Genomic DNA, 70323 nt, shown 5'->3' with positions numbered 1-70323 from the left:
ATGGGATTCTGAAAAGTGTTTATGGACTTTAAAAAAGTTAAAAAAAAAAAAATCCTTGAGAACTTTAAAAAAGGGTTCATGTTCATGGACTTAAAAGTAACACTGTGACCCTGCCTGCTTGTGCCCTGAGGGGAGTTGTGAGTGAACTACCTACTGGCAACTACCTACGCTGCTGTGCCTTCCTCCTGCCTTTGCCCTGAGCCAGCTCTCACAGCCCCGGGAAATGGGATTTGCAGGACAAAACCGGAGAGGACAGCTACACAAAGAACTAGAGAGGTTTGCTTAGGGTTCCCTGACCTTCCACTGACCACTGGTCAGCATACGCATATAAGGAACCACATGAATGGGTTGGGGGAGCTTTACCCAGGACCTGGTTGTTTGTGTTCCCATCAGCCAGGGTGAGAAACCTCATAATCACAGGGCATCTAGTAGAACATTCAGCCGGGCTCTGCCTCAGTAGTGTGTGAAGTTAGACCCAAATTCACACTTCCTCCATCCTAACAAAGTTTAAAACCGAGACCCAAAATGATCAAAGTGCACATACCTAACGGCAGTCCCAGAACAAAGCTAATTGTTGCAATACAAAAATACCTTGCAACTGATAAAACTCATGATGTCTGACATCCAATCAGAATCTACCAGGCAAGCAAAGAGCAAATAAAATAGCATCCCTAATGAAAAGGAAAATAAAATGGATCCAGAAATGACCCAGATGATACAATTAGGACACAGGCCATTAAAAGTTGTAACTGTACTCCAGATGCTCACAAAGCCAGAAGAAAGATGGAATGTGTTAACACAGAAGATATAAAAATCCAATAGCAGGGCGCTAGGGTGGCTCAGTTGGTTAGGTGCCTGACTTTGGCTCAGGTCATGATCTCACAGTTTGTGAGTTCAAGCCCCACATCGGGCTCTGTGCTGACAGCTCAGCCTGGAGCCTGCTTTGGATTCTGTGTCTCCCTCTCTCTGCCCCTCCTCCACTCACGCCATCTCTCTCTCTCTCTCTCTCTCTCTCTCTCTCTCTCTCTCTCTCAAAAATAAAACAAAATCCCATGGAAAACTTCTGGAGCTTAAAACTACAGTGTCTAAAATGAAAAAAACAAAAACAAAAACAAAAACAAAACTATGGGTGTAGTCAATCCCCTCCCTTAAATGTGAGCTGGAAGTAGACTTGCTTCTAATGGAAAAATTCCATCAAAAGAGACGGCTATTGCTTCCAAGATCAGGTGACAAAAGACTTTGACTTTTTCTTGTTCCTGTACTGTCTCTGGCACCTCTTGGTTGTTTGCTCTGACCAAGCGAGCTGCTCCGTGGAGAGTTCCACATGGCATGGAACTGAGTGGGAAGGTCAGTGGAGGGACTCAGTCCAGGGAACCATGAGGGACTGAATCCTACCAACCACCGTATGAGTGAGCTTGGAAATGGATCCTCCACCAGTCGAGCCTTGAGATGACCACAGCCCTAACCTACCCCTCATGGCAGCCCGTGAGAGACCCTGAGCCAGAGGACCCAGCTAAGGCCCTGGATTCCTGAGGTACAGAAACTATGAGATAGTAAATGTCATTTGAAGCCGCTGAATTTTAAATTTAAAAAATTTCCTATTGGTTACATATCTGTTTTTAATGTTTATTTTTGAGAGAGAGAGACACAGAATGTGAGCAGAGGACAGGCAGAGAGAGAGGGAGACAGAATCCGAAGCAGGCTCCAGGCTCCGAGTTGTCAGCACAGAGCCCGACACGGGGCTTGAACCTACTGACCGCGAGATCATGACCTGAAACTAGGTATTGGGAGGTCTCTTACACGGTGGCAAAACTTAGTGGCACTATCAACTGAGGTTTTGTGGAGAGCAGGACGTTCTAACGAACTTTGTGATCTAGGCTTGCAAGATTTGCAAGCAGTGTTCAAGGTGCCGCCTGATTTCTTCTTGCTGCTGAAGTAGTAAAATGCAAATGGAGGGCAGAACTGTTTTTAAAAAGGAGCCATTTCTTGATGGTTTAAAAAATTCTCAGCCTCTCCCAACTGCAACTGACAACTAAAACAGTGCGATTATTGGAGATCAGATATTGTGGAAGGAAAGATTGGTGCACTTGAAAACACATTAATTTAAATGAAATGAAACCAAAAAAAAGACTGAAACAAAATGAGTAGAGCCATTAGTGAGCTGTGGGGCGACTTCAGGTGGCCGGATATGCGTGCGTTTGGAATCCTTGAAGCAGAAGAGGGAGAAGGGAAGATAGGAAAAAAAAAAAAGTGTTGGAGAAATAATGGCTGAAATTTTTCTAAGCTTGATGAAAACTGTAAGCCCCCAGTTCCAAGAAACAAAATGAACTCCAAGCACAGGAAATAACACCAAGGATACATCAAAAGCAAATTGCTTAAAACCAGCGATAAAGAGAAAATCGAAAAGGAACCAGAGGACATTTTGTGTACAGGGAACATGGATAAAGATATCAGCAGAAAGAATTCATCACTAGCTGACCTGCCTCTGAGTCAGGTTTAGGGAAGTTCTTTCTTTTTTTAAGTTTATTTATTTATTTTGAGAGAGACAGAGACAGCGTGAGTGGGGGAGGGAGAGAGAGAATCCCCAGCAGTCTCCGCACTGTCAGCACAGAGCCCAACGCGGGGCTTGAACTCATGAAATCTCAAGGTCATGACTGCAAACGACATTGGTAAATAGAAAAGATTTTCTTATTATTCACATCTCTTTGTAAAGAATTTATTGCCAAGTTCTGGAAAGATGGATCATGGTCATTCTTGCACAACAACATGACTGTGATTAATGCCATTGAACTGTATACTTAAATGTGGTTAAGGTGGTAAATTTTGTTATCTATCACCACAATAAAAAAATAACTGTTTAAAGCAAGGCTAATGTATCGTGGAGTTTACAAAGGAAAATGTGTAACAATAGCACAAAAGCCAGGAGAGTAGAGATGGAAATATGCTATTGTAAGGTTTCTGTATTATATATAATGTGGTACAATACGACTTGAAAGTAGTCTGTGATTAGTTAAAAAACCTCTTAAGCAACCATGAAAATAGCTCGGCAAAGGATTATGGCTTCTAATCCAACACAGGAGATAAAACGGAATCATGAAAAATACTACACCCTAAGAAAAGTGGATAAAGGGAATAAGAGGCAGATGGGAAAATCTAGAGTAAACAGAAAATGATCTGAACGCCCTCAATTAAAAGGTAGACATTGTCAGATTCTGAGAACAAGGACCCAACTATGCTGCCTACAAGTTGAAATATTAGGATGCAAATAGGTTAAAAGTAAAGGAAGGAGAAAAAAAAATATATTGTCTTAACACTAAGCAAAAGAAAGCTGGAGTAGCTATACTATTGGGTGAAGTAGATTTCAGAGCATAGACTATTATGACCCGGGATAAAGAGTGTCATTCTATAATGATAAAGTGGGAATAACTCCAAACATTTAGGTCCCCAGTAACAGTTTAAAAATATATGGGGTGGGATGCCTGGGTGGCTTAGTCAGTTGAGCGTCTGACTTTAGCTCAGGTCATGATCTCACCGTTCATGAGTTCGAGCCCCATGTTGGGCTCTGTGCTGACAGCTCAGAGCCTGGTGCCTGCTTCGGACTCCCTCTCTCTCTGACCCTCTTCTGCTCACACCCTGTGTCTCTCTCTCTCTCTTAAAAATAAACATTAAAAAAATTTTTTTTAAATACACAGAGCAAAAACTGATACACCCGCAAGCAGGAATAAGACACTCGTATTCAGAAATTTTAATACCTTTCTCTCAATAATTAATAGAGTAAGTAGACCAAAAATCAGTTAAGACAGAAGACAACGCCATCCACCTGGTTGACTTAATTGACGCTTCTGGAACGCCACCCACTAAGAGCAGAATACACATTCTTCTCCAGGTCAGACAGACCGTTTGCCAGGACAGACAGACCGTTTGCCAGGACAGAGTCAATTCTGGGCCATACAGCAGGTCCCCATTAATTTAAAACGATTCAAGTCATACCAACTATGTTCTGTGACCACAGTGGAATTAAATTAAAAATCTATAAAAGAATGATCTCTGGGAAACCTCCCCGCCTCTGTGCTATTTGAAAACCAGGTAAAACAATTCTAAATCTAAAACCTCAAAAGGGAATTTAGTATTTTTGAATTGAGTGAAAATGAAAACCATGTTGTTTATATATTTTTTATTTCTCTAAATTACAGTGTTTTGGTGTCTTAAAAACATTTCTGGCTGGGGAGAGACTGACCCTCCTAGGGCTAGCCAGTTCTGGAGGCAGAAGAGGTCCAGCCAGGAGCCTGTCTCTGATTTGCAAACTAACCAATCCAGAACCAGGCCTCCTCTATCTGGTTCATACTCCCCAAGAAGCAAGATTCTGCCACCTTAGTAGAGGTGTGGGCAACTAGGGACCATCCCTCTAGTTCAGAGCCCACTGAAATTATTCAAACTGGACACTCCTAAAGTGTTCATCCTGCCCTTCTTTGCCTGTCCCACAGAAACTCCAGTAAAGGTGCTAGCCCCAGCCTTCCCCCTCCACCCCGCTTTCTGCCTGCTGAGCACACCAAGACGTCCCCCCGTGGCCCTGTGTGGTGTGCTATGTTGTGCCTCAGGTGTCTAGGACCTGTGAGTATCATAAACTTGTCTTCCTGAACCTCTCCTGTGTCTTCTCTTGTAGCTACACCTGACTGACCATAACATAAAAGAACATAGAACAGAAGCCAGCCTATCAAAAATTGGGACATGCAGCCCGTCCTGTCCTTAGAGGGAAATGTATAGTATTAACCTATAAGAGAAAAGAAGAAAGATCTTAACTCAGTGACCTCAGCTTCCAGTTTAAGAAACTAGAAAAGGAAGAGCAAAAGACTAAGCAAAACAAAGATTTTTTTTAAAAGCAGAAAATCCATGTGATGGGAAACAAAGCAATGCAGAAAGACAACAAAACTGAAAATATGTTCCTTGAAAAAATCAGTAAAATTGATAAACCGTTAGCCAGACTGATTAAAAAAAATGCAGAAGACACAAATTACCAGTATCAGGAATGAGAGAGGGGACATTGCTACAAATTCTGCAGATATAAAAATGCAGCCATCCTATGTCCAACAGGCATCTGATCTAAGCTTTCTTTTTAGCTTGGCTGTGTTTCCTTCTGCTCAAATGAATAAATACATGTATATTTTCTTATTTTTTCCTTCTTTATTATTATTTGTTCTTTCTTATACAATAGGTAGTATACTGTAGATCATCTTCTGCCCTTTGCTTTTTACAGTTTTTATTTTAGTAATTTCTATACCCAACATGGGGCTTGAACTCATGATCCTGAGATTAACAGTCACATTCTCTATCGACTGAGCCAACCAGGTGCCCCTGCTTTTTTGTTTTTTTTAACTTAATAAATTCTGGAAAACCATATCAATTCATAGAGATCCCCCCCCCTCTCTTTTTTTTAAACAACTGACAGTAATCTATTTTGTGAAGGTACCATGTTCTTTTAACCACTGATACTATGGACTGAATGTTTGTATCCTCTCAAAATGCTCATTTTGAAGTCCTAACCCCCATTGTGATGGTATTAGAAGGTGGGGCCTTTAGGAGATGATTAGATTTAGATGGGGATGGAGTCCCCTAATGGGATCAGTGCCCTATTAGAAGAGCAAGACACAGGCGCTTTCTCCCTCTCTCCACAAGCTTGCACAGAGGAAAGGCGGTGTGAGTATACAGACAGGAAGCTGCCATCTGCAAGCCAGCAAGTGGGTCCTCACTAGACATCAAATCCACTGGTGCCATCATCTTGGCCCTCCCAACTTCCAGAACTGTGAGCCACCAGTCTACGGTATTTCCTTATAACAGCCAGAGCAGACTAAGACAACAGTCTTATGTGTGGCATTTAGATTATTAAAAATATTCTACAGCTGCAAATATTGCTTCTAATAAACATCGTGCAATGTATTTTCTTGTCGTTGGAAGTATATCAACATGGTAAATTCTTAGAAATGGGATTGCTAATTCAAAAGGTAAATGCAAGTGTAGTTTTGCTAGAGACTGCCAAATTACTTTCTATGATGGTTGTTCTAATTCACATTCCCTCCAGCAGTCTATGAGATGCTTCTTTATCCACGGCCTCACTATCAGAATGTATTGTAATTTTAAAATTTTGTCAATGTGATAGGTGAGAAGCAGTATTTTAGTGTAGCTTTAAATTACTTTTCTCTTAGGAATGAGGTTGAAAATCTTTTCATTTTCACATACAAAATTTTTAATGGTCTGTTCTCGTCTTCTGCCAGTTTTTCCTTGTCCCCCCCCCTTTCTGTCTCCTCAATTTTTAAGTTACTTATATATATTGGCATATTGGTCCTTACTCTGTAATATATATTGCAAATATTTTCCCCCAGGGTATTGATGGTCTTATGACTTTGTTTATGGTGACATTGCCATACAAAACCACAGTTTTTTGTTTTAATCAAGTTTATCAATCTTTTAGTGGATTTAGTGTATTTGGATTTCAAGTCATAGTTAGAAGCCTTTCCCCATATGCAGGCTAAAGAGAAATTCACTTATTTTTCTTATAATACTTGTATGGATTTAGTTTACGTTTAGATCCTGACCATCTGGAGTTTATTCTTGAATATGATGTGGGGTAAAACTCAATCTTCTCTTTTTCTCCAAATGGCTATTTGTGCCAACATCATTTATTAAAAAGCCTGGTTTTGCCATAGAGATTTGAGTTGCTACCTTTATCATATACTAAAGCTCCATATGTACTTGACATTATTTCTGGTTTTTCCATGATAGACTTGATAAACTTTGATAGACTTGCTTGTCTATTCATGTGTTAGCACTACACTTGTCTAATTATAAAAATTTTACAGCACGTTTTAATGACTTATAGGGCTAGTCACCTTATATCTTTTCCTTTTAGTGTTTTCCTTGCTATTCTTAAATTACGTATATATTTTTCCATATGAAATTTAGCATCAACTTGTACAGTTCCATTAAAAAAAAACTTATTGGGGCGCCTGGGTGGCTCAGTTGCTTAAGCATCCAACTTCAGATCAGGTCATGATCTCACAGTCTGTGAGTTTGAGCCCCGCGTTAGGCTCTGTGCTGACAGCTCAGAGCCTGGAGCCTGCTTCACATTCTGTGTCTCCCTCTCTCTGTGCCCCTCCCCTGCTCATGCTGTGTCTCTCTCTGTCTCAACAATAAATAAAAACATTAAAAAAATTAAAAAAAAACTTATTAGTATCTTTCTTGGGATTGCATTAAATTTATAAATTAATTTAGGGAGACCTGATATTTTTATAAATTTTTTTAATGTTTATTTATTTTTGAGAGAGATAGAGACAGAGTGTGAGCATGGGAGGGGCAGAGAGAGAGAAGGAGACCACAGAATCCAAAGCAGACTCCAGGCTCCAAGCTGTCAGCACAAAGCCCAACGTGGGGCTCGAACTCACAAACTATGAGATCATGACCTCAGCCGATGTCAGAGGCTTAACCGACTGAGCCACCCAGGTGCCCTTTTTTTATTTTAATTTTTTTCAATGTTTATTTATTTGGGAGACCTGACATTTTTATAATACCGAGTCTTTGTTCAAAAACCAGAAATGTCCTTCCATTTGTTCAAGTCTACTTGTTTTAAAATTTTTCCTCATGTAGTTTTTAACTATTTCTTATTATATTTATTCCTGAATTGTTAATTTTCTTGACATATACATTAGATTTTTCTGTATTATATATCGATACCACTTATTATTTGTATAGTTGAAGTCTATTGATTTCTATATGATAATTTGATGGCCTGCTAAATTATCGAAATGGTAGTTTTATCACTGATTCCCCAGGGTTTTCTGTGTACATTTATATCATCTGCAAAATAGAGATAGTTTTATTCTTCTTTTCCAAATCTCATGTCTGTACTTGAGTGTCTTGTCTTACTGGCTAACATCACTAGTAAAATGTTGAGTGGCAGTGGAGACCATGGGCAAAGTTGCCTTGTTCCTGATCTTCATGGAAAGTTCCTAGCATTTGCCCGCTAAATGAGATCCTGGTTGTAGCACAAAAGTTGTGTGTGTGTCCATGCACATGTGTCAACTTACATCTTAAGAAAGTACCCATAAGTTTCTATTTTCTTAAGTCTTTCTAATGAATTTTGGGTGATGAATTTTGTAAAAGACTTTTTCAGCAGCTGTGGAAATAAATGCAATTTGTCTCCTTAGATCGATCTATAAATATGGTGTGTTCATTTATTAATATTTAATCAACCTTGTATTCCTGAAATAAATCCCACTTGGTTATGTTGTGTTATTATTTTCATAATGCGGTGTTGAATTCTATTCACTAGCATTTTATTTAGAATGTTTTCATGAATATTCATGAATGATATTTATAATCTTTTTATACTATCTTAATTGGGTTTTTACAGTATTCCTCTTTTATAAAAAGAGCTAAGAAATTTCCCTTCATTTTCAATGCTCTGGAAAAGTTGGTAAAGCACTGGGACTAGCTGAAGATTTGGTAGAATAACCCTGTGAAACGTTGTTCTTTGTTCTTTTTTTTAACGTTTATTTATTATTGAGAGATAGAAAGAGACAGAGCATGAGCATGGGAGGGCAGAGAGAGGCAGAGACACAGAATCTGAAGCAAGCTCCAGGCTCCGAGCTGTCAGCACAGAGCTTGAACTCACGAGCTGTGAGATCATGACCTGAGTTGAAGTCAGATGTTTAACCGACTGAGCCACCCAGGCACCCCCTTGGTTCTTTCTTAATGTGGAAGTTCCTTGATAATTTTTTGTACTTCTAGGGAAATTAGTCTGTTTAAACTGTCTGCCTGTAATGGGGTCAATTTTGATTAATTGTATTTTCATAGGAAGTTATCCATTTCATATAGGTTTTCAATATTTTCATAGAGATTCTGAGAAATGGTCTTTTAGTATTTTAAAAATATCTTTTGTCTCAATGGCTAATTCCCCACTTAATATTTCTTATTTTTGTGTATTTGCTCTTTCTTCTTTTTTTCTTATGTAAATATAAATAACAGTTGGTCTGTTTTGTGAATTTTTTCCCAAGAAACTAGGCTTTGGATTTTCTAACTGGATCTATTGTTTCTTGGATCTTTGCCTCATTAATTTCTGCCTTCACTTTTATTATTTCCCTTCTTCTTTCTCAGCTTTCTGAGCTGCAAACTCAAATTCTTTCATTTTTATTGACAAAAATGTTCAGGGCTACAAATTTTCCTCTGCTCACTGCTTTAAATGAATTTGATGGAGTATGCTGTTAGTTTTCATTATCAATTTTTTTTTTTTAGAAATTTCAGAATTTTGGGGGCGCCTGGGTGGCTCAGTCGGTTAAGCATCCGACTTCAGATCAGGTCATGATCTCACAATTCATGAGTTTGAGCCCTGCATCAGGCTCTGTGCTGACAGTTCAGAGACTGGAGCCTGCTTTGGATTCTGTGTCTCCCTCTCTCTCTGCCCCTCCCCTGCTCATGCTCTGTCTCTCTCTGTCTCAAAAATATTAAACATTAAAAAAAAAGAAATTTCAGAATTTTGGTTTGTATTTTCCCCTTTGCTCAAGGAGTTTGATAGGTTATTTAATTTCCAGGTGGAAGGGCCTTTTAAAAAGTTGCTGGTAGTAATTTCTTGTTCTTATGTTCCAGCACCATTTGTGGAAAGACTTTCTCCAGTATTGCTTTTGCTCTTCTGTCAAAGGTCAATGGATTTTGTAAGGATCCGTTTCTGGGCATTCCATTCTGTTTCATCAAAATACTTGTCTACTCTTTCACCAATATCCTACTGTTTTGATTATTGTAGCTTTACGTAGGTATTAAAGTTGGGTAGTGCCATTCCTCTAATTTTGTTCTTCTTCACTATTTCATTGGCTATTCCAGGTCTTTTGCATCACCATGAAACTTTAGAATCAGTTCGTCAATAGCCACAAAATAACTTGCTATGATTTTTATTGGAACTGAATCTATAGATCAAGTTGGGAGGAACTGACGTATTGACAATATTGGGTCTTCCTATCCATGTAATGGAATATCTCTCCATTTATTTAGATCTTTGATTGCTTTCATCAGAGTTTTGTAAGTTTTCTTCATATAGATCTTGTACATATTTTATTAGATGTATAATTAATATTTAATTTGCTAATGTAAATGGTATTGAGTTTTAATTTCAAGTTCCAACTCTTCATTGCTAGTATATAAGAAATACTATAGTATATATAAGAAAACCGTATATAAGAAAACAGACTTATATATTAACCTTGTATCTTGCAACCCCACTATAATTTCTTATTCATTCCAGGAGTTTGTTTCTGTTGATCCTTTGGTATTTTCTATATGGACACTCATGACCTCTACAAACAAAGACAGGTTTATTTCTTCTTTCCCAATCCCTATGCCTTTTATTTCCTTTTCTTACCATATTGCATTAGCTTGGATTTCTAGTATGATGTTGAATAGGAGTGGCGAGAGCAGGCATCCTTCCCTTATTCCTGATCTTAGCAGCAAAACATTTAGTTTCTCACTATTAAGTATGATGTTGGCTGTGGATGTCCTTTATCAAACTGAGGAGTTCCCTCTCTATTCCAGTGTTGAAAGTTTTTATCATGAATGGGTGTTGGATATTGTCTACTGCTTTTTATGTTCCTATTGATATGATAATGAGTTTTCTTCTTTAGCCTGTTGATGTGATGGATTACATTAATTGATTTTCAAATCTTGAACCAGCCTTATATACCTGGAATCATTCTCCCTTGATTACGGTGTATAATTCTTTGATTGGTTAGAATCAATTTATTAATATTTTATTAAGAATTTTTGCTTCTATGTTCATGAAAGATACTGGTCTCTAGTTTTCTTTTTTTTTTTTTTAAAGATAAGGTATTTTTTTTCAACTTTTTTCTTTTTGTTTGTTTTGTTTTGTTTTTTTATTTATTTTTGGGACAGAGAGAGACAGAGCATGAACGGGGGAGGGGCAGAGAGAGAGGGAGACACAGAATCGGAAACAGGCTCCAAGCTCTGAGCCATCAGCCCAGAGCCCGACGCGGGGCTCGAACTCACGGACCGCGAGATCATGACCTGGCCGAAGTCGGACGCTCAACCGACTGCGCCACCCAGGCGCCCCTGGTCTCTAGTTTTCTTTTCTTGTAATGAGTTTTTCTGGTTTTTATATTAGGGTAATGCTATTTCAGAGAATGAGTTAGAATGTATTCTCTTTGCTTCTATTTTCTGGCAGAGTTTACAAAATATTGGTATAATTTCTTCCTTAATGTTTGGTACAATTCACCAGTGGACCCATCTGGGCCTGGTGCTTTCTGTTTTTGAAGGTTATTAATTATTGATTCAATTTATTTAATAGATATAGTCCTCTTTAGATGATCCATTTCTCCTCATGTGAATTTGGTAGGTTGTGTCTTTCAAGGAATTGGTCCATTTCATCCAGATTATCAAGTTTATGGGCATAGAATTGTTCGTAAGAGTCCTTTATTGTCCTGTTCATGTCCATGGCTCCTCTTTTGTTTCTTCTTTTTTTTTAAGTGTAGATGGAGAGAGAGTGTGAGCAGGGGAGGGGCTGAAAGAGAGAGAGAGAGAGGGAGGGAGGGAGGGAGAGAGAATCTATGCTGTTAGCACAGAGCCTGACACGGGCTTGATCTCACGAACCATGACATCATGACCTGAGCTGTTGAAATCAAGAGTCAGTGGCTTAACTGATTGAACCACTCAGGCCCCCCTTATTCCTGATATTAGTAATTTGTGTCTTCTTTCTGATTATCAGTCAACATGACTAGAGGTTTATTAATTTTATTGATATTTCCAAAGCTCTTGGTTTTGTTTCTTTTCTCTATTGATTTCCTGGTTTCAATTGCATTAATTTCTGCTCTAATCTCTACACTCAACATGGGGCTCAAACTCATGACCCTGAGATAACAATTGGATGTTCTACTGACTAAGCCAGCCAGGCACCCCTCTGCTCTAATTTTTATTATTTCTTTTCTTCTGCTTGCTTTGTATTTAATGTGCTTTTCTAGTTTCCTAAGGTGGAAACTTAGAGTATTGATTTTAAATCTTTCTTTTCTGATATGTGAATCCAATGCTATACATTTCCTTCTATGCCATACTTTCACAGTGTCCCACAACTTTTGATGAGTTGTATGCTTATTTTCATTTAGCTTTAAATTTATCTTGAGACTATTTTGGTCCATGAATTATTTAGAAGTATGTTGTTTAATCTCCGAGTATTTGGGGGGTTTTCTAGTACTGGTTTCTAATTTAATCCTGCTGTGGTCTGATGGTGTACTTTGTATTATTTCCATTCTTTTGCATTTATTAAGGTGTGTTTTATAGCCCAGAATATATCTATCTTTGTAAATATTCCATGTAAGTTTGAGAAAAACGTGTATTCTTCTCTTGTTGGATGAAGTCACCCAAAGATGTCAATTAGATTGCAATTTGATTGATGGTGCTGTTTAACTTCAACTCTGTCCCTACTGACTTTCTGTCTGCTGGATCTGTCAATTACTGATAGAGGGGTGTTGAAATCTCCAACTATAATAGTTCATTTGTCTCTGCTTGCAGTTCTATCAGTTTTCACCTTGTGTATTTTGATGCTCTGTTGTTAGGCACATACACAGTAAGGATCATTGTCTTCTTAGAGAATTGATCCCTTTATTATTATGTAATGCTCCTCTTTATTCCTGATAGTTTTTTCTTGCTCTGAACTGTTTTGTCTGAAATTAATATGATAACTCCAGCTCTTTTTTTTTCTTTTTTGAGTGTTAGCATGGTATATCTTTCTCCATCCCCTTTAGTTCAATCTATCTATATTGTGATAGATAACTCACTAAATATGAGTTTTCTGTGTACAACATGCAGTGGCTTTTTATCCACTCTCATGTATCTGTCTTTTACCTGATGTGTTAGATCATAGATGTTTAAGTGATCATCATTTAGCAACTACGGTTGGGGTATTGTCTTACTGAGTGTGCTGCCATCTTCTATTCCTTGCCCTGTTCTTCCTTCTTTCCTTCCTTCCTTCCTTCCTTCCTTCCTTCCTTCCTTTTCCTTCTTTTCTTTCTTTCTTTCTTTCTTTCTTTCTTTCTTTCTTTCTCTTTCTTTTCTTTCTTTCTCTTTTTCTTCCTTCCTAGTTTGTTTCTTTCTTTCTTCCTAGTTTCTTTCTTCCTTTCTTCTTTCTTTCTTTCTTTCTTTCTTTCTTTCTTTCTTCCTTTTCTACTTTTTTTCTAATGTCTCTGGTTTTAACTGAGCATTTTATAGAATTCCATTTTCTCCCTTTTCTTAGCATATCATCATAGTTCTTTATTTACTTTTTGTAGTGGTTGCCCTTTAATCTGCAATATACATTTACAAGTAATTCAAGTCTTTTTCAAATAACACTACCAATTCACAGGCAGTGAGAGTACTTTATAATTGCAGATTCCTAAATCATCCCTCCTGCCCCTTATAGCATTGCGGTCATTTATTTCACTTCTCTATAAATTGTGATCACTGGATATTTTGTTGCTATTTTTTTGAATAAATTTATCTGTTAGATCAATTCAGAATAATACAAATAAAATATTTTATTCTATCTTCATTTATCCCTTTTCTAATGTTCTTCCTTTATGTAGATCCAAGTTCCTGACCTACATCATTTTCTTTCTGAAGAAGAATTTTGTTTACTGATTTTTGCAAAGTAGATCAACTGATGACAAATTCTCTATTTTTTTTTCTGAGAAAGTCTTTATTTCTCTTTCACTTTTTTTTAAAGGTTTTATTTATGTAAGTAATCTCTACACCCCATGTGGGGCTCACACTCACAACCCGTGAGAACTCATGACCCACACTTCTCTGACTGTGCCAGCCAGGCTGGTGGGTTGTCTTGTTTTTTGTTTCTTTTTTTTTTCTTCAATGCCATAAATGTTTCACACCACTCCTCTTGCTCGCATGGTTTCTCAAGAGAGGTCTGATATAATTCTTATCTTTGCTTCTCTATAGGTAAAGTGTTTTTCCCCCTCTGTCTCATTCAAGATTTTCTTTTTGTCTTTGATTTTTTGCAGTTTGAATAAGATATGTCTAGGTATAGATTTTTTTTTTTTGGTATTTATCCTGCTTGATGTTTTCTGAGCCTCCGGATCAGTAGTTTTGTGTCTGTCATTAATTTTGGAAAGTTCTCTGTCATTATCGCTTCAAATATTTCTTCTTTTCTTTTCCCCTGCATTTTCATTATGCATATGTTACACCTTTTAAAATCGTCCCATAGTTCTTATTCTGTTCTTTGTCATTCTTATTTCTGTTTATATTTCAGTTTTAGAAGTATCTATTGACATTTCTTCAAGCTCACTGATTCTTTCCTGGGCTGTGACCAGTCTATTGGTAAACCTGGCATTCTTCATTTCTTTACAGTGATTTTGATTCCTAGCATTAACTTCCAATTCTTTCTTAGAGTTTCCATCTCTCTGTTTACATTGTGTATCTCTTCTTTCATGTTGTCTACTTTTTTCCATTACAGCCCTTAGCATATTAATCATAGTTATTTTATATTCATAGTCTGATAATTTCTACATCTCTGCCATACCTGAGTCTGGTTCTGATGTTGGCTCTGTCTCTTCAAAGTATTTTTTGTCTTTTAGGATTTCCTCATAATTTTCTGCTGATAGCCTGACATGATGCACTGGGTAAAAGGAACTGAGGTAAATAGAACCATTAGTGTGAAGCTTTATGTTTTCCTGTCTGAGAGTTAGGCTATATTTACTGTTTGCTGAAGCTGTAAATGTCAGAGGCTAAACTTCCTCTGGTTTTCTTGGTTTTGTCTCCCCTTGTTGCATAGGAGCTCCACTGATGTCCCAGTAAGATGTGTGGGAAGGGGAACATTCTCTGATCTCATGATTAGGTCTCAGTCTTTTAGTGAGCCTGTGCTGTGACCATCTCAAGTGCTTCTCAGATCCCCCACCCCCTTAGGTGGGTATTTCCCTTTCCCCAGGTTGGCTAGGCTCCAGTAAAATCTGTCAGTTAGGTAAAATAGCTTTTTGAAAGCTGGGCTAATTAAGAACAGAGTACTCTGATGTATTTCCCCTTGTTAGTTTGCAAATTCTTTGGGCGCTTCCTGGGTGAAATCTGAAACCAGCTCCCAGTTCACAGAGGGCAGGGAGAGACCAAAGTGAGAGGCAGAGCCCTCTGGATTGGTAGGTGGCAGGTTTCATAAGCAAGGGACCTTATGAGAGGTTTGTCTGGGGCAGCTGCGAAATGAGTAGATTTCCACACTTAAAGTTCATACAGGTGCCATAACTGGATCCAGTCATGCATACCATCCAGATAGTCTCAACACCACATTTCTATCTCAAGGCCATATCCTTGAGGCAGCTTCTGGGAATAGGGAAGGCAAGTGGAACACACATTTCAAAGGATAGAGGAGGGGCGGGGAGCCTCCAATTGCCCAGGTCCAGCTTGTGGGTCAACCGGTGGTCACATCTCAACAACTTCCCCCAACACCCCTCCCCATTCTGGACGTATGGTGGGATTTATCTCTGATCTGCATTGTCAGAACCTGGCGGGCTCCTGGAAGTAAAACTCACAAAAGTGTGAGAGCTTCCCTAAGAACGGACACCTGGCGTTTTAGTCTCAAACTCGTCCACCCTGAGTTTCCAGCAATTCACCAACTATGGTTTCAGTTTCCCTACTTTGGTGCTGCTTCCTGCAGAACTTCTGCCCTTGGGCTTCATCTCTGGTCGGCTGTGATTCTCTGTACCCACCTGTTGATCTCACCAATACATGGGGTAGCAGCTTGCCCTGTGACCTCAGTTCTCTGCTGGATCTAAGAAAGTTGTTAGTTTTCAGTTTCGTGGGGTTAGTACAAGAGTGATGAGTACAAGCTCCTTACACATCAGAACAAAACCTGGAGGTCTGGGTCGCCATTTCACTTTTCTTCCCTTTCTTTGAGGCATAAAGTTTAAAATTTTGAGGAACTGCAACTTACTTTTTTTTAAAGTAGGCTCTACACCCAATGTGGGGCTTGAACTCAAAACCCCGAGATCAAGAGTCACATACTTTGGCAACTGAGCCAGCCAGGCGCCCCTTATTTTTATTTTGTTGTTTGTGCTTGTGTTTTAGGCATCTTATCTAAGAAACCATTGCCTAATCAAAGGTCATAAACATTTTCACCTATTTTTCCTTCTAAGCGTTTTATAGTTTTGGCTCTTACGTTTAGACCTTTGGCCAATTTTGGGTTACTTTTTGCAGATGGCATGAGGTAGGAGTCCAACTTTATTCTTTTGCAAGTGAATGTCCAGTCGTCCCAGCACCATGAATTGAAAAGACTGTTCTTTTCCCCATTTAATCATGTTGCCATATTTGTTGAAAATAATTGACCACAGATGTATGGGTTTATTTCTTGACTTCCAATTCTATCTCACTGATGTAGTATTTATCATTATGCCAATACCGTATCATCTTGATTATGCAGTAATCTTGATTATATAGTAAGCTTTGAAATGAGGAAGTATGAGTCCTCCAACTTTGTTTTTCTTTCTCTGGGTTATTCTGGGGCCCTTGCATTTCCATGCAGATTTTAGGATCAGGTTGTCAATTCTGTGTAAAAGGCAGCTGCGATTTTGATACGGATTTTACTGAATCAGTAGATCATTTGGGGGAGTATTACCATCTTAATGTTATTAAGTCAGGTTTCCCAATTCATGTATATGGATGACTTTCTATTATTTAAGTCTTTTAAATTTATTTAAGTCTATTTATTTAAGTCTTTTAAAATTTCTTTCAGTAATATTTTGTAGTTTTTAACTGTCCAAATCTTGTACTTCTTTTGTTAAGTTTATTTTTAAGTATTTTAATCTTTTTGATGCCATTTTAAGTGGAATTGTTTTCTTAATGTTATTTTTGGATTGTTCATTGCTAGTGTGTAGAAGTACAACCAATATTGTATATTGACCTTGTGTCCTGGAAACTTTGATGAATTCATTTGTTAGCTTAAATATTTGAGGGGTGTGTGTGTGTGTGTGTGTGTGTGTGTGTGTGTATTCACAATTTGCTATATATAAGATCATGTTAGGCACCTGAGTGACTCAGTCAGTTGAGCGTCCAACTCTTGATTTTGGCTCAGGTCATGATCCCAGGGTTGTGGGATCAAGCGCTACATTGGGTTCTGCACTGAATGTGCAGCCTGCTTGGGATTCTCTCTTTGTCTCTCTGCCCTCTCCCTGCTCTTTCTCTCTCAAATAAATAAATAAATAAATAAACATTAAAAAAAAAGATAATGTCATTTGCAAACAGACATGTTTTTACCTCTTCCTTTCCAATATGGATTCCTCTTTTTAATTTTTCTTATCTAATTGCCCTGGCTAGAACCTCTAGTACAATGTTGAATAGAATTGGCAAGAACAGATATTTTTGTCTTGTTTTTGATACTAAGGAGAAAGCTTTAGTCTTTCTTTAGTAAATATGAGATTATGAATTTTCTTATGGATGCTCTTACCAAGTGCCCAGTTATTATCATCTCCGTTTTTCAGATGAAAACACTGGGGCTCAGAGAGGTTGACTGAGTTGCTGGACCACAGGGTAGGCAACTGGAAAACTTCAGGATTGGAACCTCGTCAGTGGTCTCCAAAGGCTGTCAGTACTTTCCTCCTTTGCCTGGGAGTGGCCAGCAAAGGGAGAGCCCAAGAAGAGAGGGGAGGCAAGGAAGGTTCAGTGGCTAAGAGTAGATTTTCTCTCTCTGGAAATCCTTCATTCACATAACTTGCTTACATCCCACGGGGCTCTCCTAGCTTGAGACAGAAGCCAGTTTTCTCCGTGGCCTGTCTCTCTGCTGTGAACACTGGCAACATCAGCTCCATGTGAAGTGGGCCCTGTCCACTGTCTCTGTCTCCTCTCCTGAGGCTGGGGAGTCCCAGGGTAAAAACGCTGGCTAGGAAAGTAAGTAATGTGTTGGTTGCAAACAAACGATCTTTTGCTTTTTGCTTTTTCTTCTTCCAGTTTCTTTTCTGGAATTTTTGTCTTTTCTTAAAAGATTTCCATAGTAGATCTTCACTAGAAATACGTACTATTGCTCCCTGACAAATTTCTCATCTTAAAGAAGGTCTTCAGAAGTATATTAAGATTTCAGTTTAGAATTTAACTGTTTCTTCAAACCATCCTTTGCCCTCACCTAAAAAATGAGATAGACATATCTGATACAGGGGTAAGAGGTTTGGGTGAGTTCCCCATGGTCAAGTAGTAAGGTATAGGCTTGGCCCCAACTCAGATCAGGGTCTAGGATCTGGGACATTAGAAGTTGTCTACAATACTGTTTTTCCACACAATGTTGCTTCACACACACTAGGCCATTTTTCAGAGGTCATTTACTGCTCATGCTTTGCCCTCTGATGGTGTGGTGAAGCTTAGGAGAGCACACGGTGCTTGGCTACATTTGTGGGCTTGGAGCCCCAGGCCTGGCTTGAACCTTGATTGAACTGCTTACTTCTGGGTGGCCATGGGCTTATTGAAGTGAGTGTCTGCTCTGTGTAATGCCTGACATATAGTGAATGTTCGATACTTTCTAGTTATTATTAACGCTTTTCCTTCCACTGTTGAAGGGAGGACAGTTTGATTTTGAGTAGGTCTGTCTCACACAGAAAGCCTTGCTGGTGGCCTGCTTTTGTCAGGGTATATTTTGGTGCCTGGACTCCTCATATTTCAAGGCCTCTTTTACATGCTGAGAAGGCTTTCATGGACATTGGAAACCTGGGCACTCTTCTCACTAGACTGACAAGGGCCTCAGGAGTTGGGGTAATTTTGTGGGAAAATACTGGGATCTTCCAGGCGTACCTCCCTTTGCTAGAAAACCATCTCATCTATTGTGGGCCCCATGCTGACTGATTGCTTGACCAAGAAGAGACAAAACATGATACAGTCAGTCCTAAAGAGGGCAGAAGACCTTTGAGGGCAGAAAAAGGCATTGTGAATCCCACATTCTCATTCCTATGTATTTGTTCACACAAAAACCTGTTCATAAATGTTTAGGGTGAGTTGGTTCATAATCCCCGAATCTAGAAACAACCTAAGTGTCTTTAGTTGAGCAGAGTGGTTACCAGGCTATGGTTCAGTCCTATAAAGGAATACTGCTTAGCAATAAGAAGGAACAAATGCCTGGTGATGGACCAACATGGGTGAAGTGATAGAAGCCTGACTCAGCAGGCTATTGTCTGTAGGATTCCATTTTTAAGGTATTTTGGAAAAGACAGAACTGTAGGGGCCCAACCCTAACCTAGTGGGTTGACTGTAGAGGAACCTGAAGATTTTTTTTTTTTGAGGTGATGAGATGGGTACCTCCACTGTGGTGGTAGTTACACAACTGTATGTGTTTATCAAGCTGTACTCCAAAAAGAATCCACTTGGAATTGTACCTCAGTGGACGAAGGACATGGGAATTGGCATCCAGGCAGAGAGGCTCACATTTTGGTCAACTTGTCTTGGTGCCCCTCTCCCCCCCGCCCCAGCTCCTAGCCTACTGGTTTCCACAGAGAGGAACTCAACAATCGTGGGTCACCACAAATGAACTGCAGCCTCATCAAATTCTGGAGTTTATGAAATACATGAGTATGATATTTCCAAACCTACACTATGGCTGCTATCAGAGCGTGTGTGGGAAAAGGACAGGCAGGTAGGCAGAGAGAGAGAGTTGGCCTGCAAGTCAGAAAAAAACAGAATTCTCCAGGCCACTGGCTGGCCACAGGGCTCTGGAAGTGTTACTCAACTTTTCTCTGATGACCAGCCACTGAGCTGTCTAGACAAAGGTGTAGAGAGGGTTGAATGAAAATGCGTGTGTTCAGATATTAGTATTGTTATTGTATTTTCAAATAAGGAACATAAGTAAAAGGATTTAAGGGACATATACAAGATAAGACTCCTCAAGTAAGGGGCGCCTGGCTGGCTCAGTCAGTAGAGCATGTGACTCATGATCTCAGGGTCCTGAGTTCAAACCCCACGTTGGGCATAGTGCTTACTTAAAAAAAAATTCTAAAGTGAAATTCCATCTTAAACCCTTCTCAAGTTATATGAGAAGTTGGTGCTCACAAAACAAAATGAAAAGCAAGCTTTGAATGAGCTATTTTAGGCAACTTAGAAGCCATAATTTAATATGATATTACAAGCTACCTAACCCGTGTTCACCTCTGTTTCTTATTTGTTATAAGGGAATTCATTCACTCAACAAAAATATGTTAATATATGAAGCCCCTGTGTCCTGGGTGCCACGGCTGCTGTGGGGTGTCGGCACCCATGCAGGACGGAAGCAATTGTTCCACAGAGCTCCTGGGTTAGGGCAACAGCACAACATTCCAGAGGACCGTAGAGGGAAATGCATGGGCTTTCTGGTCTACACCAGCCTCCTTCAATGGACAGCTGGGTCAGAAATTTGTTTAGCTACTGGGGGGTCATGTGGCTAATGTCAAAGTCATGTCTTGCCATTGTAGGGAAAGTTTCCATTTAGCAAGTAGGTGCTTTGTGGCTTATATCTCTTAGTGGTAGGGACTGTTTTTTTTTATTTTGCTAACTGAAACTGAAATTTGTTTTGACATTTGTAAGTGTCACTGTGTGCCAGCTCCGTGTTAGGCTTGGAGAAATCCAGCCATGAGTCAGACACAATCCCAGCCCTTAGGACATTTACAGTTCTAGACTCAGGCTGGGTAACTTACATAAACAAGTTCAGCCGGGGCTCAAGGGTTACAGATCTGTGACAGCCAAGAAGACTGGGCCATCCTCACCAGGCAACCTTCTGATAGTTTAGTTTCCAGTGTCCTGGTAAGATCAGTGGAAATGTTTGGTACACTGTGAGTTCTCTCTCTTATTGTGAATTAATCATATAATTGAAAGTTCCCATTCCTCTGGGCAGGTATGCTCATTAATGAGACACTCGCAACCTCTGTGTCTGCAAGAGTTAAGACCTCACCCTGGGCCATGATTAACTCACCCCCTCATGAAAACAAAATAATCTGCTGACTCACCTAACCAAGAAATCAGGGAAAGGGTGGAAGGCCTCTTCTGGGCACAGATGGGTCCAGTGTCTCAAATGAGGGTGTCAGGGTTCTCTCTCCTTTGTTTGCAAAGCTCTTAATCAGGTGCTCTTTATGTGTGAGGGGACAGACGCTCCCAGGGACTTCCGGATTGCAGTCCCCAGACAAGAGAGCACCTGTACTGATGCTCTAGCAAAGTCCCTTGAAGACTCCGAGCACCCTGGAGTGAGGGGCCGAGGGCAGCCGGCCCCCTCCCAACCACTTGGACTGAGCAGGGCATCTTTGAAAGGAGGAGGGGGTGGCTCTCCAAGAAAGGGAGAGTGAGCAAACAATTCTCATCTCCTACCGAAGTCTTCTGGAGACAATGGAGGGGCCTTCTGCCTCATGCAGCCTTTCTTTCCGAATTCACCAGAGCCATTCTTTGTTAATCTATCACATCACCAGTATCTAAGAAATGGGGAGTTCTGTGAAGCCTGTCTCCCTTGCTAATGCATGGAGAACTGGCCTAGTCTGAATTCTCTTCACTTACATTAGAGCAGGTGTAGGGAAAGCAAACGCAGAAGCAGATTCAGATTCAGGGTTAACTGGACTCCTCCTGACTCAGCTCTTTGGAGCTGAAGCCTGCGTCCTCATAGAAATGGGAACCGTGTGCCCAGGTCATAGGGTAGCTGTGGCAATTAGCTGGATGAAAGGGTTGCTCAATATGTGCTTATTAAAATGCAAACCAATACTTCACAAGGCCAGTTCGTGGAAGCAACAGTTTTTCATTATGGGAAGTTAAAGCTATTTTGGCAGCCAGACAACTCCTTCTAAAGCTTTGCCAGTTAATGAACCCCACTGGAGAATTCCCACATACCTTTCAGGAAGAGGGAAGTTTTTCTCTTTGCCTCTTGTTGGGGCTACGTGGCAACAAGGCTCACAGAAAGACCATCTGAGACCTCCCAGTTCTGTCTTCCGGAATACTTTTGTTTCATTTTCTTTTGGTTTTGTCTTTTTCTTGACTAGTGTGGGCAAGTAGCAAGATCACACCATTCATTTTTTTTTTTGAAACATCATTAATTCTCCAGATGGAAAAAGAAACCAATCAGTGGCCTGGAATCAGAGCACAGGAAGCCAGCGTGGGTGAGAGACCAGGAGAAGCTTGGCAAATTGTTCCTGCCCCACCTTGACCGGCAAATTCGGGTTTTGGAAAGGAAAGCCTTGCTTCCTAGAACGTCTTGTACAAGAGTCCTCTTTTCTGAGATTATTTGATCATCCCTGTTCTATCCCAAGAATATACTTCGTGAAGCTTTGCTTACCAACAAGCCCCAGATTCCAGTTTCACATCCCAGGGATTCATCCGAGGTCACCTTGATTTGAGTTCTGGGAGATTTTTAAAGACTGTATCTTGGTTTTACTTCCACAGATGGCTGGTTACTGTGTGTAGAATTTATTCGTCCAACTTGTAGAAGGCAACTTTATTTCCTTTATTTCCTCTTGGGTAAGGGCACCTCATTGTTTCCCTCTGTGCTGCCAACAAACTGGTTTTCTTGAGGGAAAACAGCTGTGCAAAATCTCCTGGTTTCAGGTCGGATGGGGACAAATAATGCTGTCCTGTCTACTTGAAATCAGAGTCTCATGTTTGTTTCTCTTGCTCACTCAGGGAGAAAGGAACAGACACATGGACAGTATTTTCCTATTCAGAAACCATTTTTTGTCATCATTTTTTTCGTTATGTTTCAGATTCTTACAACATTCTACCCTTTATTTTCTCCCATTAAACTTCCCCACAACTATGAGAATCCTTTATTTTACATCAACTACTTTTTTAATTATAAAAGTGATATTCATCAGGAAAAATATCCACACAAAAATTATATAAAAACAGGCAGGCAAACCATAAGAGACTCTTAAATACAGATAACAAACTGATGATTGCTGGTGGGGTGTTGGGTGGGGGGATGGGCTAACGGGGTGAGGGGCATTCTAAGGAAAACAACCGTTGGGATGAGTCCTGGGTAAGTGATGAATCACTAAATTCTATTCCTGAAATCATTATTACACTATATGTTAACTAACTAGGATTTAAACTAAAAAAAAAGAAAAGAAAAGAAAAAAAGAAAAAACTAGCACAAAGACCAAAGTAAGTTACTTTATAATTTGTTGTTGTTCGATTCAAAGAAATTTTCCCAATCAGAATGATTTATTCTATTTCTGGGTTCATTTGTGCTTTCCATTAAAAATAATTAGCTACAGAACAGTAATAAGAAAACAGTAAACTGTTCTATCGCAGAATTACAGATTGATAATTTATACCACTGTACTGAGACTCTGAAGTAGTCTTTGGCTTAGTTTCATTAGAGTGTCAGGCAAATATGAAGAACTAATTTTATTTGGATCCACGATTATGGAGTTAGCTTTACAAGTTACCAGAGATGATACCCTGAGACAGAGAGAGCAAGGGTACTCCCTGAAAACCTATTTCTGTGGATGATTAAATCTTTCTTCCTCCTGGTCTTTCTCTATCTGCTTTTACTCTCTTCTACCTTCCTATCTTTACTGCAGGCTTTTTCTTAGTTAGCCCTAATAAAGAACTAGCTGTGTTTTTAATCACTTTACATATAAATCTGTATTTAACAGCTTGTCTAGAATGGACTGAATTGCTTAGGGGTGTCTTTGTTCCGTAGGACCAGTTACCCTCAGAAATATTTTTAAAAGTCTCTAGGAACAAAGTCATTGTGCCATTCTTCATACTCTCCACCTTTTTTTTTTTTTTTTTTTTTTTTAAGTCTGTTTAGTTTGAGAGAGAGAGAAAGAGTGTGGTAAGGGCAGAGAGAGAAGGAGAAACAGAATCCCCAGCAGACTTTTTGGTGTCAGCGCAGAGCCTGATGTGGGGCTGGCGCTAGCCATGAGATCATGGCCTGAGCCTAAATCAAGAGTCAGTCACTCAACAGACTGAACCACCTAGGCGCCCCATTGATACTTTCCTAGCACAATTGCTGCCCCATTTCTGCCTGCTGAAATTGAGCCCTGTCTTCAAACCCTGTGGAAAATGCTACCTAGTGTTGTATGGAAACCAGTTTGACAATAAAGTATATTTTAAAAAAAATGCTACTTAAATCCAGAGGTCTTTCCTCTGCACCAGCGCCCTTCAACTGGGTGTGATGGCTCTTTCCCACACATCCCCATCATATTGTACCGGTCTTATGACACTGGTGGTAATCCGGCTTGGATTTGTGTACCTGTTGTATTCCTCTCATGGGTTATGAGCCCTCAAAGGCAGATTCAGTGTCTCACTCTTTGAATCTCTTGCACCTATCTTTAGAAATAAGAGTTGCTGAAAAAAAAAAAATTAAAAAAAAAAAAAAAGGGGCGCCTGGGTGGCGCAGTCGGTTAAGCGTCCGACTTCAGCCAGGTGACGATCTCGCGGTCCGTGAGTTCGAGCCCCACGTCGGGCTCTGGGCTGATGGCTCAGAGCCTGGAGCCTGTTTCCGATTCTGTGTCTCCCTCTCTCTCTGCCCCTCCCCCGTTCATGCTCTGTCTCTCTCTGTCCCCAAAATAAATAAACGTTGAAAAAAAAATTTTTAAAGAAATAAGAGTTGCTGAGTACTTACTAGTAAATTCTAGAAATTGAATAACTGACCTTTGCTTCACTTTCTTTTTTTATTTTTTTTTTTTACATTTATTTATTTTTGAGAGAGAGCACAATTGGGGAAAGGGCAGAGAGAGAGAGAGAGAGAGACAGAGACAGAGACAGAGAGAGGGAGACACAGAATCGGAAGCGGGCTCCAGGCTCCGAGCTGCCAGCACAGAGCCCAACGCCGGGCTCGAACCCACAAACCGTGAAATCGTGACCTGAGCCGAAGTCTGACGCTTAACCCACTGAGCCACCCAGGCGCCCCTTTGCTTCACTTTCATACTTACTATAATTATAAAACTAGTGGAGATTTAACAGAGCATTAAAGGTGTAAACTACTAGTCAAAGAGTGGGTTATGTTTTGCGTGGTAACAACACTTGGCGTTTGCAGTTTTGGGTTTCGGTTATCGCTGCTGTTTCACCTCCGGCTGCACTAGGACGCCCTGCATGAGGTCTTAAGTAACGCTCTCCGTTTTCGGAGTAAGTGGTTGAGCGGCTCATTCAGAATCTGGGCTCCCTTCCTGAAACCTGAGGACACACTCCCAGGCCGTCCCACGCCAAGTCCCTCCTTCGGCGGCCGCTTCCTTTCTGCAGCCAGGCCCTGGGGTCTGAGCCCCTGCTGGCGAACCGCGCTCTCTTCTCACCTTCCCTAGGAGCTGCGTTCCTTTCTCCCAGCCTGTGCAACAGGACCGGTCTTGCTGAGAGACCGGAAACAGGCCAAACGTTCAAGCCAATGTCCAGGCACCCCAGTTCCTCACTTCTTGAAGGGGTGCGCTGGGGTAAAAGCCGGGAGGCCCTTGGAGGCCAAACGGAGACCGCGCAATTATCCAAAGGAACTTGTGGTAAAATGATCATGTGGCCATTTTACAGTATCACGAGCTATGTGCAAAAACGAACATTGCTGCATGTTGAATTATAACTGCAAGGCTTGAAATCATAAAGCGCGGTTTCCAAAATATGAAAAAAAAAGGTGAATTCGTTTTTTTGCGTATACTCTCCATAGTAATTTTTAAAGAAGAAATGTTTTTTTCAAATCCCAGTAGACTTTTCTTTCCTTTTTTTTTTTTTTTTTTTTTTTTTTTTTTTGGCCATGGCCAGAAATAGGGTTGAATTTAAAATTTTTTGGTTTTAAAGAAGGCTTAAGGGGTGAATTAGTGCGAAGTGAAGAGAAGCTAACCGCCTGGTTCTCCGGCAGTCTAACCACAGACCACCCCCTTTCCCCCAGCCTTAGGGGAGGGAGTCTTTAATACTGGTCTGTGTAAACTGATGCCCAGGCTGAATGAGCTCGAAGAAGCGCCGCGCGCACCAGTTAAAGCGAAGCCAGGAGCCGCCCCAAAGGGCAGCTCCCTACACAAAAAAGTTGCTTCAGTCGACCCACCGACCTGGGCGGCCTCGATGGCCCTGCTGGCGCGAGTCCTGAAAGCCCGTGGGAGCCCGGCGCCCGGGCGCTGGGGGCTCCTGGACGCCGGGGCCCCGCGGCGGCGGCGGCCCGAGGGCGCTCGGCTGTCGGCGGGGGCGCGGGCCGAGGACAAAGGAGCGGGCCGGCGGGGGGCGCCGCGGGCCGGGGGCCGGACCGAGGGGCCCAGGAGCCTCGCCGTTATGCCGGGCCCCCACCCCCTCGCCAACCTGGTGGAGTTCTTCTGGAAGGACGGCTTCGGCCGCATCCACGAGATCCAGGTAGCGGCGCGGGGGGGGGGGGGGTGGGGGGGGCGCCCAGGAGGACGCCCGGGAGGAGGCGCCCAGGAGGGACTTCGGGGAGGGGGCGCAGGGCCAGGCCCGGAAAGGGACGCCGAGGAGGGGCGCACGGGAGGGACTCCAGAGAGGGATCACCGGGCAGGGGCGCCAGGCGGGAGGGGAGCTCAGGGAGGGGGCGCCGGGCAAGGGAGCCAGGGAAGAGGCGCCCAAGAGGGGGGCTCAGGGAGGGGGCGCCGGGCAGGGGAGCCAGGGAGGAGGAGCCCAAGAGGGGTCTCAGGGAGGGGACGCCGGGCAGGGGCGCCAGGAAGGAGGCGCCCCGGAGGGGTCTCACCGGGGGGGGGGGCACAGGGCAGGGGCCCCGGGGAGGAGGCGCCCAGGAGGGGAGCTCAGGGAGGAGGCATCGGGCAGGGGCACCGGGTAGGGGCGCCGGGCAGGAGGCACCCAGGAGGGGAGCTCAGGGAAGGGTCACCAGGCAGGGGCACCGGGCAGGGGACTCAGGGCAGGAGGCACCCAGGAGGGGGGCTCAAACAAGGACGCCGGGGAGGGCGCTCTGGGGAGGAGGCACAAGGCCCAGCGGGGAAAGGGATGCCAAGGAGTGGCGCCCAGGGGGGACCCCAAGGAGGGTGTACCGGGCAGCGGATGCTGGGGAGGGACGCCGAGCAAGTGGCGCCAAGAAAGAGGCCTCAAGGAGGGCGAGGGCGAGGTCCCCGGACCGGGCGCGCGGGGGAGAGGGCTTTGGGGAGGGAGCCCGGGGAGGGGTGCCGGGGAGCGTTCTCCAGGTAGGAGGCACCGGCGGGCGGAGGCGCGAGCGGGAGCGGGACTTGGTGCGCCCTGCCGAGGGGGTCGCGGTCCAGCCCCGGGAGCGGGAGCGCAGAGAGCGGCTCGGAGCTCTCCAGGGCACCGTGTCTAACAGACCGAGGTCATGTGGCGTCCGTTTCTAGGCCTTTTGGGTTGTGTTTTATAAATGGAAAACAAGCACCTCCCACCCTCCAAAACCTGAGGTTCAGAGGCCACAGGTAGCTTAGCCTCTTAAATGATGGGGTCACCACACGAATGTCAATGAACCTGGGCAGGCTGCCAGGACTGGGGCAGAGACCTAGTCGTTCCAACTACGGGGGGAGTGTTGGGACCGGCCCAGAGTGCAGTTTCCCATCTTGACCCGAGTTTTGCCTTTCCTCTCCCCACCGCAATTTGCAATCTGTCTTCCATTGCAAGGTGATCCTCCCCATCAAGGGTCGTCGGATCCCCTTTCCTCTCACTGACTGTGGCAGCTGCTTCTTCCACTTGACTTCATTTTTTCAGGGCTCGCACCCCAGGGCACACTTACTTCTGGGCTCTGGGCCTTCTGACTTCTCCCAAGACCCCTTCCCCATTCCCATCCCCCCCCCCCCCCCAATTTGCTTTTGTTCAAAGCTTATTCTCCTCCTTCTGTAACCACCCACCCCCGGTGTGGTCCAGGTCATTCCCTCAACCAATAAACATACCTGATGGTGCAGAGGCCCTGATTGGGTTGGAGAAGCAGAAACTTAATTAGGAGAAAAAACAGTAGAACTCCAGAGCAAGTTAAAAAAATTTTTTTTAATGTTTATTTATTTTTGAGAGACAGAGAAAGAGAGAGAGAGAGCAGGGGAGGGGCAGAGAGAGAGAGGGAGAGAGAATTCCAAGCAGGCTCCATGCTGTCAGCACAGAACTAGATTCAGGGCTTGATTGCACAAACCATGATATCATGACCTGAGCTGAAATCAAGAGTCAGAGGCTTAACCAGCTAAGCCACCCAGGTGCCCCAGGAACAAGTTTAATTTGGCTGAAATTCCTGTCCCTTCTCTCCATCCCCAACACAGTTTTTCCTGGACATGCTTCTTAGAGGTGAAAAATGATTTTCTTTTCCATGTGGAATCTGTACATAAGATATCAGGATGATACTTTTAAAATGGGATTTACAATGTTTTGTTATTTACTGTGGACAAGTCAATACGGCTTGATTTTTTTTTGTTTTTGTTTATCTACTTCTATCTACCTCTGCTTCTATCTGATTTTATCCTCACAGTCTAAGCACCCCCCTCCCCTGTTGGTTCCCCCCCACCACTCCCCCTTCCCCCCACAGGGTTCTTTGAGAAGCAGACCACTGTTAAAACCTACATCTCTGGGAGGAGCCACCTAGAAGGCCACCTCTCCACAACCAGAAAGTGTCTCAGTTCAGATGGGTATTTTCCCTGCATCTGCCATGCTTCTGGCCATCACCCTAAACCCTGCCCTTCTGCCTGAGGCTCAGATGATGCCTTTCACCATGGTCCGTCATGAGTGGTGGTGCACACCTGTCAGAGGACAGTTGTAGAACTGACTCATCTGTGCTTTCTTGCAACATGGTAGATGGGCCCCAAGGGTTTCCAGCTTGGTTGTCCTACTGGGCTCCCCTTTTCTTTTATTTCCAAATAGTGCTCATCTGCAAGAGCACGAATCCCCTTGTGACTCCTCTGAGGACCCCACAGGAGTGCTTTATGGCCTTGGGTTTCCCCACTTGAGGTGTGCTCAGGTTGTTCCAGACTGAATAAGGTTCTAGGAAAGCCCTCTGCCCTGCTCTCCAGGCTCCTGAGGCACTTGTAGGAGGAAGAGGGTTATTCTGCTACCATACCTCCAGCTTACTGTACTCAACTCGTGATCACAGAGAGTTCTTTCAAGGCTTATACATTTTTTTTTAAGGTTTATTTTTGAGACAGAGAGAGACAGAGCATGAATGGGGGAGGGTCAGAGAGAAGGAGACACAGAATCCGAAACAGGCTCCAGGCTCCGAGCTGTCAGCACAGAGCCCGACGTGGGGCTCGAACTCACAAACCATGAGATCATGACCTGAGCCGAAGTCGGCCACTTAACCAACTGAGCCACCCAGGCGCCCCAATCAAGTCTTTCATGTACAGGTGGAAAAGGCCCAAAGTGTTGGCGGAGTCACTTGCCTGAGGTCACATAGCTAGTTAGTGGCAGAGCATACACCCTGACCCATGTCACCAGCAGCCATTTCAGATGGGACAGAAGAGGAGGGCCCTGTGTTCTCATGCTAGCCCTCCACAAGCACCTGTGGAGTCTTGGCTAATAACTTATTCTCCCTGAACTCCAGTTGCTTCATCTGCGCAGAAGTCTGACCATCCTCATCCATCTCACAACCTATTGTGAGGTCAGGTGAAATTTGTAAACTGTAATAATAACAAGTAAATACTAATAATGAACATTTCTAGAGCTCTTTTCATGTTCCAGGCCCAGTTCCAAGTCCTCTGTGTGAGGCAAGTTCTATTATTTGCCTGTTTTGCAGGTGAGGAAACTGAAGTACGGTGGACCTTAACTTCCCAAGGGTGCTCAGCTCGTAAACTGTGAGCTAAGATTCAAATTCCAGAGTCTGTGCTCTTAATGTCTATGCAAATTCTAAGTGCTAGGACTGACTATACTGTTCTGCAGTCCACTAGCAAAAAGTGCCATATATTATCCAGGTCATGCATCTTGTTCTTTCTCCCGCCTGGTCAGTTGCTCCCTTGTGCTGATGGTGCCCATTCAGTAGCTGGATTCGCCTGAGAAGTGACCCATTTCCCAGTAGTTGCTATTAACACTCATCTCATCAGTGGCTCCTTTTCAGAGACACAGAGGAACATTCCAGTTGATTCTTAGTGTCTTTATCTATCGGGGGGAGAATGTCATCCAGGTTGATAAGGAAGTGAACATCTTCTACCTAAGGAGTAGAAGGAAGAATGGAAAGACAACAGACCCTCTGGCCTGCCATTTCTGAGGCAAAGAGTTGGGGTGATAAGAAATGTTGGCAGATGCCAAAGAGAGACTTAGTCATTTTCCCCATGCTCAGCCTTGGCTATGCCACACTGACCCAGGCTAGAGGGTACTTTCTCTCTCTCTATTTCTCTCTTATTTATTTGTTTAACCCATTTACGTTTATTGTAATTTCTCATTGTTTTTTGGTAACAGCACTATTGAGATGTATAATTTACATACCATGCAATAGTCACCCCAGTCAATCCTAGAACAGGTTCATAACCTTACAAAGAAACCCCATATTGTTTCTTTTAGCTATCACTCTCCAACTCTCTATTCCCCCAGCCTTCAGCAACCACTAATTTACTTTATGTCTCTATAGACTGGCCTATTCTGGACATTTCATATAACTGGAATCATAATATGTGGTCTTTTGCATCTGGGTTCTTTCACTGAGCATCATGTTTTCAAGGTTCATCTATGTTGTGGCGTGTACCAGTACCTCATTTCTTTTTATGGACAAATAATATCCCAGTGTAAGCATATACTACATTTTGCTTATCCATCAGTTGAGAAACATTTGGATTGTTTCCACCTTTTTGCTAATTATGAATAATGCTGCTGTGAATATTTGGTATAAGTTTATTTTTGACATATGCTTTCATTTCTTTGGATTTATGTCTAGGAGTGGAATTGTTGGGCCAAGTAGTAACTGTCTATTTAATCATTTGAGGAACTGCCGGAATGTTTCTGAAAGTGGCTGCACTATGTACATTCCTACCAGCAGTGTAAGAGCATTGTGATTTCTCCACATCCTTGCCAGGGCTTGTTGTTACCTGTTTGAGTATAACCATCCTAGTGGGTGGGAAGTGGTGTCTTATTGTGATTTTGATTTGCATTCCCTGATGACTAATGATGTTGAGCTTCTTTACATCTGCTCATTCTCCATTTGTATTTCTTCTTTGGAGAAATGTCCATTCAAATAATTGCCCAGTTTTTAATAAGTTCATTGTTTTATTGAGTTGTTTTTTATATATTTTACATACAAATCCCTTATCATATATGTGCTTTGCAAATATTTTTTCAATTCTGTGGGTTGTCTTTACTTTCTTTGAAACACAAAAGTTTTTAAATTTTGATGAAATCCAATCATCTGTTTTTTCTTTTGTTGTTTGTGGTTTTGGTGTTGTATCTTAAGACACCATTGCCAAATTCAAGATCCTGAAGATTTACCCGTATCATTTCCTCTAAGAATTTTATGGTTTTGGTTCTTACATTTAGGGCTTGAACAATTTTGAGGTAATTTTTATGTTTGGCATGAGAGAAGGATATAAATTCATTCTTTGCCTATAGATATCCAGTTGTCCCAGTACCATTTGTTGAAGAAACTATTCTTTTCCTATTTACCTGTTTAATTGTCTTGGCACTGGCATCCTTGTTGAAAATCATTTGACCACAAATGTATGGGTTTCTTTCTTTCTTTTTTCAAGTTCATTTGTTTATTTTGAGAGAGAAAGAGAGCAGAGGAGGGGCAGAGAGAGAAGGAGAGAGAGAATCCCACACAGGCTCTGTGCTGTCAGTGCAAAGCCCAATGTGGGGCTCAATCCCATGAACCATGAGATCATGACCCTGAGCTGAAATCAAGAGTCGGATGCTTAACCAACTGACTTACCCAAGTGAGCCTGTATGGTTTATTTCTGAACTCTCAATTCTACTCCAGTGGTTTAGATGTTTATTCTTATGTCAGTACTACACTGTTTTGATTATTGTTGTTTTTGTAGCAAGTTTTGTAATAGGGATCAGGAAACCCTTAAACTTCACTCTTTTTTTTTTCAAGGTCATTTTTGCTATTCTGGGTCCCTTGCTTGTCCGTATGAATTTTAAGCTTGTCAATTTCTACAAAGAAGCCAACTGAAATTCTGATAGAGATTATGTTGAATCTATGGGTCAGTTTGGGGAGTATTGCCATCTTAATAATATTAAATCTTCCAATCCATGAACATGGGATATCTTTCCATTTTTTAGCTCTTCTTTAATTTCTTTCAATGATCTTTTATAGTTTTCAGAGTGTTAGTTTTGCACTCTTTTCTCAAATTTATTTCTAAGCATTTTATTCTTTTTGATGCTATTATTAATGGAATTGTTTTCATAATCTTACTTTTGGATTGTTCATTGCTAGTGTATGGAAATACAACTGACTTTTGTATTTTGATCTTATGTCATGCAAGCTTGCTGAACTTGTTTATTAATTCTGACAGTTTTTTAGTGAATTCTTTAGAATTTTCTGTATGTGAGATCATGTCATCTGTGATTAGAGATAGCTTTACTTCTCTCTTTCTAATCTGGATGACTTTTCTTTCATTTTCGCACTGGGGGCTATTTTTACAGGTTCATTACAGGTTGTCTGCAGAGGGTTCTCCCTCTGCAGAGTAGGGAGGCAGAGCAGCTGAGGGCCTGGAACAGGGGGTTGGCACAGTCTTTTTGGCTCAGGCCATTGAAGGCTCTGCAACTCATCTCCACCCATAATGACATTTCTCTCTTGTTGTTCCACACAGCTAAGTATTGTTAAAAACATAGCTCTAAAGAATAAGAAAACTTAGTGAATATGATTAATGATGTGAAAGTACGTTTATCTCAGGAATATTTAAAGTCACAACTCTGATTCAGCTCTGTATAATGTAGAGCTTTCCTCTGCCCCAGTTTTTTGCTCCCCTAAAACACAGAAATGTTCATGTCAAAGGTATATCATATCTGTGCATTTTTTCCTTTTTTGGTTTCTCCATGGTATTGCAGCAGAAGCACACACGGGAATATGGAAAAATCTTCAAGTCTCACTTTGGTCCTCAGTTTGTAGTATCTATTGCAGACCGAGACATGGTGGCTCAGGTGCTCCGGGCAGAGGGGGCTGCGCCCCAGAGAGCCAACATGGGGTCCTGGCAGGAGTACCGACACTTACGAGGGAGATCCACCGGGCTCATCTCGGCGTGAGTATGTGGCCTGGTCAGGCCATGGGTGGGAGTGGGGAACCCAGGGAGACCCCTGCTTGGATGCTGGGCTCTGAAAAACAGCCTTAATAAATTGTAGAACTCCCAGTGGAATAGTGTCAAAACAGCCTCCTTGTGTGATTTCCTAAATACTGGTGTGGAGGGCCCTGTCCCTTCTCCTCTGGGAAGAGGTTAGATGGCAGGGACAAGGCTGGGTCACACTAGCCTGGTAAAGGGGGAGAGCTGTTTCTCAAGCAGTGCTCTGAGGCTGTAGGTGTCCATTCAGTGACAACCAAGGGGGGCGGGTGCTCACAGAGCCTCTCTGTGGGCAGGAGAGGAGGCAGGCAGCTACTCTAGGAGACCCTGGGGAAGGGCCGAGAGCCTTCCTCCGTGGATCACCATGTGATGATGTTCCCAACTCACAACAGGCTTTGATTATTACTTGTAAACAAGCCTCACGGAGACCTCTGTGCCCTCTAAGAAAGAGCTAATCAGCACAGTCTCAGGCAGGGAGGAGAACACAAGCCTCTGTGGATCCCCTGGTCCAAATCCCTTTGGTTTAGAAATTCTATCTGTGGTTCTTTGGTATATATGCCCTTATACATGAACTAGGGAGAAATACAACTATCGGTTTCTCAAATGAGGTAAATAAAAGCTGTGACTGGATGTCACCAGGATCCCTCAACTTCTGCTCTGAGGGAAATAATCAAACACCTCCTCCCTGTGAGTCTGGCCCCAGATGGGGAGTGACCAAATGCTAGAAAAGCTCTCTGCTCTCTGCCCTATCACCTGCGGCTTGCATTGCTGTGGGCCCCGGAGCTCAGTTCAGGGCTCAGCAGTTCATACACATAAACTTTTCTCTCTTTTGCTAATCACAACAGCTTCATGTCTCTTTATTATAATATTATTGCAAGGTTTTTCAAAGGAAATCATATTCCTTTTATAAAGATGATTCCCAGTGGCAATCTTTCCCCTTAAAGTTTGCTTCCCGTTAAAGCCCTGACCAACTGCGAGACTGAAGTTACTCCCCTCCCCCTGCACAGTGTCTTAATTCCATTGGGATCGGCAGATCTGGCTGGCTTTTTTATGGCTGGGGGAGCTCTCAGAGGTTCTCTGAGTTCTTTTCCAGAATGTCAATGGAAGTAAGATTATTTGAAACTCACTTTACTCTTCTAGGGAGGGTGAACAATGGCTCAAGATGAGACGTGTATTGAGACAAAGAATTCTGAAACCGAGAGACGTGGCCATTTTTTCAGGAGAAATCAACCAAGTTATTGCAGATTTAATTAAAAGAATCTACATCCTCAGGAGCCAGGCCGAAGATGGAGAGACTGTGACCAGTATCAATGACCTTTTCTTCAAATATTCAATGGAAGGTGAGGTGAAGTCAGGAGGGAGATGGAAGAACGGACATGTGCCAAACATAGGAGTTCTCATTCACTGGGCATGTCCTGTGTCCCCACAGGCATTGTGCTGAGCCCTGTACCCACACATGTGACCCTCACCTGCTAACTGAGCCCGGTGTACCGCCACTGGTTTGCACATGGGCAAACTGACAAACCATCTCCATTTTTACTGGCAGAAACTTAGTCTCAAATCAGGTCTTTTTTTTTTTTTTTATTTAAAAAAAATTTTTTTTTTTCAACGTTTATTTATTTTGGAGACAGAGAGAGACAGAGCATGAACGGGGGAGGGGCAGAGAGAGAGGGAGACACAGAATCGGAAACAGGCTCCAGGCTCTGAGCCATCAGCCCAGAGCCCGACGCGGGGCTCGAACTCATGGACTGCGAGATCGTGACCTGGTTGAAGTCAGACGCTTAACCGACTGCGCCACCCAGGCGCCCTCAAATCGGGTCTTTTTAACTCAAGAATCATGCTCCTAAATTACTGTACATCTTGCTTTAGCACAATTTGTAAAAACCATTAGAAGTTCAGAGGGCCTCTACTACAGTCATTGTAGCTTTTAAAATTTATGTGGGATGGGTAGGACATTGCCATGTCCTAAAATCAAAAATCAAATCTCAAAGGTATTCACTGAAAAGTCCCCTCATTCTCCCTCTCTCCTGACCTGGTGAGGTCACCAGTGTCTTTAAGGGATATTTTATGCACATACAAGGGGATACATGTGAATAGTCTTTTTACCTAAAACGAAACAAAACAGTAGCATACCACTTTATTCTGTACTTTGCTTTTTCCTAAGGAACTTCTGTCAGTTTTCTCCTTTATTTATTTATTTATTTATTTATTTATTTACTCACTTACTTAAAATTGTTTATTCATTTAGTTTTGAGAGAGAGAGAGAGAGCAAGACAGTGCACAAGCAGGGGAGGGGCAGAGAGAGGGAGACACAGAATAGGAAGCAGGCTCCAGGCTCTGAGCTGTCAGCACAGAGCGTGATGTGGGGCTCGAACACATGAACTGTGAGATCATGACCTGAGCTGAAGTTAGATGCTTAACCAACTGAGCCACCCAGGCGCCCCTCTCCTTTTTTAAAAGATTTTTAAAAAAATTTATTTGAGAGAGAGAGAGAGAGTGCACATGTGTGCACTAGAAAGGGTGGGGGAGAGACGGAGAGGCAGAAGGAGAGTCCTAAGCAGGCTCCGCCGTGCTGTCAATGCAGAGCCTGAAGTGGGGCTTGGTCTCACAAACTGAGATCATGGCCTGAGGTGAAATCAAACGTCGATACTTAACTGACTGAGCCACCCAGGTGCCCTGCCTCTCTCTCTCTCTCTCTCTCTCTCTCTCTTTTTTTTAAAGCATGCTTACCTTACTTCAAATTTAATTTTTAAGTGAACTTTTTAAAGTTCTAGTAATGCTTGCCAAATCTAGTAATGCAATCAACAGGGTGGAGTTGTAAACACTGGAAAACCCTGATGCATTGAGGCTGTTCCCTCTCTTCCTATGGCTCTCTTGGCCAGGGGCTCCCCCCTCTGTGGCCCAGAGGAGCCACCTTTCAATTCCCCAAGGTTGGGCAAGGGGCCGATAGGTTGGGTGCTTTGGGTCCTGGGTGTAGAACAAACCGTGGGGAGGGGGGTGTGATGAGGTGAAGCCCCGCCAGGTGGAAGGAAGGACCTGCCGGCTGTCAGCACTGAGTGTGCAGCGCCCTGTAACCCGGGAGGTGGTGGAGAAGACGACCGGTGGTGGAACAGAGCCTCCCTTCCGAAGGGCAGCTCCATCACTTTTGAAAGTGACTTTTGTGGCTAGATATGGCCTGTTGATACTGCAAGTAACCTAGAAGCAGGTTTAAACGCTCTTTCCCGGGCAGGAGTGGCCACCATCCTGTATGAGAGCCGCCTGGGCTGCCTGGAAAACAGCGTCCCGCAGCTGACCGTGGACTACATCGAGGCGCTCGGGCTCATGTTCAGCATGTTCAAGACCTCCATGTACGCGGGCGCCATCCCCCGGTGGCTCCGCCCCTTCGTCCCGAAACCCTGGCGGGAATTCTGCAGGTCCTGGGACGGACTCTTCAAATTCAGTAAGTGATGAATTCAGGGGCACCTGTTGTCCAGCCAGCCGACCTGACTGCCTTTACTTGTGGTGTATCTAACGCTTGTGCAGACAGAGGGGAGCTCCGCGGGGGATGAGCTGACACATGTTGTTATTTGGACCGCTTATTTGGACAGATTTCTTGGATGAAAAAAAGCGTGTGGGTGGCTACTCCAAGCAACCTGACCGATTTCTCATTTTTAGATTCTTCTCATTTTGGCAAACTTGCTAGCAGTGATGCAGGCAAGTAAATGTTGCCTAAGGGAGACGATGTCTTTAGTCCAGTAATTCTGTCATTGCTGAAAATGAGTGGGTCTGGGCACACTCATTTGAACATTCTTCTTTGCAGCTGTTTGGAAGAGACAAATTCCTGTTTTCTTACTGGGTGAAACAAACTAAGAAATAATACTTTGTTCCAACTCAACAAAGCAAGATCTGTTTTCCTACATGGCCAAAAATTTCACTAAAAAAGTTTCCTATACTATATGTTGACTAACTTGAATTTAAATACATAAAAAAAAAAAAAGAATTTCCCAAAACAAAAGATTTCCAAAATGTTTATTAGAACAGTGTTTCTAGAACAATACTAACTTTGAAAGAAGTATCCTACGGTGCCTTTTGAAGAGGCCAACGTTCATTTGAATATATGTGTCCTGATGGACTTACTATGCCACTATCTTTTTTATGGTAACATGGCCTTTATAGTCAATCCATTGCCCCTTCTGGAAACATGGTGGGATAAAAAAAAGTGGGGGGGAAGGATCTGTATTCTTGTTACTCCAATCCTTTTTTGGCTATTTGATGAATAAAGCGAACATTTGCAAATATCTTCTAGATTATTTTCAGAGGAAAAAAAAAGATGCTTAGCTTGTCTTTAACTTTTCATTCATTTATACAGACAGGCCCACTGATGAGGTTCCCAGATTGATGGTAAATTAGCTTTGGAACCTGCCACAGATTAAGTTATCGGGAGGACGAAGAGATTGTTCTCAACCAGAATGTCTTTCAAGAGGAATACTCTTTTCAAACAGGCCAGATCCACGTGGACAATAAGCTGAGGGACATACAGTGCCACATGGACCGAGGGGAGACAGTGAGGGGCGGGCTGCTCTCTTGCCTCTTCCTCAGTCAGGAGCTGACGCTGGAGGAGATCTACGCCAACATGACCGAGATGCTGCTGGCGGGCGTCGACACGGTGAGCGGCTTGGCTTTTCTGTCTTCTCCATTAGCAGAGCGTGGTAAAAGCCGGTGGCCTTTCCCAGTAATCTCATACGCGTTTGTACCAGCTGGACGCCTGCCTCACTGCTGAAAGGCTCCAGGAGAAAACTCTAACGTTTAAATAATATATATGTATTTCAAACGTAAAACCGTAATTCTGCAAAAAAGGTAATCCCCATTCACTTATCACACACGCAAAGTAACAATTATGTTTTAATGCCTGAAAAATCATTCCTGATTTGCAAACATTGAACCATTCCTTCATGATATCAGAAATGAAGAAGGCACAGACGTTAAAAACCTTATTGTTTATCATTTAAAGTATTGAAGGTCATGGAGAGCTCCACGGTTCATCTCATAAAGCCATGTAACTTTTAAACCAAAACTTACTAAAGAGGGCAGAAAGAAGGAAAAGTGTAGGAGCGCCTGGGTGGCTCAGTCGATTGAGCATCTGACTCTTGATTTAGGCTCAGGTCACGACCCCAGGCTTATGGGATCGATCCCCATGTCCAGCTCCGTGCTGAGTGTGGAGAGCCTGCTTGAGATTCTCTCTCTCTCTCTCTCTCTCTCTCTCCCCCTCTCCCCCCCCCCCCGCCTGCCCCTCTCCCCTATTTGCACACATGTGCTTTCTCTCTCTAAAATTTAAAAAAAGAAAGAGAAGAGTAATGAACAGTTTGAGTTATGAACATGTGTGCGTATCAGTCTTAAAATCCTAATGAATAGATTTATTGTGGCAGATGCATAATGTACTGTGACCAAGGAAGGGTGGCCGTCAGAGTGAAACAGCACTGCCAAGTGACTGGGTGGGAATTCTGTACCCTCCTGTTAAGTGACAAATGAAGGTGCAGAAAAGTGTGTGTGCTGTGCTCATGTTGGTAAAGCAAATGGTGGCCTGGCACTGGCCCGTCTGTGTGCATGTGGAGGAGGTACGGAGGGTGCACACTGGATTGTTAACATGGGTTACTGGCTGGGAGTGGGAACCATGTTTTCTCCAAAATCATTATAATAATGTATAATAGGATACCATTATTCATGTGTGGAAAATGATACACATGTGGGTATAGTTACAGAGACATTTTTAAATTTGCTAAAAGGAAGTAGTGAAACAGGAATAAGGCACAGACCTCCTGTTTAAAGGGAGCACCCCTCCCCTCCAAGTTGACTTATTTTTATTATAATGGGACATAAACATGTAAAAGCAAAAACATTAGCATACACTCCTTATTCTTATGGATCTTCCACAACATAAAACAAAAACAATTTCAATCAAATACAAACTAACCAATGAAATCAAGGCGATCAATGAAAACTCTAATCAGCTGTGGGAATGTGATGGGTGGTGTGGGTTTCCTTGAATGCGGAAACGATGAGTGAGTGGATGGCCTTGCCTCTAAGCAGATTTGGGTGCACTGTGCCTCCTGCCGCCTGGTGGTAGCTAAGAGCATCACATGAGGTGGAGCACAGAAGGGAAGGGACGGTCTCACAACTTCATATTCGTTTCCTAACTTATTACTTTACAAAACCTTTAGGGGCACCTGGGTGGCTCAGTCGGTTGAACATCCGACTTCGACTCAGGTCATGATCTCACGGTTTGTGAATTCGAGCCCCGTTCAGGCTCTGTGCTGACAGCTTGGAGCCTGGAGCCTACTTCAAATTCTGTTTTTCCCTCTCTCCCTGCCCCTCTCCAACTTGTGCTCTCTCTCTCAAAAATAAATAAACATTTAAAAACAAACAAACAAACAAACCCTTTATTACACTGTAATATATGCACCAGAAACTGCATCCACCGAAACGGTACAATTTGATACAAATTGCTGGCAGATACAGGATAAAGCACAATGCAGTCATTCATGAAACCACCACCACAATCAAGATCCTGAACATTCCTACCACCCCTGTAGTTTCCTCACCCTTATTTCAGTCCATCTCTTCCCATACCCCTGCCCCAGGCAACCGCCAATCTGCTCTCTGACACTGAGCATCAGTTCGCACTTTTCTAGAAATTTATAGAAATAGAATCATACATACAGTGTGTATTTTGCACCCAGCTTCCTTCACTCAGCAAAATGACTTCAAAGCAGTTTATTCTTTTTTATTACCAAGGACAGACATCCTTTGCTTTATTGTGCTTCGCAGATAATGTTTTTGTTTGTTTGTGTGTTTACTAATAGAAGTTTGTGGCCACCCTGCGTTGAGCAAGTCTGGTGGGGCCATTTTTCCAACAGCACCTGCTCACTTTGTGTCTCTGTGTCATATTTTGACAAATCTTGCAACATTTCTAACTTTTTCATTATTGCTATATTTGTTGTAACATAATACATATTATATTTGTTGTAACATACAATATATAAATATATATAATAAAGAATCACTGGTCTGTGATCAGTGATTACGACTTGCTGAAAGCTCAGGTGATGGTTAGCATTTTTTAGCAATAAAGTATTTTTTTCTTTTTTTAATTTTCTTTTTTTTAATTATTATTATTTTTTTAACTTATTTTTTTAAGTTTATATCCAAGTTAGTTAGCTTATAGTGCAACAATGATTTCAGGAGTATATTCCTTACTGCCCCTTACCCATTAGCAATAAAGTATTTTTTAATGTTTTTTTTAAATGTTTTTTTAAAAAAACATTGGGTTTTTTAAAAGACATAATGCTATTTCATGCTTAATTGATTACAGTATAGTGTAAATATAACTTTTATATGCACCAGGAAACCAAAAAATTCATTTGACTTGCTTTGTTGTGATATTCATTTTATTATGGCGGTCTAGAGCCCAACACTCAATGTCTCCAAGGTATGCCTGTCATTTTCCATTGTCTGGATATACCGCATTTGGTTTTTCCACATAAATGTAATTTTAATAGACATTTCTAAGTGATTCCCTTACCATTTATAAAGAAGAATTTGTACATTATATATATTACAGAAGAGCTTGCCCTCTAAACACATATAATATTTATTACAGGGAAATGATATCAGTATGGCCGACTTACTTTAAATTTTTTTTAGACAAAAGAAAGGGCATTTATACTGTGGAATTTCCTTGCTTATAAGAGAGTGAAACACAGTCACATAGATAATAGTGAAAATGTGGTGAAAGTCTTGGAGGATAAAATAGAATTATTCTCAATAACTAGAAATGTAATTCTTCAGTCTGAGTGGTATAAAAAATGACACTGCTTGGGGTGCCTGGGTGGCTCAGTTGGTTAAGTGTCTGACTCTTGATTTCAGCTCAGGTCTTGATCTCAAGGTCAAGAGTTCAAGCTGAGTTGGGCTCCATGCTGGGTGTGAACGCCTACTTAAAAAAAAAAAAAGACACTGTTTTGCATAAATGAGTTATTAAATCCTTATAGGTTGCTTTACTTGATAAGTGCATGGAAACTAGAGCTAATGAGTAATCCTGCCACAGATGAGGCAGCCAGAGTGGGCCTCGCCCAGCTATTGTGGGCTATGGAATGCCAGAAGGTTGAATAGTTCCCCAGGCTGATGGGCAGTCTCAGGCCCTTTCTAGCAAAAGCCAGATGACCCTTGCAAAGAAGCTCACAGGAAGTTCCAGGCACAACTTCCAGACTTGACCAGCATCCCCAAGTCCTCTCAGACTCCACTGAAGAGGAGGCAGATTGCTTTTAAGTGATCCAAAAAAGTTCTAACATAATTTTTCCTCTGGCTTTTTATCAAAAGAGCAATTGAATCACACAATTGATGTGACTTTCCAAAGTATTTTTTTTTTTCTGGAGTGAATTAGGAAACTCACCTTTGTTTTGGTAAGACCTAACATACTCCGATGGAGTTTTACGAACGTGACTTTTCACATATGCTTATGTTCACATGACTTCATGCCTGATGTTGCCTGCTGCTTAAATCTTTGGTGTTGCTCACTCCTGTGCCTATGTCTGCCGGTTTCTTTATTAGACATCGTTCACATTATCCTGGGCAGTGTATCTCCTTGCGAGGCACCCAGAAGTGCAGCAGACCGTGTATCGGGAGATAGTTAAGAATTTGGGGGAAAGACATGTCCCAACGGCAGCCGATGTCCCCAAAGTCCCATTGGTCAGAGCTCTGCTGAAGGAAACCTTGAGGTAAAAGCCTTGCCAAAACTGTGCCTTTTAAGTCTCTGATTTTTTATCGTGACGACTCATGCTTTTGACTAAAAACCGGGTCCAAAACAAATGTGCCAGCATCCTTCAGTGGCCGAAATGTTAAGGAAGGAGCTATTTCTGGCTATCTTTGTTCCCTCTCTGACCTTGTCAGAATAGTAGAAAGGCTATTCTGTTTTACAGTTTGAAATATTAATTTTTCTTCATAAAGCCCTTTGGAGCCCTCTGCTTTAGTGATTTGGTTCACCACGCTCCCCAGTGTGCTCCTGGACCAGTACTCCTAGGTGTCTGTTCCTCTGAAGGTAAACCAGAACAAGACTGATTTATTAGGAAAATACTTTGGGGCTGTTTGGCTAATTATCAGGCCTGCTTACAAAAGACTGTGGTTCTCGTGTGGATATGCTAGTTCGACTGGAGACACCAAACAGCGAGGCTCATTCAGTCCCTGACAGGGCTTCACTGACACTCGGAAAAGCCGGGATGTGAGGGCTCTGGGTGGCCATGGGTGGACTTGGGTGGGAGGTGGTGGGATTAGGTGGCCAGTGAACCTTCTTCCTCCTTTGAGGTTCAAGGATCCTGAACACAGTGTTCCTCTGTGGAGGAAATGCCTTGACAAAGAGCAGAAGTTATTTACATAGTACCCATTATAATAATTGGATTCTCAGTCTACAGCATGTTGTTTAACCTTGGCGGGGAGAAAAATAACTAGCTGTGTGTTTACTGGTATTTGTCAATTAAAGTTTTACTCAGAGTTTTCTCCGGATTGCCTAAGACAATCCAAACACGGACATGCATTTCTCAAAATGTGTTTCCTGGACCCCCAAGTCCTGTGGACTGTTACTTGATAAAGGGGTCCCGGGTGCATGTAAGTTTCAGAATTTCTTCCACACTCTCCCTCCTGGGAACACAATAGTATGTTCAAGGCTCTGCTTTGTGTTTTGTGCACATTTTTGACTGTGGGACTTTCCTTCGCATCCCTCAGAATACTCGCTGGCCACAGCTAAGGAGCCACAAAGGTCCTTGCGAGATTTCTTAGTTGAAACCGGACCATGTGTTATGTTGTAGAAAACGAAAATGGCAAAATAGCCAGACTTTTCGAAAATTTAGCACAATATTTTAAAAGTGGCTGTTCCATTCCTGCTTCCACTGGTTCTTTTCCAGGCTGTTTCCAGTGCTTCCAGGGAACGGCCGAGTCACCCAGGAAGACCTGGTTGTTGGCGGGTACCTGATTCCCAAAGGCGTGAGTTTGGCTGCCAGGGTGTGGGCACTTGGGCTCTGCCGTGTGGCTGAATGGGAAATGTGCTGGTATGTTGACGAAGCCCTTGCGCCCGAGCAAATATCAGTAGGTTCCTTTCCTTCTGCACGTATTGCACAATGAAGACGGGGCTTCGGAAGCGAGGAGCAGAAGCAAAGCCAGAGATTTTTGTAGCTCGCAGGCTTCTCCCTCCCTCCCTGAGAGGCCTGTGGACACAGCAGTTGTGGGGGTTGGAGGGTTGGGGGGGTTTGAAGGACCTGAATCTCCTGCTCAGCTCCTGAGGGAGGATTGCCATCCTGGGGGCCCTCCTCCTGGCCAGAAGTGCCTCTGGAGGGACTGTCCACCCGGGGCTCTTGCTTCTGCTCTGCCTTCATGATATCCTGTTCTTTATTCCTTTTCGGTTGCAAATGGTGTCCTCAGACCCAGCTGGCCCTCTGCCACTATGCCACTTCCTACGAGGATGAGAACTTCCCTCGGGCCAAGGAGTTCCGGCCGGAGCGCTGGCTGCGGAAAGGAAGCCTGGACAGAGTGGACAACTTTGGGTCCATCCCCTTCGGGTTTGGGGTTCGGAGCTGCATCGGGCGGAGAATTGCAGAACTGGAGATCCACCTCGTCGTGATCCAGGTAGGTGCGTGGGTCCGGACGTTGACCTTCCACCTTGACCTGGTTTATGGGGCTCTGTTGGACCAAGGCTTGGGTGGGAGAGGAGATGTGATTTGGAAAACTCAAAAGCAAGAGCTTCATGTTAAGTCCCTTTTATATTTTAAAATGCCACCCCCCACAGTAGCCACCTTCCTTAGTCCCCTGACCACCTGCTGAGCCTCTTGCCTCCTTGGACTTGTAGGGCAGCAGTTCAGGCCCTTGGAGGCCTGAAGGACCGGGGTGTGTACATGTGGGTGTTGTAGGATGTATAGGGGCCCGAGAGCTCAACTCTTGTCACACTAGGAGCTCTGGGCACATGTGAACGGGAAGGTGTCAAATCAGTGGTCCTCAAACGTTATGGAGAGAAAAGGCACTAGGGGGCTCCTTAAAATGTAGGTTCTAGGACCCCACCGCAGAGAGAGTAATTTGGTGGGTCTGGGATGGGCCTGCTGGGTGATTCGGACTCCAGTGACCACTGGGCTGCACTCTAAGAGATGTGTGAACCAGCCACTCACACAGCGCAGTGGTTCTCACACTTGTTTAGGCTGCCAAACATCAGGAAGGCTTTGTTCTTGTTGGAGAATACCTTACATTTAATCTCTTAATACTAAAATAGATGCTTTTTGGCCTATACTATACTAAGTAATGTCTGAAGGAAATTTCATAAAAGAAAAGACTTTGATAGAGAAAATTAAACCTAGGTTTAATTAGGTTGTCTTGCAAATTTAGGAAGACTGTGATGAGCCTAGCTTAGCCATGGAAGGCCTTGGCCCAAGTTTTGGGAGCTATTGTCATTGACGTTGCATTGGAAGAACACAGAAATTACCTCATGACCCAAGCTCCCCATTTTACTGATGACGAAACTGAGGCTCAGAGAGTTGGAGCCACTTGCCACAGTCACAGAATGACAGGTGCATGGCACGACCCAGGCGTCTTGACTTCTTCCTGCATCCCCTGCCCCCCCATATCATAGAGGGGCTTTCCTGAAGCCTCACAGAGTTTAGAGCAGAGCGCTGAGGGGTTGGGACCTTGATGACAGTGAGAGAGAGGGCGTAAGGCACCATGGAAGCCTGGTCAGCCTGGGAGGGGTGGAGAGGGATTCTGGATGGTGGGTGCTTGGGGCTGTCTGAGAGCTGGAGAAGTTGAGGGGCTACTGCCCAGTGGGAGAGGACGTACAGGGAAGTGTGGGGGGAAGGCACCTCTCTGGAGTTGGGTGGCTCAGGTCAGGGAAGCTTGGTGGCCAGTGTGTGTAAAGGGCCATTCCCACCTCTGTCGGGATGTGTTGGCTGCTGGCAAGGTTCAGGGGTGTCACCAGAGCAGCCGTCCTGGGGACCGTGGGACGCTGGCCCATCCAGTTGTGTCGGAGGTGAAAGGCAGCTCAGTGAGGTGTTGATTCCAGGGCGAGTAGGGCCCAGTTCAGCTGTTTTCTGTTTCTGACACTCTGGGCAGCCTTCTCAGCCACGCCGAGCCCATTTCCTTATTCACAAAATGGGCCAAATGCCTACTTCTTGGTTGTGTGGGGACTAAGCAGTGTCCATACGCGGTCTGTGCCGACGGGCCGGGAGCTGCTGTTGTCTCTGCTCTGCTCTGAGTGTCTGCCCTCGGCTTTTCAGGAAGGTCTTAGGCTCCATAAAACTCTGCTGTACATTGTGTGGCCACGTCCCGGACAGGCTGAGGCCATTTCCTACCAAGGGTCATTCAGGCAGGCGTGGAGCTCACTGCTTCCCCTGCTCTGGCTGCCTGAAGGACCAGACGCCACTGCGAGAGCAAGAGAGGCCAGCCTTGCCCGATGCTCCTGTTGGCAGAGGGTCAGAAACAGGGTGTTTGGTGGCAGTGATGGGGTTTTGTTTGGTGCTATTAACACACAAATGGATCTGCTTCATTTTTTTTTTTTTTTTTTTTTTTTGCAAGAGAGAGACCTAGTGCAAGCAGGGTAGTGGCAGAGAGAGAGGGAGGCACAGAATCCGAAACAGGCTCCAGGCTCTGAGCTGTTAGCACGGAGCCTGCCTGACACGGGGCTTGAACTCACGGACTGTGAGATCATGACCTGAGCCGAAGTTGGACGCCTAACCAACTGAGCCCCCCAGGTGCCCCATCAGAGTTCTCATTTCTACTTGTGCGAATACAGAAAGGGAACATCGCTATTTGTAATTGTCAGGGGAAAAAAAGAGAGAGAAGGCACACGTAAACTGTGTTAGCAATGCGGAGGAGACAGCAAAAAATGCAGTTGTCGATATTTTTAAAATTTATTTATTTATTGATTTTGAGAAAGAAAGGGAGGGAGAGAGTGAGCACAGGAGGGGCAGAGAGGGAGAGACAGGGAATCCCAAGCAGGCTCCACACTGTCAGCACAGAGCCCAATGCAGGGCTTGAATTCACGAACCATGAGATTGTGACCTGAGCCGAAGTCAGATGCTTAACCTTCTGAGCCACACAGGTGCCCATGTGTGTTCTGACACAGGTCTTTAGAGCAAGTTGCTGTGTTCCTGAGCCCACTGGTGGCCTGGAACGTCAGGCCATAGCCACTTGGTCGGGGAGGTTATTGCTTTAGGCTGACGCATACTTTGGTGCTTTTTAAAACTCGTTCCGGAGGTTGTCTCTAGTTTTATCCTGAGTGGTAAGGCTGGTTCTCCTTCTGGACCGTAGAAATGAGAAATGGGATCAAAGGTACAGATCAAGAATATTTAATATTTTTTTTAGCGTTGATTTACTCTTGAGAGAGAGAGACAGACTGTGCAGGCTCCAGGCTCTGAGCTGTCAGCACAGAGCCTGACATGGGGCTCGAACTCACGAACCATGAGATCATGATCTGAGCTGAAGTCAGAGGCTTAACTGACTGAGCCACCCAGGCGCCCCCAGATCAAGAATATTTAAATTAAGGAGAAATTAAGGACATTTATCACTGAAGCCTGTTGGAATGATTCACCTGCCCCCCACTCCCCGGCGGTGTGCTCCCCTGGGTCTGTATCACCTCAGATCCCCAGCCGGAGGGAAACCTGGGATTTCACTTTATCTCTCTGTCCTCCTTGCTCCTTTGATTTGTTCTGTATTTGTTGTGTATTTTATTTATTAATTTTTCCATTTAAGGGCCACTTTATTTTTTTTTCATTTCAAAACCATTTTTTTTATTTGAGTCTAGTCGACACACAATGTTACCTTGGAAGCAGAGGAGTTGGAGCTTTGAGATGGCTGAGAAAGCCTAAATCATTTGAACATCGTGTCTGCATACCTTTGTTATGTGAGCTTCATGGTTGCTCAGTGGACAGACCAGGCTCCTGTGCAGGACCTGGTGCTGCTTTCAGAAGCATGGCATCTCCCTTGCACCGTCCTGATGGGGATTGGCATCCTGCCTACTTCCTGGGCTCCCTGCAGCCCGCGGCCATCACGGGCAGGTGAGGGGCCCTCATTTGGAGCACTGTGAGTCCTGTACTATCCCAATTTTGAATCCCCCTTCTCTCTTTCTCTTCTTAGTTGCTTCAGCATTTTGAGATCAAGACATCTTCTTGGACTAAAGCAGTTCCTGCCAAAACCCATGGGCTTCTGACGCCAGGGGGGCCCATCCACGTGCGTTTTGTTAACAGAAAGTGATCCTGGATTTTTAAACCCAGCCAGCCACCTGCCACAAACCAGTGTCAACTGATGATGGTGGAGGAAGGAAATCGTCACTTTCACAGGCTGTTTTGCTGATAAGCTGGCCGCCCTCCATGTTTTGCAAGACTCCTAAATCTTTAGGCAATGTGAAAAGATTATTTGGCTTTTGTAAACCAGAGCTGCCTTTTCTTTGGGGAAATGGCTGTTTAAAAACCAGTGGCACTGAATTCTCACGTCTCCTATGTGGTCTTACTTGATATTCAGTTAGGCATAGTCTCCTATGCATTTCTGCAAGGAAATGTTGGCTTGCTTATAAATTCAGTGCTTGAATATATGTTCTGTAATGCTGCACCAGGACCCTGTCAGGAGGCAAGCTCAACTTACTGTTTCTAATCTGACGAGGAAACGTGTCTCTATAAGACTGCAATTATGGGAAGAAAGCGCCAGGGTCAACATTTTATCCTGAGCAGGGCTCAAAGTTAAAAGAACCATATTCTTACTTTTCTCTCCAAACTAGTGCTTCCTTTTCCAGTGACGGCTCCTAAAGAAGTTGAATGTTAGTTTTTGTTTAAAAGAAATAATCAATAAAATAGAGAACTCCTGGTGAAACCAAGAATAATTGGGTTTTCTAACCGAGTGTAAACACTGAGCAGATGTATAAGAAAGAAAACCTGACAGGGTGGAATGTCATAGTCTCGGCTGAGAAAAATGAATTACAGAAGCATCGTGGAAAACAGCGTAACTTTAGTACATTTTTATTGCGAGGAAAAATAAACATGTAAATGGACATGCTGTAGATAAAATAATATTTTTATCTTCATGGTGTTAGTTTAAAGATCTGGACTGGAAACGTGATCCAGCGGCTGGTGCTTATGTAAGGCTCCAAGTGGATGCCTTGGGCCTCGGCACTGTTCACTCGTGCCAAGTTCTGCTGCCTCTCCTGCTACTTGCTGGTCGCTAATAAGAAAAAAACACCATTTGATAACATTCTCTCTGCATGGTCGTGCTTGAAACTGCTTGTTCTCAATCCCATAAATCTTTGCCCATAACGCTTCCCCCAAATCACTTCCCTACGAATACATACCGTACGTCTCCCCTGCCTTTAGTTAGTCGGGCTGCAAAATAACCCTCCAGTAAAGTAGAAATCATATTCATTTCACATACTGTTTTTGTTAAAGTATGTAACAATATTAAATCTGTGTGAGAAAACAGAATAACTGTAGTATGAGAGCTGTAAAAATATGTACAGTTAAATATGAAATGATGTCCTAATAACTGACAAAATGTTGGATTACTTTGAGGTATGTAAGCTTTTATAAACCAGCTATGATTCTATTCTGTTTGTGACTGAAATTAAAAAGAATTGAGACTAAGCAACCTGAAGGGACCTCTTATTCTACAAGGCACCCCCCTCCCCTCTTCCCCCGCCCCCCGCCCCATGAACTCTGGCCCTGCCTGGCAATCGGCACGCGCTGAAGAGCTGGAGTGCAGGTCAGGTGGATAACTGCTGCTCAGCTCTCCGTCTCATGAACAGAGGGACAGACAGACCTTAGGAGCCTCCTGAGGTGACGCAACAGGAAGCAGATGGCAGGGACTATCAAGCGTTCTTACCAAAGAAATGGAAATTGTATTGGGGAAGCCTGTAGGTTTACTACCAGCTCATAGGAAACACAGAGGATCAGGTTCAAACTCCAAGACAGTTACCATATGGTTTCACTCATAAGTGGAATCTAAAAACAGAACCCAAATGAGTAAACAGACCAAAAGCAGAATTGGACCTAGAAATACAGAGAACAAACCGGTGGTTGCCACAGGGAAGGGGTGGGGGAGGGGCAAACAATGGGTGAGGGGGTGCGGGAGGTCCAGGCTTCCCATCATGGCATGAATAAGTCACGGGGACAGAGGGCACAGCCTAGGGGATATAGTCTGGTCCTGTGATAGTGTATGCTGGCAGACGGTAGCTATGCTTGTGGGGAGCACAGTATAATGTATCAACTTGTCCAGTCACTGCGTGGTGCACCGGAAACTAAGGTAACATTGTGTGTCGACTAGACTTAAATAAAAAAAATGGTTTTGAAATGAAAAAAAAATAAAGTGGCCCTTAAATGGAAAAATTAATAAATAAAATACACAACAACTTAAAAAAACAAAAACAACCCCCTGAAAACAACTCCAAGCAGATGCAGTCAGTAGAATGCACAATATAGTGAGGTCTACGACCAATAAGTCCATTTTTTTCAGCAAATAAGTGACAAGGAAAAAAAAAGAGGAAGGGGCCTGTTGTAGATTCCGAGAGATTTAAGCAACCTATTGACCACACGTGATGCCGGGTTTGGTTTGGATCCAGATTTGAGTAAACCGCTTGTACAGAAACATTTAAGAGACAATTAGGGAAATTTGAACACTGTATTTGATGATATTAAGGAATTACTGGGGTGTTGTGGTGTGATAGTGGTAGTTCTTACATTAAAACGAGGGAGAGAGATACCAATGGTATCTCATTTATGGATGAGCTGCTGTGATGTCTTGGGTTTGCGGTAAAACAGCACCGTTGTGGAGGGCCGGTGATGTGGGGGCAGAGGTGGAGGGTGCGGGGAGGGTGAGGTGAACCAAGGATGGCCCAGTGTCGATAACTGTTGGAGCTGGTGAAGGTGGGTGGAGGATTGGTGACACTATTCCCTCCACTTTGTGTATGTGTGTGAGCATTTCCATAATAAAAACCTGTCTTCAGAGGCCAACGACTGGATTAATAACCTTATAGTTCACTTCTTTTCCATGACTATTCACTCACCAGCCAAACTGACTATAAGCTAGCTTCTTCAGGGAGCCACACCTCTTCTTTCAATGAGTGTCAGAGATGATTGATTTAACTCACTATGGGACAGCCGCTGTGCTGGGATTCAGGGGACCTGGTGGCCTGGGGTCAGCCAGCTTTGAGAGCTGGGGACAGATCTGGAGCTGAGCAGAGGACACAAGTGGGTGAGAGCTCTGGGTGTGAGACCACAGAGCGGGAGCGCCTGCAGAGTGCGTCCCCTGCCTCAACATTCTCCAGCTCCAAACTCCATTTCTTTTCTTTTAAAAAAAAAATTTTTTTTAAACGTTATTTATTTTTGAGAGACAGAAGGAGACAGAGTGAGAGCAGGGGAGGGGCAGAGAGAGAAGGAGACACAGAATCCGAAGCAGGCTCCAGGCTCTGAGCTGTCAGCACAGAGCCCCACGCAGGGCTCGAACTCCCCAACTGTCAGATCATGACCTGAGCTGAAGTTGTATGCTTAACTGACTGAGCCACCCAGGCGCCCCCTAAACTCCATTTCTAAACATGTGCCGGTCAAGTAGAAGGGGTCTGTACCTCTGTACCTGGCAGGGCTGCGAGACGACTGAGGTGCCTGGTACCCAGGGAGAATCAGCTCGAAGCTGCCCCATTTCCCTTCTCCAGCGAGCAAGCAGGGCCCCCAGCACGGACAGTTGACGGGAGGAGGCTGGACGTCCTCCAAACTGAAGGGAAGCTGAGCAGCCAAACACCAGGAAGGACCAAGGGCCCCAGGCTGCAGGACCTGTGGGCAGCCCTCTCCCAGCCTGGGGTTCCTGTTCCATGAGGTGTGTGATGGGCTTGGCCGGTGACAGGTGCCCTGACCCAAGGTCACTGCTGGAAAAGAAAAAAGTCTCCAGTTACTTTTAGCTACCATATGGCTCTCGTTTAGTACTGAAAATATCCAGTCCCGTGTGAAGAAAACGTCCCTGAACTTCACTCACAGCCAAGCCCTCTGCACCCTCAGCTCTGGGCAGCTCAGGGAAGCCCATGGAGGGACGGACAGGTCGGTGTTTGTCTCTCCTGCCATGTCCTGAGTCTGGAGGTGGCAGAGGAACAGGAGGTGGTGGGAAGGGGAAGGGTGGCTTCTGCCTTTAGGCCCTTTGGGCCTGAGCAGACATGCAAAGCTGACTCTCACTCCTCGGGCTTTCCTGATGAGGAACCTCCAACTGTCGCTCCAAGAAGCAGGCAGTGCCCCTCCTCCAGGTGGCTTCTTACAAGTGCCCCCCGGCCCTGGGGCACACGGGGTCCACTTCTGCCTGGGTCCCCTGGCCCCTCCAAAGTCTCCCCTTGGGCAGAATCTAAGCCCCCTGCCAGACTCTGTTGTCCCTGTTCTTGATGGACACAGTTGCTTCCCTGTGTGTCCGGGCTTGTGTGGGGAGTCTTTTGGGGGTGAGCCGGGCACCAGTGCCGGTACCCCACAGCCTGCAGGCAACGAGCGTCAGCTCCCTCTGAGTGGCTCACTCAGGCTGGGGTGAGGAGGTAACCCCAGGCAGGGGTTGGGTGAGCCGGAGTGCGGGCTGCTTGTCACCTGCTGCCTCAGCTCAGAGAGACACAGTCCTGTTGCCTTGGTCACAGCTGCTCTCACAGAGACCTTGTTATGCGCCTTCCACAGGACTCCAGGAAGCCACTCGGACTGGTCCTAGCTGACACCGGGGACAGGATAGGCCCATACTGGACAAAGTGGCAGGCATGGCTGTCTGCTCCAGCGCTTTCTTACTTTTGTGGATAAGGGTCAGAGCTGTTACCTGGAACAGGCCCTCTGAGCCCTGTCTGGAGTGGAAAGGGGGCCACTTACAGCCTGCCTGTTGTCATGTCTTCTAATTCTATGACCTTTTTTTTTTTTAAGATTTTATTTTTAAGAAATCCCTACACCCAAAGTGGGCCTTGGACTTGTAACCCTGAGATTGAGTGTCTCATGCTGTACTGAGCCAGCCAGGAGCCCCTCTATGACCCTCTCTTGAGTTAAATTGCTAATTTAATTATATCATGATCTGTATGATGTTGTTGAAACTTCCTCTGTGGTCTCAGACAGGGTTAATGTTTTTAAATGCTGCATGTGTGCTTGTTGGGTGCAGGGCTCAACATATGTCTTATTAGGCCCGGCTTGGTGTTGTGTTGTTGAGAACAGCTGTCTGCCTATTAATGTCTGAATGCCAATTATTGGAAATGCTGTGTTCAAAATTCCCAGCACAATTGTGGGTTTATCAGTTTTTGCCTAATATATTTTGAGGTCATGTTATTAAGTGCATTCAAGTAAAGTGTTTTATTTTCCTGGTGAACCATCCATATGTCATTACCATTATTATCACTGATCGCCTCCAGGCACTTTTGCCTCAAAGTGCATTTTCATCTGCCATTTACGTAGCTACTGCAGCTTTATTTTATTGCCTGGCATTTCTGTTCCTTGTCATTTCCCTTCTACCGCCCCGGCCCCCGCAGTTCTTTTATTTTCAGTCTCGCCATGGTCTTATGTCCTGGATGTATCTCTTGTAAGTGCAACATAGCTGGATTGAAAAACAGTCCCATTTGGTTACCTCTGTCATTTGACTCTTTTTAAGTAGGTTTCATGCCCATCACGGAGCCCAATGCAGAGCTTTAACTCACAACCCTGAGATCAAGACCTCAGCTGAAATCAAGACTCGGATGCTTCACTGACTGAGCCACCCAGGCATCCCCCATCATTTAACTCTTAACATTTCTTGTGATCACGGATACATTTGGATTTACCTTACGTTTTATTTTGTGCTTTGTGCTTAACTTCTTCTCTCCCTCCTTCTTCTTTGATTTTCCTTTCCTGACGTCTTTTATGATTTGAGTTTTCGTTCCCTTTCCCCTCTCCCCTGGCTTGCCAATGATGCATTCTCTTCCTACTCTTTTAATGATTATCCCTAAACTTTTTTTTTTTAAGATTTTATTTTTAAGTAATCTCTACACCCCACATGGGGCTCAAACTCACAACCCCGAGATCAAGAGTCACATGCTCTACCGATGGAGCCACCCAGACTCCCTTTCCCCTAAACTTTTAACGTTCATACTTTACAAAGTCTGCAATTAATCTGCATCTCCACCTTCTCCTCGAAATGCAGGGACATCGGCAGGGTTTAATTCTGACCCCATGTTTCTGTCTTACCTGTTTCCCTTGCCCCATGTTTTAGTTTCACCTTTTTACATCCACATTATTTACTATCATAATTATGATTTTATAGTGTTAAGTACTCATTTAGATTTATATATTCACCTGGTTCTTTGTCATCCATTTATTTCCTGCATCTCAGATCCTTTTTCTGGTTTTAATTTCTTCGTTCTGAAGTACATCATTTAGAAGTTGTAGCTGTCAAGATCTGTTAGTGGTATACTAGGGATGTTAGTCGACATGATTGCAGTTAACCCTGCCGTCTGGCATATTTGAAAGTTGTCAAGAGAGTAGGTGCTAAGAGTCCTCATCACAAGGAGAAAACTCTTTTTTTCTTTCTTTCTTTTATTTTTTTGTATCTATAGGAGATGAGGATGTTAACTAAACTTATCGTGGTAATCATGTCACAGTATATATAAGTCAAATTACATCATACACTTTTTTAATTTTTAATTTTAAAGTTTATTTGGAGAGATTGTTTTATTTGAGAGACATTTTATTTTGAAGTTAATTTTGAAAGACAGAGAGAGAGAGAGTGAGCATGAGCAGGTGAGGGGCAGAGAGAGTGGGAAAGAGAGAACCCCAAGCAGACTCTGCGCTGTCAACACAGAGCCCAATGCAGGGCTCAAACTCACGACCCTGAGATCAAGATCTGAGCTGAGATCAAGGTCGATGTTTAACCAACTGAGCCACTCAGGCACCCCTATGCTGTACACTTTAAACTTATACAATGCTGTCTGTCAGTTTTATCACAATAAAACTGGAAAAAAATTCTAAGAAAAACCCTATATGAAACAAAACAAAACAAATCTATTGGTAGGAGACTCAGTTTTGCCTGGAAATGTCTGTTTCATGCTCTTTTTTTTTATGGTTTTAAATTTTATATAAATAGTACCATACTCCACAACCTGCTTTATTCTGCAAACATTAAGTTATGTATTCATGTTGTTACATGTAGCTCTATTTCTTTCATTTGAACTCTCCATAGTATTAATTATAGTAATATAGCACAGTGTATTTACCCATAGACTTGCAAGATGCTTTCTCTCTTTTTTTTTTTTAATTTATATCCAAGTTAGTTAGCATATGGGACAATAATGTTTTTAGGAGTAGATTCCAGTGATTCATCCCCTAGGTATAACACCTCATCCCAACAAGTGTCCTCCTTAATGCCCCTTTCCCATTTAGCCCATCCCCCCCACCTACAACCTCTCCAGCAACCTGTTTGTTCTCCATATTTAAGAGTCTTTCATGTTTGTCCCCCTCCATGTTTTTATATTATTTGTGCTTCCCTTCCCCTATGCTCATCTGTTTTGTATCTTAAATTCCACATATGAGTGAAGTCATATGATATTTGTTTTTCTCTGACTAATTTCGCTTAGCATAATACCCTCTAGTTCCATCCACGTTGTTGCAAATGGCAAGATTTCATTCTTTTTGATGACTGGGTAATACTCCATTGTGTATATATATACCATGAAAGATGCTTTTTCAACTAATGGTTTATTTTAAAATGAGAGTTACTACTATGCTCTTTTTGTGAAAAAAATTCAAACACCACACATATAGAATAATGAGCCTCATGTATCCAGCCTCAACAATCAACTCATAGTTGATAGCTTTACATTTATCTCTACTTACTAGATTTTTCTGAGGTAAACGCTATACATTATATAGTTAAATGTCTTAATAGTTCAATGTACATCTCTCAAACATAAGGAATATTTAAAACAGATAACTGTAATATCACAATAACACCTAAAAAGTTAACAATGATTCATTATTATTATGAACTATCCAGTCAGTGCTCGAACATCCAATTGTCTCTTGACTATAATTTTAAACATGGTTTGAATCAGTTCAAATAAGGTCTATTCGCTAAGATTGGCTGATTTGTCTCAAGTTTTTTTTTAGGGTTCTCCTTCGCTTCTTTTTTTTCTCTTCTTAAAATTTCCTTGTGATTTGTTTGTTGAGGAAACCAAGTCATTTGTCCTGTGAAATCCTCCACAGTCTGAATGCTGCTGATGTCATCCTTCTTGTATCATTTAGAATGTTCTTCTATTCTCTATTTTCCCCGCATATCTGTGGCTGGATCTAGAGGCCACCCTCATCATTGAGTAATTGAGTTGAGTAAGAAACTCCACATTGGTAATTATTCTCTCTCAACACTTTGAAGATATTATTGCATTGTCATGATGCTTTGGTTATTGTTGTTGAGAAGTCTGAGGTCAGTGTAGGCAATTTATCTTTTCTGTCCAACTGTCCTTGGCCTTGGAGTCCTACGATTAAATTATTTTTATTTATCTTACTCATTATATTCCCTGAATTGGAAGATTCATGTCCTTCATCAAATCTGGAAAATTCTCAGCCATTACTTTTTGAAAAAATTTCTTTTTCCTTTTCTCTCTGTACTCTCCTACAGGAACTTCTATTAAATGTAAGTTGGCTCTTCTCATTTTGCCTTCCATGTCTCTTATCTTTTCTTTCAGGACTCCCATCTCTGTCTCTCCTGAGTGGTATTCTTAGGAATGTATTCAGACTTATTTTCCAGTTTATTATTGTTCTTTCAGCTGTGTTTTGTATGCTACTGAACACATCCATTGAGTGTTCCATTTCAATAACCATTGTTTTCCATTTCATAAATGCTATTTAGTTCATTTTCCTGCATGCCTGGTAACATATTTTAATAATATCTTGCTCCTTTGCTACACTTTGATTCCTTCCTTTATTCTTGTTTAAAAAAATGTTTATTCATTTTGAGAGAGAGAGAGAAGCGTGTGCACAGAGGAGGGACAGAGAGAGGGAGAGAGAGAATCCCAAGCAGGTTCCCACTGTCAGTGCAGAGGCTGATATGGGGCTCAAACACAGGAACCCTGAGATCATGACCTGAGCCTAAATCAAGGGTCAGACACTTAACTGACTGAGCCACCCAGGCACCCCCGATTCCTTCTTTTATTCTTTACTAAATTTAAAGATACTTATTTTATAATCTGATCAACTTGTTCTGTTATTGAGAGTTCTTAAGAGTCCAGTTCAATGGCTCACTGTTTCCTTTGACTCTTGCTCACAAAGGCTAGTTTCTTCACTTGCTTTGTGGTTTTGGATTATGCATCCCTATCGGCGGTGCCTCATCTGTAGAGCACATGCAGCCCAGATTGAGGGTGTGTTCATCCAAAGCAACTTTATATTTGCATTTTCCAGATGCATCCAGGGTATTAATGCTTGAGACAGTTATTTTCTTATTTCTTGGCAGTTGGTTTCTTGGACGATGAATGAGGGCACCTCTGTGGCTGTGTTATTCTCATGGGAACATTATGAGACAGTCTGGACAAACTCCTTTGTCATTTTGCCTCCGGAAAGATTTTTATTTATCTCTGAAGTCAGCCCTTTAGAGTCTCTGGCTTTGTGGGGGGCTCAGTTCTAACTCAGTGCTCAGGGCATGTCTCCTGCCCTCAAGGCAGGTGGGCTCTCTTCCTTGTATTCTTCCCTCTCAATCCAGCATGTCTTGTATATGTTCCTGGAGCATAAGAGCAAAGAGAAGGATGGCTCCGGTGCCCCATGTGGGGCACGTTTTGGAACAAACACAAGTGCAGGAAGTGAGGTCTTGAATATGAATGATCTTGATGGGTTCCAGGGTCGGTGGCATCACACACGATGGCAGTGGCCAAACACCCCATCCTGTGCATTTCTTGGGAGGCCATCTAGAAGAGGCAGAAGATTTTAGTCACTGCCAAATGCTTTGTTTTCTCTAAAGGCTCTAATTTAGCTCTTGGATAAGAAAAACCCTCTCTAGAACTCTCCTGGCTCATTTCATGCTGAGGAGCCAACCTTGTGTCAGCCACTGGGCGGGCAGGAGAGCAGTGGGAGCAGAAGGCCCCATAGAGAGTGAACCCGCTGTCATGAGTAAGTGCTGGCCTCCAGGGCAGGTCTTGCCTTTGTCGGAGTGGTAAAACCACGAGGACTCCCCGGGTACCCAGAGTTGGTTTTTAAATGTCAGGCATGTGGTAGGTGGTTGTGTTAATATTACCACCCATATGGATTTTAAATTATAGCCTCAGTGAAAAGCGAGGATTACAGCGTGGCTTGCAGAGGCCTTCCTGGATCCCCCAGAGCCTGAGCGGGATCCGAGAGGCAACCATGAGTGGGCTGTTCCTGCAACGTGATGTCAAGACAACCCCAAGGGACCCCCAAGGATGTTTGAAAGTGCCTTCTGTGTGACAGAACATATGGCCAGAACATATTTCACTCAAAACTAAATTTTTTTTTAATGTTTATTTATTTTTGACAGAGAGAGAGAGAGAGAGAGAGAGAGAGAGAGAGAGGGTTGGGGAGGGGCAGAGAGAGAGGGAGACACAGAACTCAAAGCAGGGCTCCAGGCTCCACGCTGCCAGCACAGAGCCTGACATGGGGCTCGAACTCACAAGCTGTAAGATCATGACCTGAGTGTTGGACCCTTAGCTGACTGATCTACCCAGGCACCCCTAAAACTAAATTTTTAAAAAGAAAACATACAAACTGTTTTGGCTTTTGGTGGAGCCAGAGAGAGACAAGTTACACCCTCCTCCAGGGTGTGGAAGCAATTTCCATAAATAGATTATTCCGGAAGAGCAGCATGGGGCTCTGTGAGCAAATGACCTCCTGCTCCCTGCTAGCCCTGCCTCAAGGGAGACCAGGGGACAGGAGCCATAACTGTGATCCATCCGGGCAGCAGGTGGGCACCAAAGTTGTGTCTCACTATAATCCCGAGCACCACTGCCAGGTGAGGCTTCCCCAAACACTTGCTATCCTCACCCTGCCTTGAAGCTCTTGAGATGAGTTGCAGGACGCTAGACACACCTCTGGGCTTTGATGCAGACACATGGAGGTTTGGGTCTGTCTAGACCTCAGTTCGGTTCAGCACTTGACTCTGGCAAGCAGTCCAGGACCTTGAGGTCTTCATGTAAACACGACAGATGGAATAGCTATCTTGCTGGGTCAGGGTTAGGTAGGAAGGATGCTGTGGGCCTTTCCCTGCAGTAATTAATGAAGCAGGTGGCATGGGTAACCAGTCAGCACTAACTGCAGTCCAGTAAATCCGAGGGGGGCCACACTGATTTCTGAGTCACGGGTTAGTGTGGTTCTGAGGACAGGAACCACTTGTGGGCTGGTCCTGGGGGATTGAGCCATTCCAAAGTCATGGCTCAGATGGGAAAAGGGCAAAAGGGACTGGGGTGAAGTCCAGGTGGCCTCAGAGGCCACTGGCAGAGAGGAAGCGCACAGCGTGGTGTGTGGGCTGCAGCTGGGCCCGAGTCCTGGCCTCCCTGCTGACACACTGCAGGACTTGGGAAGTGACCAGGCCTCCCTGTGCCCGGATCCTCACTGGCCCGGATCCTCACTGGCCCGCCTCTGGTGGCAGTGGTGACCTCTCAGAACTTCCTGGGAGGCTGTCTGACCCTGGGAAGAAGGTCTATTATCATGATTCTCTCTGAGTCTGTTTCTTCCCTCCCTTCCGGCACATTCTGTCTTACCAGAGCCCGTGCTGACCTGCGGCTCCTGAGGACACAGCTTCTTCACTTTCCCTTGTGGCCCTGATGCTCCCCATGGCTTCTGTTCCCCATCTCAGCTCATGCTGGAGCCGGCTCGGCCCTGGCTGCCATCTGGTCCCGTGCTGGCTCATGGGAGCTGACTGTTGTGTTTTAAGCTATGCTCAGAATCGGTCATGGCAAACACGACTCCAGTGGCCTCTGATGCCAGCTTCCCGGAGTTGGGCCAAGTTTTACGGGTTAAGGACGCCGTCCTTTGCAAGACTGCCCTCACTTCAGACACCTGGCACCAGTTCAAGGGTCCCCAGGCCACCCTCACATCTGATCACCTGGCTACAGATTTAGGGGTTCTCACCACCCCCTCAGATTCAATAATTACTAGAAGACTCACAGAACTCAAGAGATTGCTGCACTTATGACTGCAGTTTTATTATGATGCAGGGATGCTAATCAGAACCAGTCAAGGTGAGAGATGCATCAAGGGGAGATGCCCCCAGGGATACATTATCTTCCTGGCACATCGACGACGTTGCCAGCCAAGGAAGCTCACCCGAGCTTTGGTGTCAGAGTTTTTATTGGGATTTCATTATGTGGTCATGATCGATCAAACTGGGGGCCATGTGACTCCATTTCCTGCCCCCTTTCCCCCCAGGGTCAGGCTGATATCATATCACTCAAAATCCCAACCCTGTAATCACATGGTTGGTTTCTCTGGCATCACCGGCCTCCTTCCTGAGTCACCTTGCTAGCATAAACCATCAGGTGTGGTACAAGGGATCTGCCATAGATAACACTGGGGACATTCCAGGGGTTTAGGGGCTGCCTCCCAGGAACCAGGGGCAAAGGCCAGACTGTTTCTCTATTATATATAATAAACTCCAAGTTAGTGCCCATTGTGTCTCCAACCACTGCTCCTTTCCATGGTTCCCCACCCCTGTTTCTAAGAGCAAACACTGGACAGACCAGATTCATCTTTCCCCACCAGGCAATGTCCCAATTTGGGAGTAAACCTCTGATCAAGTGTTGATGGTTCAGTCAAGGGGGACAGGAGATGGGACATCTAGTCTTTCTTCAACTATAGCCATGAAGTGGCCAATTCCCTGTCACTAGGGCTCCGGGAGCAGAGGGTACCCTGATTGGTATATTTGCTGTGTTAGGGAAGAAATGTCAGATATGCAATCAGGTGGGGTGGTTTTCATTTTGGCTCCTTAAGGTGCTTTGACATCACACTTTTCTCCAGGGAGGCTCATCTTGTCTCTCTTTCTTAAAAAAATTTCTTCACCAGTGTTCTCAGTCTTGTGGCCCATGCACACAGCCTGCCCTGTGGGGTCTCCTTCCCACCTGCAGTTCACTATTCTGAGGCTAAGACCAAGGAGGTGGATCGAGTACACACTTCAGAAATCAAGACATCAACATTTTTCTTGGGGCGCCTGGGTGGCTCATTTGGTTAAGCCTCTGACTTCGACTCAGGTCACAATCTCGTGGTTCGTGAGTTCAAGCCCCACATCCGGCTCTGTGCTGACAGCTGGGAGCCTGGAGCCTACTTCGGATTCAGTGCCTCCCTCTCTCTCTGCCTCTCCCCACTCATGCTCTGTCTCTCTGTCTCTCAAAAATAAATAAACATTAAGAAAAATACAATTGTCTCAAAAACAACAAATATTATGAAGCATCTACTTTGTAGTAGGTTACGAGGAGGAAGAAGTGTATAAAGCTCCAGAATGGCTGTCTGATGGAAAGAAAAAATGAGCCACATATGCAATTCTACAGCCACACTAAAAATGTAAGAAAAGAAAGGCCAAATTAACTTTAATCATGTGTTTTTAATTTCTTTTTAAATGTTTATTTATTTTTGAGACAGAGAGAGACAGAGCATGAATGGGGGAGGGTCAGACAGAGAGGGAGACATAGAATCCAAAGGAGGCTCCAGGCTCCGAGCTGTCAGCACAGAGCCCGACACAGGGCTCAAACTCACAGACCTTGAGATCATGACCTGAGCTGAAGTCGGACACTCAACTGACTGAGTCACCCAGGCGCCCCTTAATCATGTGTTTTAAAAAAATTTTTAATTCAAGTGAGTTAACAGGGTAGTCTTGGCTTCAGGAATAGAGCCCAGTGATTCATCTCTTACATATGACACCCAGTGCTCATCCCAACAAGTGCCCTCCTAATGCCCGTCACCCATTTAACCCATCCCCCCCACCTACCTCGCCTCTTAACCCAATAAACCCAAAATATCTTTTCAATATGTAATTGATGTAAAAATTACTAATGAGATATTTTACAACTTGTTTTTCAATGTGTTCAAGATCTGCTGTGTACTTTATGCTCACAGCACAGCTCAGTGTGAACGAGCCCCAACTCAAGTGCTCAACAGCCTTCTGGGGTCAATGGCTGCTGTATTAGATACACAACTACATGTTTATTATATATATATATATATATACATATAAAACATAATTTAATATATTTAATGTTATAACATATATATAGTATGTGTGTATATGAACACATGTATATACGTATGCATATGTGTGTATATATATGTATGTACATATATGATCTGTTTTCTCTCGTAGAGTAACAACATTGGAGAAAAGCATCCTCAGGAGGCCCCGAGCCTATATCCTGGTTCCACTGCTTCCTGGCAAGTTACTAGTCTTCCCAAGCCACTGCTTTCTTCCCTTGTGTCACACGGGTAATAATACCTACACAGAATGGTTGGGAGGGGTAAATGAGACTCTATATGGCACGGGGCAGGTGATTAATAAATAGCTTATTCCCCTGTTCTCAGATACTTGAAGTAGGGACACGGATAAGGATGGTAAGTTGGATCCTGACCCACTTTGACCAGAATTACTCCTCTTCTTCTTCTTCTTCTTCTTCTTCACTAGGAAAAAGTATTATTTTAACAACGTTATTAACAGTAGGTACTATACTTACTCCTGACCTTGAAGTTCCAGCTAATGCATGCTGGAAGCTAGATTCAAACCCTGGTCTGTCTCATGCCAGAGCTCACACACTTAACAGTTCAACATCCCACCTCCCTTCAAAACTCAGCTGGGAAGACAGAATAATGAATAAACGTACAAAAGATCCTTAATTCTGTGAATAATTCTTTGTCTTAACTTAGCTACCTTATATTGATTAAATCTCTCAATAAAAATGTGTTTTAATGTCTGAAACGTGTTTAATTTGTTTTTTTAGCTAAATATTACTTTTTAAAAATTAGTTCTGATAGGTGTTTATTTTTATTTTTTTATTATATCTTTAAAAAAATTTTTTTAAACTTATATCCAAGTTAGTTGGCATATAGTGCACTAATGATTTCAGGAGTAGGTTCCAGTAATTCAACCCCTATGTATAATCCCAGTGCTCATCCCAACAAGTGTCTTCCTTAATGCTCCTTACCCATTTAGCTCATCCCCCACCCACATCCCCCGCAGCTCTCAGTTTGTTCTCTGTATGAGTCTTTTATGTTTTGTCCTCCTCCTTGTTTTTATATTATTTTTGTTTCCCTTCCCATATGTTCATCTGTTTTGTATCTTAAATTCCACATATAAGTTAAGACATATTTGTTTTTCTCTGACTAATTTCACTTAGCATAATACACTCTAGTTCTTTCCATGTAGTTGCAAATGGCAAGATTTCATTCTTTTTGATTGCCGAGTAATACTCCATTGTATATACAATATATATATACACCGTGTGTGTGTGTGTGTGTGTGTGTGTACCACATCTTTATCCATTCATCTGTTGATGGACATTTGGGCTCTTTCCATACTTTGGCTATTGTAAATAGTGCTGCTATAAACATTGGGGTGTATGTGCCCCTTTGAAACAGCACATCTGGATCCTTTGGATAAATACCTAGTAGTGCAATTGCTGGGTTACAGGGTAGTTCCATTTTTAATTTTTTGAGGAACTTCCATACTGTTTTCCAGAGTGGGTGCGCCAGTTTGCATTCCCACCAGCAGTGCAAAAGAGAGCCTCTTTCTCCTCATCCTTGCCAACATCTGTTGTTGCCTGAGTTAATTTTAGCCATTCTGACTGGCGCGAAGTGTGGTATCATTGTGGTTTTGATTTGTATTTCCCTGATAATGAGTGATGTTGAGCATTGTTTCAGGTATCTGTGAGACATCTGGATCTCTTCTTTGGAGAAATGTCTATTAATGGCTTTTGCCCATTTCTTCACTGGATTATTTGTTTTATGGGTGTTGAGTTTGGTAAGTGCTCTATAGATTTTGGATACTAACCCTTTATCTGCTATGTCATTTGCAAATATCTTCTCCCATTCCATCTGTTTCCTTTTAGTGTTGCTGATTGTTTCCTTTGCTGTGCAGAAGCTTTTTATTTTGATGAGGTCCCAATAGTTCATTTTTGCTTTTGTTTCTCTTGCCTCCAGAGACGTGTTGAGTAAGAAATTGCTGCGGCCAAGATCAAAGAGGTTTTGCCTGCTTTCTCCTAGGGATTTTAATGGCTTCCTGTCTTACATTGAGGTCTTTCATCCATTTTGAGTTTATTTTTGTGTATGGTGTAAGAAAGTGGTCCAGGTTCATTTTTCTGCCTGTCGCTGTCCAGTTTTTCCAACACCACTTGCTGAAGAGACTGTTTTTATTCCATTGGATATTCTTTCCTGCTTTGTGAGAGGTTAGCTGGCCTCACATTTGTGGGTCCATTTCTGGGTTCTTTATTCTGTTCCATTGATCTGAGTGTTTTTGTGCGAGTACCATACTGTCTTGATGATTACAGCTTTGTACTACAGCTTGAAGTCTGGGATTGTGATGCCTCCTACTTTTTTTTTCTCCTTCTCAAGATTGCTTTGGCTATTTGGGGTCTTTTCTGGTTCCATAAAAATTTTAGGATTATTTGTTCTAGCTCTGTGAAGAATGCTTGTGTTACTTTGATAGGGATTGCGTTGAATATGTAGATTTCTTTGGGTAGTATCAACATTTTAACAATATTTGTTCTTCCTATCCAGGAGCATGGAATCTTTTTCCTTTTTTGTGTGTGTTTTCTTCAATTTCTTTCTATAGTTTTCAGTGTATAGATTTTTCACCTCTTTGGTTAGATTTATTCCTAGGTATTTTATGGCTTTTGGTGCAATTGTAAATGGGGTTGATTCTTTGATTTCTTTTTCTGTTGCTTCATTATTGGTGAATAGGAATGCAACTGATTTCTGTGCATTGATTTTGTACCTGCGACTTGGTTGAATTCATGGATCAGTTCTAGCAGCTTTTTGGTGGAATCTTTTGGGTTTTCCATATAGAGTATCATGTCATCTGTGAAGAGTGAAAGTTTGACTTCCTCCTGGCTGATTTGGGTGACTTTTATTCCTTTGTGTTGTCTGATTGCTGAGGCTAGGACTTCCATACTATGTTGAATAACAGTGATGAGAGTGGACATCGCTGTTGTGTTCCTGACCTTAGGGGGAAAGCTCTCAGTTTTCCCCCATTAAGGACGATATTAGTGGTGGGTCTTTTGTATATGGCTTTCATGATCTTGAGGTATGATCCTTCTACTTCTACTTTCTTGAGGGTTTTTATCAAGAAAGTCTGCTTTATTTTGTCAAATTCTTTCTCTGCATCTATTGAGAGGATCATGTGCTTCTTGTCCTTTCTCTTATTGATATGATGTATCACATTGATTGTTTTGTGGATATTGAACCATCCCTGCATCCCAGGTAAAAATCCCACTTGGTAGTGGTGAATAATTCTTTTAATGTATTTTGATCTAGTTGGCTAGTATCTTGTTGAGGATTTTTGCATCCATATTCATCAGGGAAATTGGTCTGTAGTCCTCCTTTTTAGTGGGGTCTTTCTGATTTTGGAATCACCACTTTAACCAGAATTCTAATCAAATCACAAGGTCACATCCAGTCAACAAAGACCAGTGTCTGTTGTGTGGGCTAAGGTTTCCAAGTGTGTATCAGCTAGAAGGCTAGTTTCACAGGCTGTCTGTATAACCTTGTTAATGTATCAGAGTTATCTATGATCAATTACATTTGGGGAACAATCAGGTTTCTTTCCTGCAGGACTTCTCAAGGCCTGAATATGTTAGCATATTAGTAGGCTTTGTGAATCTCTAAAAGTGAGATATGTCCAGATGTATTTGACCATGTAGTCTTTTTTTTATAGAACATCTCAAGGAGAGATGGGCAACATCTTTTTAAGCTTCCTGCCATATATATTATATGTGTATATATAATATACATATAATATATTTATATACAGACATATATGTGTACACACACATATACTTTGTGTATGTTAAAATAAATTTATTTTTATTTTTTAAATGTTCATTTTTGAGAAAGAGAGAGAGAGAGAAAACAAGTGATTAGGGAAGGGGCAGAGAGAGAGAGAGAGACAGAAGATCCAAAGTAGGCTCTGCTCTGACAGCAAAGAGCTGGATGCAGGGCTCAAACTCACAAACTGTGAGATCAAGATCTGAGTTGAAGTTGGACTGAATCACCCACGCGCCCCAACAAAAATTTAATTTCTCTTAGATGAATGCTTAAAAGAGGGATTTCAAGGTCATATAGTAATTACAATTTTAACTTTATAAGAGACTGCCAGACTGTTTTCCAGAATGGCTGCACCAGCAAAGTATGAGAGTTCCAATTTCTCCACATTTTCTTTCTTTCTTTCTTTCTTTCTTTCTTTCTTTCTTTCTTTCTTCTTTTCCTTTCTTTCTTACTTTATTCATTAAATATTTATTTAGCACTCCACAGTGGAGCCATGTTTACCAAAGGTGGGGTCTCATAGACCATCAGCACCAGCATATCTGGGAATTTTTTTTTCCTTTATAGTAAGTGCACTCCTTAATCCCCACAACCTGTTTAACCCACCCCCCCCACCCACCCACCTCCCCTCTGGTAACCATCATTGTTTTCTATGGTTAAGAGTCTATTTCTTGGTTTACCTCTCTCTTTTCACCCATGCTACTGTGTTTTGTTTCTTAAATTCCACATATGAATGAAATCATATGGTATTTGTCTTTCTCTGACTGACTTATTCCATTTAGCATTATACTCTCTAGATCCAACCACATTGCTGCAAATGGCAAAGATTTCACTCTTTATGACTAATATTCCATTAGTATGGAATAATATACTAATATACTAATATTCCTTTCATCTATACACCTTTCATGTATACACCTATACATCTTTCTTATCCATGCATCTATTTATGGGCACTTGGGCTGCTTCCATAGTTATTATTCATAATGCTGCAATAAATATAGGGGTGCATGTATCCCTTTGAATTAATGATTTTATATTTTTAGGGTAAATACCCAGTAGCTGCAATTATTGGATCATAAGGTATTCTTAGTTTTAATTTTTTGAAGAAGCTCTATACTGTTTCCCACAGTGGCTGTACCAGTTTGCATTCTCACCAACAGGGCAAGGGGGTTCCCCTTTATCCACATTGTCGCCAACACTGGTTGTTTCTTGTGTTTTTGATTTTAGCCAGACAGGTGTGAGATGATATCTCATTGTAGTTTTGACTTGCATTTCCCTGCTGATGAGTGATGTTGAGCATCTTTTCATATGTCTGTTGGCCATCTGGATGTTTTCTTTGGAGAAATATCTGTTCATGTCTTCTACGCATTTTTTCATTGGATTTTTGTTGTTGTTGTTTTTTGAGTGTTGAGTCATACCAGTTCTTTATATATTTTGGGTACTAACCCTTTATCAGATATGTCATTTGCAAATATCTTCTCTCATTCAGTAGGTTGCCTTTTAGTTTTGTTGATTGTTTCCTTTCTTGTGCAGAAACTTTTTATTTTGATGTAGTCCCCTGTGATTTATATTAGTTATTTAAGAATCATAAGCATGCCTTGGCTTGTCTTTATTTCCCTGGTCACACTGGTTTGGGTTTAACAAGTTAAAAGCAGTTTATGCTCAAATGAAAAGACTGTCTGTGGGGGCAGCTGGGTGGCTCAGTTGATTAATCATCTGACTTTGGCTCAAGTCATGATCTCGCAGTCTGTGAGTATGAGCCCCATGACAGGCTCTGTACTGAGAGTGCGGAGCCTGGAGCTTGCTTTGAGTTCTGTGTCTCCCTCTCTCTCTGCCCCTCCCCCGCTCACATGCACACTCTCTCTCAAAAATAAATAAACATTAAAAAAACAACAAAAAGAAAGATTGCCTATAAATATGAGTCTTAAGGTACGTTAGATTAAATATCCCAAATTTGTAGAATGATGCTGTATTAGGGCTAGAAGACCCAGAGGGGATGCTTGGTTCCACCTCTCCTCTTCCGGCCCTCTTGAGCTTAGGCACATGGCTTGACTACCTTCTTCCCATGACCCGTGGTTGTGCCGAGAAACCAGCTCCTTCACTGGGGACCAACAGTTGATAGTCCTTCCTTACCCAGGCCAGGTGTGTATCTTGGAGCAGGTCCCATCCTTTCCACATGGCAGCCCCTCATTCAACACGTGTGGATGCTGCTTCTGTCTCCGTGAAGTCTTGTCTTTTCCAGGTCTTCTCTCAGCCATGACTCATGCTGTGGCTTTCAACTCCCTTGCCACCGTGGCCCCTTCCTTCTTCCTTTGGATGTGCTCCATCTGATGTGTTCTTAAAGCATGATCCTCAGAGCTGGGTCCAGGACCCAAGGGAAACGCTGAGGTGGGCTTGGCCAATGCCTCCTTTGTTCAAGGTGTTGTCCACCTACTGAGGCAACCAAGATGTGGTCAGCCCTCTGGAAACCTGGCAAAGGCTTAGCCCCATCTTTCCTCCCACACGAACCACCCTTCACCCTGGGTCTTCCCCCCACATTCTGTCCCTGCCAGATTTTACCTTTGCTGGCTTCAGCCTGTTGGGCCGATGGGATCACTTTTATATCCTGGTTTTGTTAACTCAAGTGCAGCATGGCTCTGCGGGCCCTGTGTGGGTCACAGTTTTGGCAACCACAACCCCTATGTCCGTGCAAGTCTTTGACAGAAACATACGGAGCTGATGGCCACAGGCTCTCCAGCCTCTGCATGGGTACTGGGTCCTGTTGCATTGCTCTCCACTCTTCACCGCTCGGAGTCCCTGTGACTGAGGGCGTCTGCCCCTCTCCTCTGTCTCCCAGGTCGCCCCCCCCCCCCGCCACCGTAGCAGTTCTCTGGGGTTACTGCTCGTCTCGAACCCCCTCCGGATGCTCACCAGGCCCTGGCTGCTGTGGCCTGCATGGCAAACCCCCTCTCTGCCTCATATGCCCCCTCTCTTGCTGCCTGAGTTTCAAGACCCTGCCTGACATTCCCGCTCTTTCTGTGGAACTCTGCCAGATGCAGTGTGGACAAGGGAGAAGCCCCCTCTCCCCCACTCTGAGCCTCTCTTGGCCCCTCACTCTGAGTCTTTGCAGATGGGGCACAGACGTGGGGCTCATGTCCCTCCAGGGACTCTGTGAAAAACTTTCTCCTTACCTGCCTGGGGGGTTCCTCTGGCTGCGTTTAGTTTGGGACAGTCATGGCTGGAGAATTTTTGCCTTTTCCCACGGGCTTTCTTCTTCTTTCTCTTAGTCTTCACCACCTGCCTCCTGGATTGCGTTTATTATCCCCAAATTTCAGATAAGAAAACAGAAGCTCAGAGATTAAATAGCTTGCTCAAAAATTACAATGACGGTAAATCGCAGGTCTAGGTTTGAATCCAAGTTGCCCACGCAGTCAGGAGATATTAACTGGGCACCTACTGCAAGCTGTCTGCTTCCAAAGCCCATGTGTTTTGCATGTAGTGAGCTGCCTCTCAAACTGCGAAGTAGGACTGGACAGAAGGAGAGGCCTGGGGCGGGGGCCAGGCCGGCAAGGGAGGCACTGCCCCAGTCCCACCACTAGGTGGAGCTGCTGGCCCGACCGTCCCAGGCCAGAGCGGGATAAACTGCCAATCCCCACTCAGCCCCTCTCGGGGCCCACGTTGTTCCTGGAAGAGGGGGAGCTCCAGTCATGCCAGGAGAGTACTTTCAAGCGGCCAGGAAGCCACCAAGAGAGTTACTGCATCACAGAAATCTGGAGCCTGAGGGGACTTGGAGATCCCAGTCTCAAGATGTGCACTTTGATTTCTCACAAGTTGCAGCTCTAGAAGTGTCCAGGAAGCTCCAGAAGACTCCAGAAGGCGGGTGGGGCCAAGAAGAAGATGTTGGCAGATAGACCTTTGGCCCCACTTCTACTGGCAGGAGGTCGATGGAGATGATCCTGGAACTGTGGAATTAATTTTTCGAGTTTCTTCTTTTTTTTCCTGCAAACTTAATTTTGAAAAATTTCAAGCCTATAGAAAAATTGAAAGAATAGTACAGGGAACACCTATTTCTGTCTCACCAAGATTCACTACTTAACATGTGGTCATCCCTGACTGGTCTCTTTCTCACACTGTGTGTGTGTGTGTGTGTGTGTGTATAAAACATAACAGTTGCAGACATGGTACTTCTCTTCTGAACATTTCATCGTGTCTCCCTCTTTTTTTTAATGGGAACTCTATTTTACTATATATATATATATATAGTTTCAGGAGGAGGACCCAGTGATTCATCACCTACATATAACACCCAGTGCTCATCCACAAGTGCCCTCCTTAATGCCCATCACCCATTTAGCCCATCCCCACACCCAACTGCCCTCCAGCAAACCTCAGTTTGTTCTTTAAGATTTTCTTATGGTTTGCCTCCCTCTCTGTTTTTATTTTTCCTCCCCTTCCCCTATGTTCATTTGTTTTTTTTCTTAAATTCCACATATCAACATGCCTCTCCTAAAGACAAGGACATTCCCTGACACAGCCCTGATGCTGTTCTTGGTGGTATTGCTTTTTAAGAAGGGAAAATGTACTTGGCTTAAGAACTTGAAAAATCCCCAGTGAGATCTGGTTGCCAAGAATGAAAACATTAGGAAGCCAGTTTAAAAGATTCATCCCTCCCTCACGTGTTTTGAGAGAAATTTTAGACTTGGCAGCAGATTCGGCTGGGTGCCCCTGAGGATAGGCTTGTGTCTGACCACCACCCACCAAGAGGTGGATTTACAAAAGATAGAGCTCCTGGGGCCTTGGCAGGCAGGGGCTGTGTGCATGGTGGATAACACAGGCATGGCGGAAGACACAGCATGGCGGCCACCCTGCCTTGGCCCAGCACCAGGCCAGTGGGTCCAGAGGCAGCGCTCACAAGGTTCTGAACGCAAGGACATAGCCCACCGTGGGGTCCAGGAGAAGGAAGAGGCTCAGCTGCCCCCCAAAAAGGGCCTGGGGGAGTGATTCTCAGAGAAACATTGGCTGGGGCAGAACACTGAAGAAATGTCTTTTTCCAAAGCAGGGATCTGGGGTAGGGGCTAGTGATCAGCATGGGGTGCTAGCATTGCCCTTGCTTAAAGGAAGCAGGGAGTGGGAGCTCTGGAGAGGGAGTTTGACACCACATTTCCTCTTGGACAGGATAAGGGAGAAGGCAGAGCACAGAGCTGGGCCGAAGGCCCACTGTTCCAGACCCAGCTTGAGCTGGTTGGCACATGAAGGGCAGTGAGGAGCTGCCATTTGCTTTCTGGGAAGGAAACTTCCATTGAGACATGTAGCCCCAG

At 43.5% G+C, this 70323-nt stretch overlaps 1 protein-coding gene and 1 non-coding gene across 2 annotated transcripts; both read left to right on the top strand.

The window, feature by feature from the left end:
- Positions 1–19887: 19887 nt before the first annotated feature.
- On the top strand, positions 19888–19960 carry TRNAM-CAU (transfer RNA methionine (anticodon CAU)). Its single transcript has one exon. It is a non-coding gene; the product is annotated as a tRNA-Met (tRNA).
- A 6029-nt stretch (positions 19961–25989) lies between these two features.
- On the top strand, positions 25990–47312 carry LOC125173292 (cytochrome P450 27C1). Its single transcript, XM_047872235.1, has 9 exons — positions 25990–26271; positions 32833–33023; positions 34200–34399; positions 36289–36498; positions 37541–37704; positions 41643–41809; positions 42989–43067; positions 43503–43706; positions 47196–47312. The coding sequence occupies exons 1-9, from the start codon at positions 25990–25992 to the stop codon at positions 47310–47312; spliced, it is 1614 nt and encodes a 537-aa protein (XP_047728191.1).
- Positions 47313–70323: the final 23011 nt, after the last annotated feature.

Source organism: Prionailurus viverrinus, chromosome C1 (assembly GCF_022837055.1).
Source record: "Prionailurus viverrinus isolate Anna chromosome C1, UM_Priviv_1.0, whole genome shotgun sequence".
Classification (NCBI taxonomy): Eukaryota; Metazoa; Chordata; class Mammalia; order Carnivora; family Felidae; genus Prionailurus; species Prionailurus viverrinus.
The sequence above is the reverse complement of the archived record's forward strand: the minus strand, read 5'-3'. Positions and strand labels throughout refer to the sequence as shown.

Bases quoted from the DNA above. Each gene is read 5' to 3' on its own strand.
- LOC125173292 (XM_047872235.1), top strand. From the start codon at position 25,990: ATGGCCCTGCTGGCGCGAGTCCTGAAAGCCCGTGGGAGCCCGGCGCCC. The intron at 33,024-34,199 runs GTGAGTATGTGG...TTACTCTTCTAG, and splicing joins TCCACCGGGCTCATCTCGGC to GGAGGGTGAACAATGGCTCA. The intron at 41,810-42,988 runs GTAAAAGCCTTG...GTTCTTTTCCAG, and splicing joins CTGCTGAAGGAAACCTTGAG to GCTGTTTCCAGTGCTTCCAG.